Source organism: Peromyscus eremicus, chromosome 11 (genome assembly GCF_949786415.1).
Source record: "Peromyscus eremicus chromosome 11, PerEre_H2_v1, whole genome shotgun sequence".
NCBI classification, from domain to species: Eukaryota; Metazoa; Chordata; class Mammalia; order Rodentia; family Cricetidae; genus Peromyscus; species Peromyscus eremicus.
The window spans coordinates 26,797,511-26,869,599 of NC_081427.1; the positions used below are offsets into that span (position 1 = coordinate 26,797,511).

The window sequence follows — 72,089 nt, forward strand, 5'->3', positions numbered from 1 at the left end:
AAGGAACTGTTAATAAAGTGACTTCCAGCCGGGCTGGAGCAGGAAAGGGCAAATGCAGAGACCATTCACTAAACAGAAATAGAAAAACAAATGGTACCCAGAAGACAAGAAGTTGGACTTTAATTTGTTGACCAGAGCCCCAGAGGCCACAGGAAATGGTTCAGAGCTCTGCAAAAGCCCTACAGGCAGTGAATGGCAGGTCCTGGAAGGCAGCCAGGATGACTGAAGTCTGTTTCACTAGGACTTGTAATGACTCCTCTGAGACCCAGTGCTGGACAAAACCCCACAGAACAGCCTGCTGCCTGATGCAACTCCCCACAGGGTAATTTGGATGTGGTTGTGTTTGTTTGTTTGCTTGTTTGTTTGTTTTTTAATGCAATTTAAAAGCCCTGCTTGGGGCTGGGCTTCAATTCTTCTTGCTCAGGTGTGAATTATTTTAAAACCCGCAATGAAGAGTAAGAAACACACACACACACACACACACACACACACACACACACACACACAGACATACACATATGCATTCACATGCACACATGTGTACATGCCCCCCTACACACACACACACACACACACACACACACACACACCACAAATATATACACACATACAAGAAATATTCTGCTAATGTGTATTAGAATATTCCAATGTCATAGGCTCTCAGAAAATACAAATAAGCATGAAAAGTCCCTAGGTCAGTTGGGAGTTAAATTCTAAATGTGCTCCAGGGTTTGTTAGCATCAAATCCTCTATGACAAAGAGAATGACCACCCAGAATTTTCCCAGCTTATAAGTATGTAGTTACTTCTCCTTCTAGATCTCAATTCACCTACTATTGTTTGAATCCTAGATGGTTTTTTGATTTAAAAAAAAACCCAAAGCCAGATATTGAGGTGAAAGCTGAAATATCAGAGAAGCAGAGCAAGCCACAGCCAACCTCACCTCGCCAGCTCCTCAGCTGATCCTGTTTCCACAAATCTTCTGACTGAAAGCCTCTGAGTCTTCACCCAAATGGGTCTCAGCTGAACTTAAGTTCCTGTTTCCTCACACCTTATATACCTTTCTCAGTCCTGCCTTCACTTCCTGGGATTAAAGGCATGTGTGCTTCCCAGTACTGGGTTTAAAGGAGTATGCCACCACTGCCTGGCTCTGTTTCCAGTGTGGCCTTGAACTCACAGAGATCCAGATGGATCTCTGCCTTCTGAGTGATAGAGTTAAGGGTGTGTGCCACCACTGTCTGGCCTCTGTGTCTAATCTAGTGGCTGGCTCTGTCCTCTGATCCCCAGATAAGCTTTATTAGGGTACACAGTATACCACCACAACTTACGCAATGGAGATGTAGTTCTGTGTAGAACCAAGACTTGTGCAGCCAACACTTGGAAGTCTCCAGTCTTGATGAGGTGTTCTGTCCCCACAACCCCCATGGTAACTGTTTGCCTGAGAAATCTGAGCTCTGGGCCTCAGTCACACACAGCTCGGAGATGATCTGATGATACAAGGGATCCTGCTACACCACACTCCTAACTCCTATCTTCCTCCTTTGTTTCTCTCAAAAGTTTCAGTTCTGTTCTGAAAATCCCTGAACCATTCTAGCTGGCTCTGTAGCCAGAGATAGCCCATATACCATCCTCGTCAATGGACATCAGGAGAAATCCACTGGTGCCTCCAAAAAACATTTGGCAAAGACCTGGGTCCTTGACCACCTTCCCTTCTTTCTACCTTGAAAGGGCCAGGATCTCTACAGCCCTGAGGACACTGTGTGACTATGATGTGACAAGTAGATTCTCTGAGAAGCTGGCCCCAGCAAATGCCCACAGCTACTTGCAGCTAGGCTTCTGACTATGAGGAGAAAAGAAAAGCCTTTCTTTACTTCAGCTATTTCTCCTAGTGGGAATGCTGTTACTTCATTCTTGTTCTAAGTAAAAAACTCATTATGCTGCCTGCAAACTGAGGAGGAGGAAACTTCAGGGGTATGAAAATATCAGAGAGAAAACTAAACGATGGACTATGTGGCCTGGACGCCATTGCACTTTGCACTACAGTAGAACAGAAGTGGCAACATGCCTTCGGAGGCTTCCGTGTGAGTTTGCTCCTCCTCGGTATTACAGTTGCCAGTCCAGAACTGTCTATTGCCTGGAACCACTCTAGGCTTTTGAGATGTGAGTCAGGTGACTACATCCTCTTCTGATCAGTAGAGTCAAGTCAATGTGCAGACTACCTGAAAAAAACAACAAGGCACACTCAAATACATAAAGACACACACACACACACACACACACACACACACACACACCATATATATGGTGTGAACAAATGGAGGTCTCGGGTGAGGACTTGAACCTGCTAGCTCTGCAAAGTCGGGTCGGGGTGGAGGAAAACATGGGAGCTAAAGTGGCTAGTGAATAGGCCGAGAAGGCCAGTTCAGCTGGAGAAGTCTGCTGGCTGAAGCTCCAAGGAAGCAGGGGCTTGAGGCAACAGCAGTCCCAACGCAGAGAAAACACACCGCAAAGTATAGAACACAAGCTAGAAACAATAGGAGACCAAGGGGCGGGGCCCTGGAGCAAATCCACCCACGCCACTACAGGCAGAACCCGGAGAAAGCATAGGAGTAATGATGGGCATCACGTGATCGGTAAAGGAATCTTTTGTTAGCCTGACTCCCAAGACAACATTATAGGTACAGTCGCATCTTAATTACACACATGTAAGCTTCAGATCAGTGAGCCTTTGATAACGTGCTTTAAAGAGCACCGGTGTCTCGGTAGAGGTTACTTCAGTGATCTGCCAGTTAGGCTGTCCATCTCAACACGGCTAGCGTGCTCTGTGCTATACAAATGTGTTTCGCTGTGAATTTGGTTTGATCTTAGCCAAAAAAGCTAAGGAGCAGCCAAGAGCAACTGTTTAATGGAGTAAGTCTTTGGCTCATGAGGTACAGCCCGTTCTCTCAAACATTATGAAACTCAAACTAAATCATGACAGAACAGCACTTCAAAGAGGAAGAAGCATGGCATGAGCTATTTCTGCTGGTCATTGCATATCATCACTTGGAGCTTTTAATTTATCTTCAATTGAAAGCCCTACATGTGGGATACTTTCTTTGTTAAGTGTAAAATTAAATTCATTTATAAAACATTTTAGTGAATTTGAAAATCTTTACACTTAAATAGATTCTTCTTGCTCAGGCATGAATTATTTTAAAACTGACAATGAAGAGTAAGAAATTCCCTCTGACGATACACTTATCACACAGAGTAGGCCACATCAGTGATGACTGTAACTGTGTGACAGGTGTCTCAGGCACTGATAGCTCACTGGTTCATTTTCCAGCTGTATGTGACCTGCTCAAGGACCGAGGAGCTTTTCTGCTGAGGCTTGCCTATCCATCATCTCACTTCCGGCTTCCCCACTTAGAAGAAAGAAATCGGGGATTAGAAGATGGGAGAGCTGTGTTGAATTATTTATTCAATTCCCCAGTTTTCTACTGGGCCAACCAATTGGCTGATCCTTCCTTACAAGGCCACAGCTTCATTACATCACTTTCTCCCCACAGCTGTCTACCCTGTCTGGCTCACTGTAATTGTGGCCAGTCCTTCCCTTCACCGTCTTAAACGGTTAGGTAGGCTCCTAGAATCGCAGTGACACCCTTAAATTAGGGCGGTGTGAAGAGAACCAAATGAATAAACTATATAAAGAGATGGGAACAAATGAGTGGAGAACCCAGCTGGAATATGCCGGATGGTATCCTGGGGCTAAATGTAGCAAGGCCACAATGTCACCCCATTGACAGGGAGAGAGAGAGAGCACTGAGGAAAAAGACAGCAGCCTGTCATGGTTTGCATGTGAACGCCCCCCAATAACTTCATGTGTTTGAACACCTGCTTCCCAGCTGGTGACCTTATTTTTCAAAGTTATGGAACCTTTAGGAGGTGGAGCCTGGCTTGAGGAAGTGGATCACTGCAAGAGGGCCTCCAAGTTTTATATCCTGGATCTACTTCCTGTTCACTCTCCAGTTCCCACTCCACCAAGATGTAAAGGAGCAAGGAGGCCCAGCTGCATTCTCCTGCCACCGTGGATCTATCTGCCGCCACCCAGCCTTCCCTTCCACTAGGGACTCCAAGTACGAGTCGAAATAAATCCTTCCCAGCTTGTTGTCAAGCGTTTGATGACAGAAACAAGAAAGATAAGGAATACAGTGTCCCTTTCCAGGAGTCAGGTGTTCAAGTGTGCTGACATCAGCCTTCTCCATTCTTCCCATCTCTTAGTGAGACTCACACTCAGAAACCATGAGGCCAGGCGGCTGGCTGTGCATCACACAGGAAGCTGCTTGGTCACTGTGTGACAGAGAAGGTGGAAAACACATCCAAGGGAGCAAAAGGAAGGAAACCAGCCAAAGATTGCAATGGCTGCCCAGTGACTGCCCCCAACCCCAGTTACTGTCTCACATCTTCTAATCCAGGAGACCAATCTCTGTTCCGTGATGTTGGCAATCTCTACTTCCCCAACAGGCTCCCTCTTAAATTCTGCTCTAGTGGAAAATGGGAGTTCTGGGAGAGAAGGGACTTGGTCCTTCCTGTTTGCTCTTGTGCCTACCCTGTTGGCGGCTAACTTGCCAACCTCACCTCAGCCCTCCTACCTCACCCCAGCAGACAGCTGGTTCCAGCAGCGACACCTGAATCCAGTTTGCAGCCGCTGTTAAATGTAGTGTTGTAACTTGGGGGGGGCTATCCTTACTCTGCCTGCTGGAGGACCCCAACAGCCACTGACCAGCACCCAACATCAAAGGGCTGAATCCCAGACCATGCTCCGGGATGTCAGAGGAAATATTTGCCCCACCCCCAGAATCTCTGCTCCCGTAAATTTGAATGGTATCAGTCTTTGTCCTGCTTCTCAGCTGGAGAGGAAATGGGTTTTTTCCTTGGTTCTCTGTGCTATGGTTGCCTTGTGCTTTCTTATGTGGATAGATGGAAGGAGTCTGGATGTCTGAATCACAGTACAGAGAAAAGCCACCATCCAGACATATTCATCAAATGGCCATTAGAATGAAGCCTAACACACACACACACACACACACACACACACACACACACACACACAAACACACACACACACACATATATATACACATACATACATATACACACACATACACACACATACATACATATACACACACACAAACACACAAATACACACACATACACATTGTGCCTATGGGCAATTTGTAGAAAACCATGAGATGAATGCTATAACTGGGAAAAAGATGAACTGGGTCCCAGGTAACCTCCATTCTCTGCAAGCAGAGATATTTTTTATTTAAGTCTCAGCTGAGAACTATGGAGTCCAAATGATCTCATTTTTGAAAGAGAAAAGAGAAAGGCTCTTTTTGTTTTGCTTTCTTTTCTTTTCCAGATACAGATGGACTCACATAGTCCAGTCTGAAATTCGGTATGTAGCCGAGGATGACCTTGAACTTCTGGTCTTCATGCTTCCACCTCTTGAGTGCACCACCACATCTGGTTTTTATGTGGCACTGGTAGTTGAACCTAGGGCTTCGTTCTTGTCTATGAAACAGACTAGTTCCCAGAAATGAAAAATTTTAAATGGTGATAGTCTAATAGCCAAAGGGAAGGGTACAAGGGTTTCTTTTGGTGGTGGCGCATGCCTTTAGTCCCTTCACATGGGAGGCAGAGGCAGGTGGATGTCTGTGAGTTCAAGGTCAGCCTGGTCTACATATTGAGTTCCAGAACAGGCGGGCGATATAAAGAGACCCTGTCCTGCCAGAGCTCCAGAATTATGGTTATACATAGGGCAAGTGGGCCGACCAGTACAACAGACACCCGGCCCCTTTGCAGGCTCCAGGCAACTTCCTTCTTCATATGGGCTAAATCTCAACACAGAACTCCAGAGGTCAGCAGGTGTGTTCCCATTCTTGCTGCAAGTTACCCACCTAACATCTCACCCTGCTAGGTGAAAAGACTCCTTGGAGGCTTAAAGGCATGTTCCCACCATGGAAGCATGCCCAAATTAGCAGTAATTACTTCTAGGAGAGAGAGAAAAAAAGCTTGAAAGAATTATGGGTGTGACTTTTGGCACTCAGAATGGAATGGAATCAAATTGAAAAGCCCTTGGGCATTTCAAAAGCCACAACCAAAACCTATGGAAGCTTTTAGATTATTGACAGAAGCTCTTAGAACTTGGACTAAAATAGACCAAGGATATTTGAAATGTAAAGACTCTTAAGACTCCCCACATTCTTCAAGCAAGAAACATGCAGTGAGAACTGCTTGAAGTGAGCGGAAATTGTGAAGTGGGGTTTTTGAAACAGTAAAGTCAAGGGCCATAGAGAAAGGAGGAGAAGGGAACTATTCCCAGAGAGCAAGGGCCTAGAAGAGAAGCATCCCTGTTGATGCAAAACAACAGTGCTCTCCCTTCAAAGTTAATAACAAATAATTTAGTGTACACCCAAGGTGAGTGACCATGGCCCAGGAACAGGTTGTCCCCAGGAACATGGTTTTTATTTTTCAACATGGTACTAGTTATGTGAACTTTTATATTCACAGAACAAATGAGAGTCATAACTCAATGCATTTATCACATACATTGGTAGGAATATTAGGTATGAGATTATGGTAAAGCTGGGGAAATGATGCCTGTTTTAGATATTGTCTGATAAGAGTCTTAGCTTAGGGGTTGGTGAAAAGCTGGTGACCTGATAAGAATATTTCAAAGTTTTAACCTGGTAACTGATAGGATATGGGGTCAGATATAGAAGATGGATGTCAAATGGCTATGAAGGGGACCAAAGATAACCTAAGATAGGAGCGAATTTGAAGAAACACAAAGTAAACTACACTTCCAGTCTCATCCCCGAAGCAAAGCATTCCACTGTTATTACTGGAGAACCTTGAAGCCTTCAAAGTCGGGCAGAGGATGACAGGAAGGTACCATGTGGAGACAGACGGTATAATACACACCTGTCAGGAATCCATACACGCTTATGAGCAACTGAAAAACAGAATCCAGTGATGGTTTCTAGAGCAAAGAAAACACACTATTACCCGATTAGTATCTCTAAGCTGCAATTTCACTTTCTGTCAAACAGATATCAGACATCTCCCTCACAGATTACATGTCTTACTGGAAAAGTTCAATCCAGTGACCTTACATACTGTATGGGTCTCTTGGGATGGGTGGACGAACACAAAATAGATCTGAAAATCCTGTTCTCATTGACTCCATGGTCCAGGAGATTAATAGAAGTTCTGTGGGAAATAATATAGACCATTGTATTATTATAGCTGCTACAACTAAAAAATGACTTGCTTATTTTTTTTTTTTTTTGTATTTTCTGGCCATCTTCCAATTTTATAATACAGATACACCAACTTCTCCATTCTTAGGGCAGTTTAAGCCATAACTAAGTTTTTCTTCACTTTTTTTGTGTATTCCCACCAATATCTCCTCCCCCTTGAGCCTGGCTGAAAATTCACTTAGCAAATAGAATATTGCAAATGATGTTTTGTGACTCCTGAGTCAAGACACATTGATCAGCTCTTTTTCATTCACAAATTATCCCAAATCTTACTGGATGACAACAACCAGGGTTTATTGTTCCTGGTTTCTATGGGTGCATAATTTGGGATGAGCATAGCTAGTTAGTCTCAGGGTCCCTCTTAAAGTTTTGGTCAAGATGTCGGCTAGGGCTGGCCTCACTGAGAGGCTCGATGGGCTGGAGGACTCACTTCCAAGCAGTTACCTCTGCTCCCATGCTGCTGGCAGAAGTCTTCAGTTCCTTTCTCACTCATGACCAGAGGACTCAGCTTCATGCCATGTGAGTCTTAATCGTGCTACCGAGGGTCACAGCAGCTGGTTTTCCCCCACAGTAAGTGACTTAAGAGAAACAGAAAGAGGAAACCACAATGTCTTCATATCCTAATCTTAGGAGTCAGACACCAGTATCATGTGTTATGTGATTATTTAGAAATGAGTCACTAAGTGCCATCCACATTTGAAAGATAATTAATTTGAAGATAACTAAGCTCTACTTAAGGAAGGAAAGATTATCAGGGTATTTGTGGGCATGTTTAATACTACCACACCAGGCATGAAAAATGATCCAGCTTCACAGCAGCTTGTCTGTTGGGCAGCCAACCTCCAATACTGACCATAAAAAAAATACAAGTGCTAGCAAATGAATGTTCATGTCCCTCCCAAATTCACTTGTTAAAACTTAATCACTCTCAGGAGACGGTTAAGTAAAGTAAGCAGAGCCCTCCAGAATGGCAGTCCAAAGTGCTATCTCTTGCCCGTTCTATATGTGAAGTTTCAGTAAAAGGATGGTTGAAGTAGACCATCACCAGAAACTCCAAGCACTTTGGTCTTAGACTCGACAGCCCCCAGAACTAGGAACTGTATCATTTCTAAGCCACCTAGTCTATGGTATTTCATTCTATCCACACAAATGTCTCAAGATATCAAATAAATTATTTCAGATAACTTCAGCCCTTGTTCCTGAAGTACCACCATGACCACCGCAGCCACGACCATCATCACCACCACCACCACAACCTCCACTACCACCACCACCTTCACCACCACCACCACCCAGCATCTCTCTCAGCAACTGAGTTTTTCCAGTTCCTGAACATAAGTTACATCTACTTGTGAGGTCAGATTCTTCCTCTTCATCAGATGGGACACAATGTGTCACAGAGGATAGAGGAAGGGATTCCTGGGGCCAAGGGCAACTGTTCTGCTGCTTGACCATGGACAATGTGCTTTGCGCCTGGAAACCCTAGGTTCATTAGTCCTCAATTTAGGAAACAGGTGTTAATGTTGCCTACAGATGAGTGGCAGAATACATAGTTCTCAGTGCATGTTCTAGGCCAGATACTGTTTTTATTTTCATTCTCTTCCAGATCTTCTGACATCAGCTCATGCCATGAAAACCCTGTCTCCCTCCAGCTCAAGATTAAAACACAAGTACATCGTTAACTCCTTCCAGTTCATTAAGACTTTGTCATCCATTTTCAACTTCTATTGATTTGATCGCCTTACTTTCTATTATCCTTCCACCTTCAAACCCAACTAAAGGATGGGCCGGGGAAGTTCCCATGGGACACAGACTGAACTGGAAAGTAAGTAGCACCAAGAACAGCAGCACATGGAAGGAACTGGTGTTCACCAGAAGCAGAATGTGAACATTGTTGGAAGGGATGCTTAGGTCCTTCAATAGAGGTGTGGTAACATGGTAAGTTCTCACCAAAAAGTGTGAGTGGAAATCTAATGTGTACCTTCTGCCTCTCCCTGAAGAGAATGACTTGTCTGAACTCATTTCTTTTGCCCTACTGTGACCTGGAACATGAATGTGCCCAAGCCTGAATGTGACCATGGAGGAAGGGGATGCTGGAACAATGAAAGGATCCTGGTTCACTGTGTGACCTCAGGAATTGGGTAGCCCACTAGTCAGACAGGCTAGATTTCACAGAAGAGGCATACGATGCTCTCTGGTTTTAGATTTTAAATCTCTGATTTACTCTCCCTGCTGTAGCAGTTCAGTTACTCTTCAAAGTTGCATAGAGATCTCCATGTCCTGTTCCTCCCATTGGCTGAGGCAAAATGGGCAGTAGTGGGATCAGGAGAGGGGCAAACACCCTTCTCATGTAGAGTGCTGGTGGGTATTTTGACTTTAATATAAAGTGCTCCCCTCTACCCCAACCAAGAAAGCCCATGTGTTGAAGGCTTGGTCTCCATCTAGTAGAGCTATCAAGAGTGATTGAACTCTCTACCTTCACACAGGCCTAAAGCAATGGAGCAGCAGACCATAGGCTGAGACCTCAAACCATGAGCCAAATCAAACAAATCCTCCTTTGGTTTCTTTCTCTAGAACATTTTGTCATAAAGATAGAAAGCTAACTAAACTAGTAGCTTCAAGATTGCAGAGCAAGAACATGTACACAGCTAGAAAGGCAGCCCTCAAATGGCCTCCCATGACACTGTCACCCTGACAAGGGACGAGGGTCCTATAATCATCCCATGTCCCCCAAAGAAGCAAAGGAGTTGTCAAGAGAACATAAAGGAGCAGACTCTTAGAATCTGTGTGACTGGTCATCATAGATGGAACTGAGACAAGGAGATTCATGCTATATTCATCTCCATGGCTGGCTTCTTTGGATCACTCAAGATGCTCAGGGATGCTGGTTAAGTTGTATTTGAATTTGAGATTGCTGCATGGCAAATAATAATGATCATTTAGACCCAGTAACCACTCTTTGAAAATGACAGAGTGGTTTATAATTCAGATTCTTAAGAAAAATAAGCCTTAGCTGAGAGTGCAACGCCACATCAATCTTATGTATTTTAGGTCAAATTCAAGAGGAACACAGTGTCAAGGTCAGAAACACTTTGCTGCCGTCGTGATGTGAGAGCTGGCTGGAAGGGAGTGCAGTCACAAAGCCTGCTTCTCCTTCTTCTTCCTTCTGCATCCATTATCTTGTTCCAGAAGCCACGATCACACTTTCAAGCACTGTTACTCTAGCAGCCAGACTCTTGCTCCATTTCAAGCTTTTGTGACAGAATACCTGAGACCGAGTAAGTTATAAAACATACAGATTTGGCTAATGGTTCTAGAAGACTGGAAGTCCAAGAGTGTGATGTGAGCATTTGGCATGGGTTTCATGCTGTGTCTTCCCACAGTGGAATACAAAGAACAAGAAAGGCCCTGTTCTCTCTGTTCCTAGAACTGTGCAAACTTGTGAAAATGGCCTTCATCCATTTGGGAGGGCAGTGCTCATGTACCCTAACAAAGGCTATTGAAATTCTGTGTGAGCTTTGGAGTGACCATTCATGTCACAGCATTTTCCGTTATATGAAATAGAAGGAGAGACAGAAGTAGCTGGCTGGGGGGAAAAAAAAGAAAAGCAAAAGCAGGAACTCATCTTATCTATAAAGCCGGTGTGATAAAAGAAGGAAGAAGAATGGGACGTGGTAAGAGAAACAAAGGAAAGTATTTTATATTAGAGAAAGCATATGAATATCTTTGGACTTATTTTAGAAAGATTTAAGATGAGATACAACAAAATAAAAAGAGAGAAAAGAATTTGAATTCAGGTCAGCAATAGCAGAGACCGGTGCTGTTTTCTAGGGGTTGGCTGTAGCTAATTGTCAAATCCCTCAGCAGTGTATGCCACTAGGTGGCAGTCACGTGTCTAGAATAGCTGATGCTCCGGCAGCAGATTAGTTGGCTCTCCTCCTGTGCTCCGTTCACCCACCATGAAAGATTCCAGTCTCTACATTCCACTTGAATGCATTTTAATATTAAATGCAATTTGTCAGTGCCCATTATAATTGTTCAAAATTATAGCCCAAAGCAATAACTGTTATAGACCTCTCTGACGTGTGGTTTTCCTCCCATTGTTTTGAGACTTTACACTTCGAGTTGGTACCTTTTATTTTTATTTTTATTTTTATTTTTATTTTTATTTTTATTTTTATTTTTTTGCTCCTTAGGAACTTGACACGACTTCTCTCCTGGGAATTTCATTCCAGACAAATATTTCTTATCCCCTCAAAATGAGGAGAGAAATTCTTGTGTCTGAAACAATGCCAGTTGGGGTTTGGAGTTTGTGTGGTGGGAGGGTTGGGGGGACAGTGATAGAGGTGGAAATGAGAGTGGGGTTGGGGATAGGAGTAGGGTAGGAGTGAGAGTAGGCATGGGGATGGGGTGGGAGTGAGGGTAGGCATAGGGATGAGTAGGAGTGAGAGTAGGCATGGGGATGGGGTGGGAGTGAGGGTAGACATGGGGATGGGGTGGGAGTGAGGGTAGACATGGGGATGGGTAGGAGTGAGGGTAGACATAGGGATAGGGTGGGAGTGAGGGTAGACATGGAGATGGGTAGGAGTGAGGGTAGACATGGGGATGGGGTGGGAGTGAGGGTAGACATGGGGATGGGGTGGGAGTGAGGGTAGACATGGGGATGGGGTGGGAGTGAGGGTAGACATGGGGATGGGGTGGGAGTGAGGGTAGACATGGGGATGGGGTGGGAGTGAGGGTAGACATGGGGATGGGATGGGATGAGGATAGACATAGGGATGGGGTGGGAGTGAGGGTAGACATGGGGATGGGGTAGGAGTGAGGGTAGACATGGGGATGGGGTGGGAGTGAGGGTAGACATGGGGATGGGGTGGGAGTGAGGGTAGACATGGGGATGGGGTGGGAGTGAGGGTAGACATGGGGATGGGGTAGGAGTGAGGGTAGACATGGGGATGGGGTGGGAGTGAGGGTAGACATGGGGATGGGGTGGGAGTGAGGGTAGACATGGGGATGGGGTGGGAGTGAGGGTAGACATAGGGATGGGGTGGGAGTGAGGGTAGACATGGGGATGGGGTGGGATGAGGATAGACATAGGGATGGGTAGGAGTGAGGGTAGACATGGGGATGGGGTAGGAGTAGAGGCAGGGATAGGAATGGGTAGGAGTAGAAGCAGGGATAGGGATGGGTAGGAGTAGCAGTGGGGATAGGGATGGGGTGGGAGTAGTAGTGGGGATAGGGTAGGAGTAGTAGTGGGGATAGGGATGGGTAGGAGTAGGAGTGGGGATAGGGTAGGAGTAGTAGTGGGGATAGGGATGGGGTGGGAGTAGGAGTGGGGATAGGGATGGGTAGGAGTAGAAGTAGACATAGGGATGGGTAGGAGTAGAAGCAGGGATAGGGATGGGTAGGAGTAGGAGTGGGGATAGGGATGGGGTGAGAGTAGGAGTGGGGATAGGGTAGGAGTAGTAGTGGGGATAGGGATGGGGTGAGAGTAGGAGTGGGTATAGGGATGGGTAGGAGTAGAAGTGGGGATAGAGGAAGATCTTGTTTGGTACCATTTTCCTTTCTGTTCGAGAACATTGAACAAACCAAGACAGATCACAGTGATCTACAGGACCCTGTGTTCTCATAGCTGTTCTTGAGCAGGCCCTCTTCATTTTGTTTAATATGTCGGTAAGGTTGACTTGTTCTGTTTATCAGGAAATATAAGAAATACCCATTTGACCGCATTATAAAAGGAATTCTTAAGGTAACAGTATGCATATATGCACACGATGAAAACTAATCAAATAGTCTTGGACTTTCGTAGTCACATGCTTCCTGTGTGGTTTGTGTCCATGTTTCTTACTAAGAAAGAACATGTAGCGGAGACCCAGAGAGTCATCTAGTCATCCAGCTCTCTGAATGAGCTCATCTTGGGTCCCCAGGGTCTCTCATGTAACTTTCCACAGGACTTGCTGCCATGCTAGAGAGGGGATTACAAAGCTATGAGTTGTTTACTTAGGGAACTGAGTGTCTTGAGGAACATTTTGGGACAGTAGAGAAGCTTTTCTGGTCCATAGTAGTAGATCTTGTGTGTGTGCACCTGTATGGAGGCCAGTGAACAGAATAATGGTCCAGGTCACCCATAGCCTGAAGACTCCTAGGATGATGTCTCTCCACAGATATCTATGATACTGGCCACAATCCATTTTCAGAATGTGCCGTCCCAAGTTGCCGTGCTTAGCAACTGGCTGCAGAGACGAACCGTTTTAGGTGCCACATGATGCTGAAGGACTTCCCATTTTATAATACAGCATCCTGAAATGAGTAACAACCCCAACACCTTCAAACAAGAAGTTGTCCCAAGGTTACATATGAGCATTGATAATTTACAAATGTATTGATTAGAGACATGCTCTAGCTGACTCCTGAGCACCTGTGACATCAGCAGCAATTCTAACAGAAATGTGTTGGTGGAAGTTTCTGTCCCACCAGGTCCCAAAGCAGTTCTGTCCCAAATTAAACCCACAGAGGCTTATATTAATTATAAATTGTCTGGCCTATTGCTCAGGCTTATAACTAACTAGCTCTTATGCTTAAATTAACCCATAATTCTTGTCTATGTTTAGCCACGTGCCTTGGTACCTTTTCTCAGTCCAACATCCTCATCTTACTTCCTTTGCATCTGACTGGCGACCCTGACTCCGCCTTTCCTCTTCCCAGCATTCTCCTGGTCTGGGGGCCCCACCTATACTTCCTATCTGGCTACTGGCCAATCAGCGTTATATTAAGTCAATAGGAGTGACAAATCTGTATAGTGTACACGAGCATTATCCCACAACAGAGATAGATGCCTTTGCCTAAAGGGGAAGACAATTGTGGAGTGGCTTGCACCTGTTTGTCAGTATTTCCACGGGAAAGCATTAAGATTTGATCTTTTTTAGGTGGGCCCTCTTCATCCACCAAACATTCACTGGACTAGGAACCATTCAGGACAGAGGGCATGTACCCATCATAGTTAGCACCTTATCCGGTGTCCTTCACTCTAATGTCCTCTCTTCTTTATCAGGAACTTGCTTGATATTTTATTGTCTTCCTGTGCTTAGTCTTAAATCCCAGTTAATACAAGCAAACAAATCATCTAATTCCAAGCCAATGTGAATTTATATTATGTTGCTTATCACAGACATTAAAATCTGTAGATATACAAGTCCTTACATAAAATCATGTCATATTTTTGTGTAACTTATGTACATCTTCCTGTACACTTTAATCATCACAGATTATCACATGAATATTACCTAAACTTGGGTAATATTCAAATCATCTATTTTTGCATATAAGAAGATTTAGCTTTTTAAAAATTAAAAGCTAATAATATATATTTATATATATTTTGAAAGACACAAAGTGGAAGACCATGCATCCATATGTTGAAGGAATCTCCCAATACTTAGAATTGCTTCTCTTATGGTCTTTCTTCCTTTCTTTTTGTCTGCTTCCCAATTTTTCAGCAATAATCAAGTACTCATTTTACAGCCATAGAGAACCATCACGCATGATTTTTTTGGATGATAATAGTAAAGCATTTTATTCTAAGAAAAGGGGAGGTGCTGTTGGTCTTAGAACTGGTAGCTGGAATAACCCTTGCTTGGCTTTTCACCTAACGGACTCTAGCATGATCAATGTCATCAAAGTGTTAGTTTCTCGTCTGAAATAGAGCAGGGCATCCTTGACAAATCCTATCAGACACGGAGGAATCAAATGAGATTATCTGCAAACACTAATCAACTGCACCTCCTCTTTCCAGGAATTCCTAGGCACAGGCATGGTGAGCCTCCCTGGGCAGCCACTCAGAGGCTCTGGCGGAGCACTTGGGAAGGGCCGCTAATGTCAGCACTGGAAAAAGTCCCAGATTTGCTTCCAACAGTCAAGAGTCAAGGCATTGGATAGCCTGACCGTGAAATGCCATAGGAGAGATAAAATACAACACGTACCGTTAAACTTGTGTTGCAGATAAAGATACCTAACAAATGATTCTTAGTGTATGACCCAAACATTGCCCGGGATTCACTTAGACTAAACAACTATTCGTTATTTTTGTGAAGTTCAAATTTAAATGAGCTTTCCAACTGTACTTTTAATTGTTGAATATGGGAAAACTGAGAACCTTTGCTGTTCCCCTCTGATTGGATGGCAGGTTGGCTTTACTTATTAAACACAGCTCCCTGGTGACCATTTAAGTTTTATAAATACATGCACGGGACCCGTTCTGATCAGTTGGCTGCTCCAAGCAAGCCTGGCATGTAATGAACAAGAGGAGCCTAATCCAGTAACTTGGGTGGGGCTGGCTGTGGGAGAGACATCCTCCAGCATTCTCACAGGACACTGTGAGCAGTTAAGAGCTCTAGGGATGATTGACGGGGCTACTCCCTGACCATTAGCTGGCCCGGTTGTCGTACAAAGGAAGCAGTGGTGGTAGCAGTCCGTGAGCTCACTACCCTGCTAAACCGGAGCTGTTGTTCATCTGCGTGTGAAACTGTCTTGGGGACGAAAGAATTGGGCAACGAGAATACAGCACCATGTGAGGTCAAGCCTGGGCCATGGCCTTGCTTCCCACAAGGCATCTCTTGTCTCTCGAGATGCTGGAAGAATTGATGTAAGGCAGTCTGGGACTGAGAACCATCTGTCGCTGCAGGTGAAGTAAATAGCTAGCCAGCTGGCAGAGTTCCAAGATGAGAGTTTGGAGAATCTGACCCAGCACCTCCCCACAACCGGCAAACTCTCCAGATCCCCATGCTGGCCCTCACACCAGGGGGGTGAACTAGCTTCTTTTGAACTAGCTTCTTCCAAACAACTACATACAAAAGAATTCTTTACCTGACACTTTCTTTATAGCAGTCAACCAAGAGAAGACAGGGTCCTTCCTTTCTAGGAAGGGCCATAGTAGTGAATCAGGAGTCCTGGTGGTAGGACTCTTTACTGACTGGTCTTCTGTGTCAACTTGACACAAGTTAGCGTCATCAGAGAGGAAGGAGCCCCAGTTAAGGAAACGCCTCCTTGAGATCCAGCTGTAAGGTATTTTCTCAACTAGTGATCAGTGGGGGAGGGCCTAGCCTATAGTGGGTGATGCCATCCCTGGGCTAGTGGTCCTGGGCTCTATAAGAAAGCAGGCCAAGTAAGCCAGGAGAAGCAAACAAGTAAGCAGCACCCCTCCAAGGCTTCTGTATCAGCTCCTGCCCCCCAGGATCCTGCCCAGTTTGAGTTCCTGTCCTGATTTCTGTCAATGATAAACAGCAATGTGGAAGTGTAAGTCAAGTAAACCCTTTCCTCCCCAACTTGCTTTTTGGTCATGGTGTTTCCTCACAGCAACTGAAACCCTAACTAACACAAGCTCCATTACAGATTCCCTAATTACTAAGGCAGGAGGTGGGATGATCGCTGAGCTTGTACCCATCTCAAGATGCTCATGAGTGTGATGCAGGATTAGAACTTGGGAAAGAGGGATTTCATGATGGCTTAGAAATATAAGGCTCATTCCAGGACTCCAGTGTTTGCTTTAGGATGGGGACCTAAGGTCCCAGGGTATATGCTGAGATCACCCAGGAGTAGGAAGGAGCATTAGGACAGGCAAAGGTCCAGCATCTCTGAGTTCTGTCACTGATGTTCTTCACCCCATTCGTGACAAGGCCCAGTTCTTAAATATATGGCTATATGCATATGTGTGAAAAAAATGTACATTCAACAGCTATTTATTGTGTCCTTTCTCCAGGCCTGACAAAGTTTTGAGAGCCAGAGTACACATTATAAACACTTGAAATGTAGCATCTTAATCCATCCTGTGCTGCTGTAACAAAATACCTGATGCTGACACTTGATTTTCAAAGCCTTCCAAAGCTTATTTAGTTCACAGGTCTGAGACACAGGGGTAAGGTGTCCGACTCTGCTTAGCTCTGGTGACATCCTCGTGGAAGCATGTGCACAGGCAATCACCTGGAGAGACAGAGAGCAAGAGACCTGGAAGAGACTGGGCTCTTACAGTAGCCTGTTCCTGAGAGAGCTCCCTTACTCCCATCACACCCGATTTCTCCCAAGACACAGCATACTCCATTCATGAGAGTGGTACCCCATAACCTAAGCACCTTTTTTTACCAGGCTTCACCTCTCCCACCTCCACCATCTTGACAGAGCCACACTGGAGACCAAGCTTCCAGTACATGCACGTTTGGGGTACAAGCCAGATCTGGACCATAACATTCACCCTATTTTCTTAATTGGTAACTAATTCAGCAAGTGTCGTGGAAGTTGTCATTTCTGACGACAGACAAAAAACAACAACAATAAAAACCTGACAGCTTTTTATCTTCTCCAGCAGACTGGGGGGGGGATAGTTTTCCTCCTAAGCCTGGAGAGATGGTTCAGCAGTTAAGAGCTCTGGCTGCTCCTCCAGAGGACCTGGGTTTGCTTCCCAGCATCCACATGGCAGGCAGCTAATAACCATCTCTAACTCCAGTCCTGGGGAAACTCTGATGCCCTCTTCTGTCCACCACTGGTACTGCATGCATGTGTTGCTCAAGCATACTGGCAAAACACAGAAAAAATAAATAAAGTCAGCATAGCAGTATCTCTAGTCACTGTGCAGAAGCAGACACTGTGTGCTGTTCTGGTGTGTGTTCCCCCTCATTCTGCTTCCCCACTTAACCACCTTGGCTTGAATCACCTTCAGAGAAGCAAGGAGAGCATTATGGGTTGAATTACATCATTCTCAAATTCCCTCATACCTCAGAAGGTGACCTCAGTTGGATATAGGCTGCTGTAGCTTATTGAGTTAAGATGAAGTCATTAGTGTGGATCTTAATCAAATACATCTGCATGGCTGAATCTTTATAAAAGTTAGAGAGTTAGACACGGAGACCAACCTGCAGAAGAAGACCACCATGCGGCAATGAAGGCAAGAATCGGAGTAATACATTCTTCAGGAGAAGGAACACCAGTGAATCCCAGAAGAACACTAGAAGCTAGAAGAGTCCTGTTGGCAACCCTTGCACGTCAGGCCTCCAGAGTTTAACACAATGCATTTCTTTTCTTTTAGCCTCCTAGTGCGTGGTACTTTGTTCTAGTAGCCCAGGAATCGAATACACACAGCCTTGATCAAATTGCTCTTCTCTTTGCTTGCAGTTCATAGGGGCATAAAGAACAAATCTGTGGAGGGTGGAGAGGCAAAACAGAGGAGGGAAAGTGGGTGTGGGTGTCTCACAGCAACCTCAGAACTCCAGGCTTCTAACGCTGTTGGGACAGAGCCCAGAACTTAAGAAAAATTTCCAAAAGTGAAGAAGGGTGTGGGGTTGCCAAGGACTAGCGCTTTGGAACCAACCCATCCATCAGCACTGGCTGGCTCTGACTTCCCACATAGCCCAGGGACTTTCTTTGCCATGTTCCCCTTGTTTCTCTTAAATGGGGGGCATGCTTTTGGCCTCTCTAGCACCTCTGACATGCAACCCAATCCTATCCCATCTCTGGTTTAGAGGCTTCTGGCTTCTGTTTCATGTTGTTGCCCATCTCTAAATTCTGACTCAGCCCTGGTTTTGCTGTTAGCACTCCAGTGTTGACACCAAGACCTCATGGAGACCTTGCCCTAATTTCTTTCTCTTTGCACATGTATGTGTTCAGAGTATAAGTGCATGTGTATGTATTCACAAACATATACAGGTAGAAAGGCCTGACCTAACCTTCAAATGTCCTCATGGGACTTTACTGAGGCAGGATCTCTTGCTGAAGCTGGAGCTCTCTACTTCTAACTAGTCTAGCTAGCTTGCTCCAAAGACCCTCACTCTCTGCCTCCCGAGCACTAGGATATCAGGCAGCTACCAGACCAACTTGGATTTTATGTGGATTCTGGGGACCTGAATCCCATGCTTCATCCACTGAGCCACCTCCACCAGCCCCAGCCTTACCCTAATGTAACCAGTGATAACAGTACAAGGATGTTAGGGACTGTTTGGGAATCACAGAAGAGAGCAGAAGAAATCACTTATAGAACTATTACTTGGCTCAAATCAAAATAAGGGGCACAACTATCCATACCTCAGGTTTCTTATGTTATACACTCTTGTATATAACCCCTTTAAATACTGCATCCTCCTGGGAGATGACTGTTAAGGCAGATACTACTGGGTCAGGGGCTTTGTTCTACTGTTTGTTTTTTAACATCTTCATGTTACAGCTAAAGAAACTGAGGCTCCCAGAGTTTACAAAACATGATCTAAATCACACAGTAACATGAAAGACACTTTCTGGTTTTCATTTATGTGTTTCAATATTTGGTTTAGTAGTGCTGAACATCCAATCTAGAGCCTTGCATCTACTAGGCAAGCATTCTACTCCTGACCTGCTCCACCAGCCTTAACATCTGTTTTCAAATACAAGTTGTTTGCACCCTTCAAGGCTCTCCTCCTATAGCTCAGCACTCAGAAAGGAATGCGCAGAGTCTGGATCAAAATGATGTAGGCAGAGACAGACCAAAACAGTCACTGACTTGGCTCTTCTTTCTTGTCAAGTACAAACTGGCCCAGTACCACACACTAATAACAAAAACACCTTGCATTTATATAACATTTCACAATTGCTGGCTTTCTTGTAAGCATTTTCAAGTGATTCTCACAATTAATCTACGTGGAATACAGACTGAATATGCTAATCTTTGTTTTTATAAATGAAACAACTAGACAACGCTTTGTTAAATGTCTGGCATGAGGGCACAGGTCTGGGGTGTTGAAAAGTGGAACCCTAATCCAGTGTTTCCTTTCAAGTCCATATTTCCTACTTCTGGGAAGTAGGACTGGACCAGGAATGGCAAATATTTGGCACACATACAGTCCTATATTTTCCCCCCACATCCAGGGCAGACATTGCTAGTTGACCATGGCATTGTTACTAAATTTGACCTAGGCTCCTCAGCATAGTTCCCCAGGCAGCAATTATTAGCTGGTAACCAAGACGACTATGTCCAGCAGCTCCAAGCAGATGCAATACTCAAAGCAGACCCAGAAACAGACTAAGGGCAAAAATCCCTCCAATTAGAAACCTGGTTCAAGACCTCAGAAAATCTTCGCAGCTATTCCGAGACAGCGAGTCTTCCCAGTTAATTGGTAGGCACAGCAATAACAACGGCTGACTTGTGGACACAAATCCCAGGGGTAAGCAAGACCAGAGAGCGGTGGAAAGAAACAGGTCCAGGGGCCCGCACTCCCTACTTGCTTCTACTTGCACATTCTGGCACAGACCTACGAGGAGTCTGAGGATCTGAATTAGACGCAAACACCCGCGCTGTTGTGGAGCCATATTGTCAAGGGTAGAACATCCATTACTGAGCAGTTACAGCTTGAGCTGTGGCTTTCCGTTCTTGAACTGCACGAGAAGCGGCCTCCGTTTTCAGTTGTGTGCAGTGCTCTGCTCTTGAGAGGCGCAGAGCTGGTGAAATCCAGGCTTCCCTGCCTCGGCTGTTGGTTGAGCACCAGAGCACGTGCTGATGGAGAAGGTTCCAAAGCGCTCAGGCACAGCAGCAGTAGAGCGGCCCTCCAGACCGTGGCCTTGGCAGGGGCCTCCTGGGTCAGCACCCTAGTTTAGAGGGCAGCTAGCTGCCTTAATGGAGAAGGAAGCCGTGGCTCCCTCGGTGGCCAAGTCCTTTAGTGTTGCTTAGGGAATTGTCCCTGAAAGCTTAAGCTTGAATCTGCTTCTGTAGCCCTCTCAACACTTCTAAAAGCCAAATAAACCCCTTCTCCAGAAAACAACTGGGGTGGACGCCATTCTGTTACTGACTGGATCATTCTTCCCTCAGCCCGGAGATTCTGATCGCACAGGAAAAGCAACCTAGGCTGAATCCTAGGGCCTTCCCGCTTTATCGAACGTGTTCACTTTTCCTAAGTTTTTCTCAGCTTCGGCCCTGTCCCGGGTCTCACCCTCTTTGCTAGGGGCTGAATTGTGTCCCCGTTGAAATCCAAAACATAGATGTAACTTACAATGTGGTAATGTTTAGAGGAGAAACGTTTGAAAGGTTATTACGGTAAGCTAATGAGGTCATGTGACTGGGAACCTCAAGATGAGACCAGTGGTCTTACAAGAAGATACAGGAGAGTCCCCCTCCCTCGTGTGAAGACATAAAGATTTCTGTTTACAAGACAGGAAGAGACAGGCAGAGACCTTCCCTGACTCAGACTGTGAGAAAGGTACCTCGGCTGTCTAAGGCATCTCATCTGTGCGCCTTGTTATAGCTGCACAACCATGCCAAGGCCCGCTCTGACCTTTCCTTCAGTGCCTCAGCTCTGCTTCTCTCTGTCTGCTTGACTTGGATGCACAGGGTCGCCGAACATTGTCACTCGTGTCCTCCTTGGTGTCTTCAAAGCCCAAGAGCTGATCCCATCACCAGCACAGCCCAGCCTGAACGTATGGAAACCCGAGTCTGCTCATCAGCTCCTCAGAATCTACTACAGGAATGAAGAGCAGACGAGCGTGGGTTAAGACTGTGATGTATGACTTGGAATGTGCCTTTGGGTGACAGTGCATCGAGGCTGTGGCAAGGACAAGAAGGACAACAGAGGTGGGCTGGCTTTGTTAGCCGTGGTAAGCACTGACATTGGCATCAACTGGAATCCAGAAATGATTGAATGCATTTCTTTAGATTTCCAATAATTCTACAGTCTCTGAGAGTCCTCCAAATGCTTGGATAAAACCTAACAATTTCGCTTAGCTACAAGTTCCTGCAAGAAAGTTCTCACATTCCAGGAGCCTGGATTTGCCTGCTTTCTCCTCCTCAGGTTGGAATGATGCTGCGTGGATTTACTGCAATACACCTGAAGCCATTTTTGTCTCCTCCAGTTTCATTTCCCAGCTCGTGAGCTCATAGGTTTCGCATGATTTCAGTATGAAGTCATCAGCAGAACTCCAGCTTTGTGGACAGACTTTAAGCCCTCTGGATCTTTGAGGAGACTAGAAGTAAGCCCCCACAGCTTACACTGAAACCCAAAACATAGAGTTCGTCCCAGGTGCTCTTGTACGTGGATGTTAATATACTGCACTTCAGATCTCTCTCTTTGAAAACACTAAGACTTTCATGCAGCTGCTCCCTGCTCTTGCCTTTCCACCTCCCCTCCCAGAGGACAGAAAGGTCTAGAAGGAGCTCAGGCCTGCAGGAGCCAGGGCTCAAAGCTTGGGAAGTACTAGTGAACTCTATTGACAGTCATGTGATCACACGTAGGAACTGAGGCAGTGAAGACCATCCAGCGCAGCAAGAAACAAAGACCCCATGAATTGCATGAAGATCAGAAAGTGGTGTATGTTTGAAGTATCTATTAATAGAGTTAGCTTTCTGAACCCCAGCCAAAATGTGTAGGCCTGGAATTCTGGAATGTGGCTTCACTGAACACTTCTGATTTCCAAAGTCACAGGCAACAAAAATCACATTGTGATGTTAGATACTCCATTCTTTTGTGTGAGTGTGTGTGTGTGTGTGTGTGTGTGTGTGTTGTCTCTAAGCAAAGACAAGGAAGGAATTCATAAAACAAGATATTCAGCGTGAAGACTACTTCAATTTATGTTTCCCATTAAAATTTTTTTGATCATATATTAAAATCCTTGTAACTCCAACTAATTTCATTCAAACATGTATTATTGAGTATCCACTCTGTTCCCAGTGCTGGGCTAACTTCTAAGGAATGTAATAGAATTATACTAAATGCCTTCTTTCAGGATTAAAATATGGGATCTGTGAGGTAATTGGCAACTGTAGAAAAGTCATTGGCACCATGGATTGCCATCACATACCTCAGGGGGTCAGGAGAAAGGACACAGGAGAAAGGACACAGGAGAAAGGCGGATAGCAGAGTGAGCCAAAGTCCTTGAAGCCAACATTATTTGAATAGGGTTTGCAGCTTTGTGATCTAGTACCAAGGGAGCACTTGGGAAATGGCCACATGCACAGGCATAAGACACTCATTCGGACCTTCAGGGTAGAGTGTTGTTGTTCCAGGACCCGGAAAGCCCCAAGAGGAGCCTGCAAAGCCTTGCGGATAGCTAGAGAAGAGGTCACCTAGCTAACGAGAGGAGAAAACGACAGACTCCTGTTCTTATCCTTCTTTCTTTTCCTTTGTTTCCTTCTCTAGACCTGCCCCATGACCCCCAAGACACAGTCTCACTATGTAACCCATGTTGGCTATGAACTCACAGGCCTGCTTCAGCCTCCCGAAGGCTGGAATTATCGGCATGAGCCTTCCAGCCCAGTTTGTATTCCTACTTTTTTTTTTTTTTTTTTTTTTTTTTTGGTTTTTCGAGACAGGGTTTCTCTGTGTAGCTTTGTGCCTTTCCTGGATCTCACTCTGTAGACCAGGCTGGCCTCGAACTCACAGAGATCTGCCTGTCTCTGCCTCCCAAGTGCTGGGATTAAAGGCGTGCGCCACCACCGCCCAGTGTATTCCTACTTTCTTATTGTTTGGAGGAGACATGGTCAGAAAGAATCTGAAAGGAGGACTGAGGAAAGACTAACAGTGAGAGATGAACAATGTGAGGGACTGGACTGATAGGAACCCAACATAAAGTAGCTCTTTGAGAAGACACTTATAGACTTTAGGAAGTATATTAAACCAAGTTTCACCACCATTTTCTTTTCTTTCTTTTTTCTCCGAGACAGGTTTTGTACTGGTGGTTTTATGTGTCAACTTGACATAAGCTTGAGTCATCAGAGGAAGGAGCCTCAGCTGAGGAAATGCCTCCTTAAGATCCAGCTGTAAGGCATTTTCTCATTTCATGATCAATGGGGGAGGGCCCAGTCTATGGTAGGTGGTCCCATCCCTGGGCTGCTGGTCCTGAGTTCTATAAGAAGGTGGTCTAAGCAAGCCACGGGAAGCAAGTCAGTAAGCAGCTCCCCTCCCATGGCGTCTGCATCAGCTCCTGCCTCCAGGATCCTGTCCTGTTTCAGTTCCTGTCCTGACTTCCTTTACTGATGAACAGCAATGCTAAAGTGTAAGCCTAATAAACCCTTTCCTCCCTATCTTACTCTTTGGTCACGGTGTTTTGTTGCAGCAATAGAAACCCTACCTAAGACAGGGTTTCTCTGTGTAACAGCTCTGGCTGTCCTAAAACTCACTTTGTAGATCAGACTGGCTTGAACTCACAGAGCTCCTCCTACCTCTGTGCTGGGATTAAAGGCATGCACCACCACACCTGGCTCACCACAATTTTCTTACAAGCCTGCTCATTTTTCTGTGTTGTTCATTTTGTTCATGCCGAAGTTTTTAATACTAGACGCTCAGGAGGAAATTTTCCCCCTTTTTATTGTAAAGGAATAGGCAAACATTTTTCATCTGCTGTCTTTTATATTCAGTGTCTGGAAACTACAAATGAAGTGGACAAAAGACAGGTTAACAGGAGAAAGGGTTAATTCACGCATGCAATGAACACATGCACAGGCGTGCTCCAGTATGTGGAACACAAAAGGTGGTTAGAATGTGGGTCCTACATGTCTGATGTAGAAGGGAAAAGAAGTGACCACATCTCCTGTAGGAAGAACACGCAGGTTCTGTTAAGAGTGGGTGGTCCAGCTGGGATCTCCCGCTCCCCTAAGCTCTCATTCCCTTGAATCTTGCCCTTCATTACCCCCACTCACGTCCAGGTTGCTCATGTAGATCTCATCCATTTCTCTGTCATTGGGCGATCCCTGTGTCTTTCTTGGGGTCCTGTTTTCTAGGTAGCCTCCCTGGAGTTGTGAGTAGCAGTCTAGTCATCTTTGTTTTACATCTAGTATCCTCCTATGAGTGAGTACATACCGTGTTTGTCTTTCTGAGTCTGGGTTACCTCACTCAGGATGATTTTTTCTAGATCCATCCATTTGCCTGCAAACCTCATGATGTCATTGTTTTTCTCTGCTGAGTAGTACTCCATTGTGTATATGTACCACATTTTATTTATCCATTCTTCAGTTGAAGGGCATCTAGGTTGTTTCCAGGTTCTGGCTATTACAAACAATGCTGATATGAACATAGCTGAGCAAGTGCCCTTGTGGATGAGAAAGATTGGAAAAAGCACAGGGACAAATAGCCAAGCGAATGGAAACACATCAACTATGAACCAATAGCTGAGGAGCCCCCAACTGGATCAGGCCCTCTGGATAAGTTAGACAGTTGATTAGCTTGAACTGTTTGGGAGGCATCCAGGCAGTGGGACTGGGACCTGTCCTCAGTGCATGAGCTAGCTGTTTGGAACCTGGGGCTTATACAGGGACACTTAGCTCAGCCTAGGAGGAGGGGACTGGACCTGCCTGGACTGAATCTACCAGTTTGAACTCAATCCCCAGGAGAGTCTTTGCCCTGGAGGATATGGGAATGGGGGGTGGGCTGGGTGAAAGGCGGTGGGGGGGGGGAGGACAAGGGAATCCGTGGCTGATATGTAAAATTAAATTAAATTATAAAATAAAATTAAAAAAGAAGAGTGGGTGGATCTTCAGGAAACAAGATAGTTTGCAATAGTGTGTTTTCTATATAGCTGTACACAGGCATTCCATCTTCTCCAATATCGTCATAATGCAGCCAGAGAAGCTTTCTATTGTCCCCCAAAGATATATGTGATAAAGTCTTGGTATCCAGTTTGGCATTACTGGAAAACAGTAGATCTTTTAAAGAGGTAAAGCCATGAGAAGAAGGCTTTAGGTCACTGGGAGCATGCCTTAAGAAGAGATGGTAGGACATCAGTCTCCTGTCTGTCTGCTTCTCTCTGTTTCTCTTTGTGTACGTTTCTCTTCCCTACCTCCCTACCCCCAGCCACTCTCAGATATTAGATAAGCATTTTTTTCTGCCATGTGCTTTCCATCCTGAGGTACTGTCTTGTCTTGTAGGCAAACTTTTCTTTCCCGCCCACCAGTTCCCACCAACATGGAGACTCAATAGTAATTATAAATGCTCGACTGATAGCTCAGGCTTATTACTAACTAGTTCTTACAACTTAACTTAGCCATTTCTATTAGTCTATGTATTTCCATGTGGCTCATGGCCTTACCAGCCTCTCTTGCTCCCCCTGCATCTCCTGGTGACCTCCCCAGACTCTCCTGCCCTTCTTCTTCCCAGCATTCATTGTGTCTGGCTGTCCCACCTATACCTCTTGCCTAGTTACTGGCCAGTTAGCTCTTTTATTAAACCAGAAGGTGCCTTGGCAAAGATACATCTTCCCAGTGTACATCGTCTCAGATCCAAAGCAACGGTTCCCACCAGCCGTTGTCTGGAACCTCCTTGTGAGCCAAAATAAACTTTTCCTTTTAAAAATAGATGGTCTCAGATATTTTATTACAGTAGTCCAAGTACAGTATACAAAAACATTTGAGTTGGTAATTTTAAAAAATGATAACTATGGTATAAATACAAAATAAATTCATATTAAAGATTGAATTTAACCAATTATTAGTAAAGAATGAAACTAGAGCTCAAGAAAACCATTTAGAAATAAGAAAAAATGAAAAATATATGCAAATGTATTTATTGAATTCAAATTTCCAATTTTTATCCATAGAGTTAAAAATTGTTTCTTTACTGTCCCTTGTTTATATTATTGACAGGTAAAAAATATTCAAATGACAGCATCAAAATCCAAGTCTCTCAGGAAAGTGCATTCTAAACCAGGGCAAATGCAGCCTGTTTCTGTAAATAAAGTTTTATTGTCACACAGCCACCCCTATTTGTTTTGACATCACCAATAGCTACTTCCCAATCACAAAGCCTTGTGGAGTAGTAGCAACCAAGACTATGTATCTAGCAAAGATAAAAATATTTACTGTCTAGTTCACTTCAGGAAAAAAAGATGCCAATATGTGCTGGAGATGACAGTGCCTCGTTTTCCAGTGAAGGATGTATTTTGGTCTACACATTCTTCATCCCAATAGGTAACTTCCCTCACATACTCTCCACCTGCCCCTGCAGCCAACCTATGTTCTGAGTTTCAACATGGAGAGGACAAACCACCAGAATTATCTGTCAAATGCATCTCAGGCTGATTCCAAAGTCAAGTAGCTCTCCTGTTTACTTCAGCAATGGGACCTTTATAATCCAAATATTGAACAGTAGTGTATTGGGTCAAAAATTATATGTTCACATGCCAGCCTCCAGTACCTCAAAATGTAGCTATATTTGGAAACAGAGCCATTGAAGAGGTAATAATGATAGATGATGTTATGAGGGAAGGCCATGATCTGATAGCTCTGTTTGACAATGGGACATCTAAAGGAGTCACTGAATTGAAATGAGGACTTTAGAGTAATATTCATGTAAGATGATAAAAGGACCACAGAGATGTGCCCACTAAGACAAAAGTCCATGTGAGGACACACTGAAGGTGGCCAGAGGCAAGCAGAGAGAGACCATGGAAGAAACCAAACCTGCTGACAGTTTGATCTTGAACATCTGGGCTCCAGGACCATGGGCAGATACACAGCGGCTTCAGTGCTGTGCTTCCAAGGTTTGTGTCTCTTCTAAGTTCATGTTGGAACTCCCAATGCAACAATAATGAGAGACGGGCATCTAGGAGGTGATTGGACTGTAAGAGCTCCACTCTCATGGGCAGGATTAGTGCATTACAAAAGGGCTCAAATAGGGTCAAGTCTGCTCAGACATCTCCTGCGCCAAGTGAAGACTCAATGTTAAGGGTCATCCTAGAAGCAGAGACATAACCTTCGTCCAACACAGAACTTGCCAGCACTTGACCTTAGATTCACAGCCCCAGAATCACGAAAAATATACTTCTATTATTTATAAAATACCAAGTCTCACGATTTTTCCATAGCAGCACAAGAGACCAAGACATTAAACTTCCTCGTTTTGGTCCTTCACATGGCAGCCTTAGAAGTCTAACACATTCACATTAGCTGATCAAAAAAAACCTGCAATAGGCATTATAGAAAACAGCATGAAGGTTCCTTTAAAGATTAGGTATATATTTGCCATATGTCTGGGTAAATCTCACTTCCCAATATTCCCCTGATGACTTCCTTCAAAGCAGAATGTCAATGAGTTCCATATCCAGATTTATGGCAGCTTTGTTTACAATAGCCACAAGACGGAAGCAACTCAGATGTTTGCCGACATTTGATGACTAGATAAAAAGTGCAGCAGTTACATGCTCGGGGATGTTTTTGAGCCTTAAAAAGAAAGATATTGTGACACACACACACAGTGTGGATGAACTTCAAAACTATTAAGCTAAGCAAAATACAGAGTCACAGAAAGGGCAAATACTGTATGATTCCACTCATAGAAAGTAGCTAAAGTTGTCAGGAACAGAAAGTAGAAAGATGGCTACTGAGGATGCAGGTAGGGATACTGGGTACAAGGATTCAGTGTCATAATATGAAAACATCTCTACAGGTCTGCTGCCCAATGATGACTATGTTCAATGCTACTGAACTGAACACTTAAAAATGGCTATAATGACAAACATAATGTTGCCTATTTATGATAAACTATAAGGACACCTGCATGCAGCAGGACTTCAACATTTGCCTGCAGATGTCTGATAGAATCTACTTATTAGCAGCAGGATGACAATGATCAACTGTTAAACAATGACCCGAGAAAGTTAGCGTATTCTGGGTAGTTAGAGGATTTTTCCCATTCACTTCAGTCACTTACTCATTCATTAAACCTTTAAAGAAGTTTCCTATGTGCCTGGGGTGGTAGAGTGAGATATCAACAGATCATTCTGCTCTCGAGAGTTGCTGTCTAATAATAGAGACAGATACAAATATAACCCTGGGTCCCTTACAGACTGGACTGTATGTGTATACACTAGCAAGAAATTTCAATTAATGGGACGGGTCCTCTGAGAGTGGATTCCAGAAAGTGCTATGGGAGGGAGGGATTATCTTTGCTGGTAGATGAGGAAAAGAAGGACCTACAGAAGCATCCTTGAGGACACATGAGAGGAGGTTTTAAGCATGTCCAAGAGGTATAGTGTGTTAAAAAGGAAAGCCTCACATGTTGTTTCTTAGTTAAGTCACGAAGTCTAATATCATGGACAGCACCCATTATTAGAGCTGATGCTCAAGATAAAAAGAGAAAGAGAAATTTGAAAAAAAAATTACAAACTCCTACTTTTGCTCCTAAAATGAAACTGGTTTTTTTCTATTAAAAAATGTCCTTAACCACCTCTTAGCAGCTAGCGATAACCTAGTAGGTTTATAATCACTTTTCTAGATCAAAATGAAAGTTGGATATGTAATTTGATGTATCCAGTGGGTCCTACATCATCGGTGCAGAGTTATCCCCAGATATAACTCATCCTACGTCAATATTGATGGACAGCTTAGCTAAAGCCCTGCTGTCCAAATTCAAGTTGTGGAAAGGGATTCTTGCTGCTTTTGCTCTTGGCAAGACAAATGCAACAGCAGCTTTAACTGTACTGCTTCTGTTTATCTTTCCATTTTTTGTTCAGAAAAGTAAGAGTTGTTTTATTTTTTAATTTTATAATTTGATTTAATTTTACATATCAGCCATGGATTCCCCTGTCCTTCCTCCTCCCGCCCACCTCTACCCCCCACCCTCTCCACAGCCCACCCCCCTTTTTTAAATTTTATAATTTGATGTAAGAGCTGTTTTTATGTTTTTCTGTGATGAGAATAACTTCTTTAAAAAGTCATATAGACGACTCATATTTTAAAAAAGTAAACATGAAGATGCAAGTTGGGGCTGTTTGGAAGAATGTTTGTCATGCTATCTACAAGGTGCTAAGACTGGTCCCCAACAACACACACACACACACACACACACACACACACACACACACACACACACACACACACGGAGAGATGGGAAGAAGAAAGGCAGAGGGAAGAGACATGCCAGAATCACCAGGAGAAGCAAGATGTGAAAGTACCAGTAAGCCACGGCCATGTGGCAACTTATAGATTAATAGAAATGGGTCAGGTTATAAGAGCTAGCTAGCAAGAAGCCTGAGCCATTAGACCATACAGTTTGTAAATAATATAAGCCTTTGTGTGTTTACTTGTCTGAGCAGCTGTGGGATGGGCGGGGCACAGAAAAACTTCTGACTACACACACCCCCACCCACCCACCCCCACATACACACACTTCAAGTGACACCATTTCATTGTCCTTTTATTGGCTGCACAATCAGAAATAGTTGGGGCCAGATATTTATCTTCCCTTACTCAGTTTTCTTCCTTTCTTTTGCTAATTTTATTTTGACAGTCTCATGCATATGTATAATGTAGTGCAATCATAATCACACCCCAACACCATCTCTTGTCCTTCTCCCTCCCACTCCTTCTTCCCAACCAACCCTCCTCCTACTCTCATGTTGTTATTGTTGCTGCTGCTGTTGTTGTTTTTAATGTGTCTCACTGAGTTTAATTAGGACTGCTTGTATGAGCATGGGTAACAGGTTATTTACCACAGCATGGGGCAATCTATCCATGGCTAAAGCACCGAAGAAAAATGACTTTTGCTCCTCTATCAGCCATTGATTTCCAATAGTTCCCCACTTAGGGATCATCATTCCCAGCCATGATGGAATATTGCTGGGCCCAGTCTTGTTCAAGTCTTATACAGAAAGCCACAGTTGTGTGTCCTCATGACACACAGGCCATGTCATATCCAAAACAGCTCTTGCGATCTTTATGCCCACTACTCCATAATGCCTGTGGGCTTTGGAAGGTAGGGGAATGTGGATGCCCCATTTAGAGCTGAGCACTCAATCAACATTCACTTACTCTTGGCACTTTTATGAGTTATGAATCTCTACATTAACCATTGCCTACCCTAAAAGAAGTTTCTCTGTCCAGCATTGAGAGCAAGACTGATGAATGAATAGAAATAGAAATATTTAGATGGCAGCGTGGGGCAGGACCTTGCCACATACCCCTGGTTGCCCTCATACCCACAAGGTAGCCCAGTTTGGCCCAAGACTTGTGGCATCCTTCAGTCTGTGACTTCTCAATTCTGGGAATTACAGATGTGTTCCACTGTGCCTGGCTTCATCAAGCATTTTCTATGAACAACAATCTACTATCTATGACCCTCATCTTTTTAAGGAATCAATTATAAAAAGCAGCAGTTACAAGAAGGAACTATGAGATCTAATTACAGGTATTGTGCAAAACCCAAAGTAAAGCTTTGGGGGTTTAGCATGGGAATTGTCCAGTAATTGTTAATGGACTTCAGACAAGCCACTGGTCAATTGGCTCCAGCAAAACAAAACAAAGAAAAGAAAACTCTTAATGGCATATGTGTGTCTTGGCTTCCCTAAAGAAAAAAAAAAAAAGAACAAGGTTCAATAATTGTAGTGTTTTGTTTTATTTCTTTGTTTATTTGGAGGTTTCTTGTTTGTTTTTACAAATTGGTGAAGTTTTTGCCATTGTTTCAAAAGAAATTTGATTTTAGCTCTCAGTGCCAGAATACACACACACACACACACACACACACACACACACACACACACACAATCACCACCACCACCAACAAAACATCGTACCCTCATTTTGAACCTGAATCCATGTGGTTCCAATTAAATGCCTCAGAAGGACTTAAAGTCATCTGAGAGCCAGGGAACACAGCACAACATGTCCAGCGACACAGAAGAATGTAGCAGTGTGGCCGCTGATGTTTTCAAAGCAGTATCCCTGGCTGAAAGAAAGGAAATATTGCATGAGCATCACATAGAAAGCATTTGGGAAGTAGAGTCTTTCCTTTTCATCATCGATCTGGGTCCAGGCACTTATGAACTACAAAAGCCTGAACCTGAGCTTGTAACCAGAATTCGATATCCTCCCTAAAGCATCCTGGGAGCCTGTTGGGGACTGCTGTTGCCAGACACGGTGCCATGAAGAGATGGGGAAGGAGGTGGGAGCAGGAAGTTCATTTCATTGCACAGAGGCAGGAGAACTTGAAGTAGTGGTTGGAGGTGATGGCAGGTCTAGAGAATCAGATTGGTTTTGAGTGTCAAGGAAGGGAGGAAGCTATGCAAGACATGACTGTCCAACTGGAAAGGCAGGTTGGATTCCCAGGTGCTACCCTGGAACAGGAAAAAAAAAATCACTGGGTTTTAAGCACTAGGGGAAGTCATCCAATCAGATAGCGTAGGTGACAATCAACCCAGATGATTGTTGTAAGCGAGAAAATGGGTTCTTAGGTTGAGGGGTGGAGGCGTTGAGCCCTGTATGGCAGGAATCAAAGATCTAGAAAGGCAGATGGCACAGCCCATATCTTCTGGAGTCTTTCATAATACATACTGAATCTCTGACCCCATCTTAGCTTCTTTTCCTGTCGATATGATAAAATCAACTGAAAAAAAAAGGCAACTTAAGAGGAGAACTGTCTATTTCAGTTCCAGGTTATAGTCCGTCATTGGGGAGACTTGGAGCGGCAGGAGGTCACGGCACCAGGTCACATTACATCCACAGTGAGGAAGCAGAGAATGAATCTCATCTCCCACTCTCCTTCTCATGCAGTCCAGGACTCAGCTCATCAAATGGTGCTGCCACAGTGGGCAGGCCTTCCTACCTTAATTAAGAAGCAAGCTAACTCCCCACAGGCATGTCCAGAGGTTAACCTCTTAAGATGAGACTAGATTCTGCAAATTGGCAATTAACACTAATCATCGTGGAAGCTAAGCAAAAATTTGGCTACGTTAATTAAAAAAGGGGGTTGAGACAACATAAAATTCATGTACATTGACCTCACTGGATGATGCAGCAGACTCCCGAATAGGAATAAGCACGTTTCCTACATTCAGCAACTGTTCGGACTCAGCAGAGTTACTGAGTTGCTGCCACCATCCCCACTTCTTTAACGACACCCTCTCCTGTTTTATGACCTGCTACATGGCCGTGCATGGGGATGAAACCGGCAACAGTCCTCACAATACAGGTAGAGCGGAAATGTCACATCACTCCCAGGTTGCCGGGGAAACAGTGCCACTGGCAGGGTGAATTTTCTCCTTCGCACTGGGGGTTGAATCGAGGACCTTGCTCTGCCACTGAGCTATCCCTGCCTCTTTCACATTTTATTTTCAGACAGGTTTAGACTAAGTTGTCTGGTCAGGCCTTGAACTTGTGATCCTCCCGTTCAGTGTCTGGAACGGCAGGCTGGTGACACCACATCCAGCTGGCATGCTGAATTTAACTTGAAGTCTGCTGGCTTCTCTCCTGTCCTTCTGTCCTCTCAAAGAAACAATGTGATGCATATTAGCTTGGTTATGGATGACTAGTTATAGACAAATTCTTGCCTTTTGTATTTTATTACGTGACTTTCTAGTTCCGTTGACACTGCTTCATAGAGAAAAGGTTTATGGTTCAAACAGTGACTTTCCAAAGGATCGTATAAATGTTCCCATATACTTAACAGTGATGGTCAGCACAGGCTTCCTGGGTTCAGATCCTAGCTTTGTCCTTTTGTCACTTAAGGCCATTATTAACCTCTCTGCCTAATCCCTCAATGATAAACGGGGGTGATGGTTGTTGTTACCATCTGCCTAAGGGTAGGAAGGGATCTAGCCAGACAGGTTAATAAGATTGAGCATCCCTAACCCCCAAATAAGAAATCTGAAATGCTTCAGAATCTAAAACTTTTTGAACATGACAGCACAAGTGGAAAATTTCACATGTGACCTTGTGCAATTAGTCCAAGGCAAAACATGGGTACATTGGAAATGTGTAAGATTACTTTCAAGGCTCAAGTTTGAAGAATATATCAAGTATGAACAAAGTTTGTCTTTAGACTTGGGCTCCAACCCCAAGATACATTTTTATGTAAACACAAATATTCCAAATATCTGCAAAGTTCTAGGGTCCAAAAGATTTCTTATCCCAAGCATGTTGCACCATGGCCATCCACCTGTAGATGGAAAGCATTTGACAGTGTCTGGAACAGTATCAGTGCTTAGTGGGCACTAGTGAGTGTTAGCACGTCCATTTATTTATCTTTCCTAGAATAAAAAGAGGAAATCTTAGCAGGGTGTTAAGATGGCAAATCTCAAATTGCAGGCTGTTGGTCTCGTGGAGCTAGAAGACAAAGCCAGTCTCCAGCATCTGCTCTGCAAGCCACATGCCTTCTGTTTTCACCACTCCCACTGAAAACTGGAACTGTTCATCTTAAACAATATACACTGTAATGTTTCCAAAGTAATCCAACTAAGTTTCCAGAAGATAGACAATGGAAATTATAAGAACATTAAAACACTATTGAAGAAACAGAACACAGCCCTCCACAGTATAGACCACTTGATATGCCACTGGATGAAGCCAGGGTGGAGTTAGGTGAGTATAGCTTCTGATCAAACCAAATTAACCCTCCACACAACAACCAATAGGCACTCCCAAGCTTCCTGGAACATGTTTTGGAAACCCAATGTAAGAGTGAGAGTATTTTCCTTGAGGGGAGCTATAAGGACTCCTTCAATAACATCTCCCTGGGAGATATAAATTAGCCCTCAAGGTTTCTCACTCTTATATTATTGCCAATGCACCCAGTCAGATTCCTTGTTGGTAACCCTCACCTCACAGAGTGGTAGATTTAGGGAACTAGTAGCCTTAATCTCTTATCCTTTAAAACCAGATGCATGAAGCATATAAAACTTATTATGATAATCTTGGGTAGTATTTACCATAGATAGCCATACTTGAAAGGTTATATTTAGACACTGAATTCCGTTTCCCATACAAATAGGAATTTCTTGTACTCCAACAGTATGATTTCTAGTCGTTTTAGCCTCCTCCATTGACTGAGCAGGACCTCAGTTGTCATAAGGACAGGTAGTCAAGAAGATTCATTAACCACCACAGGAATGTCTTTATCTCCCCAACTTAACTGCTAAGTTAACTGGAGGATTAGGAATAAAGGCCCAGTATATATGATCAGTCCCCATTACCTGTACAGTTACCACAGATAGCATAGCAAGGAACAAAGTTATAGCATTTAGAGGTTTCTGAGTCATTCGAATTATCACCTCCCCTCTGTCACACAAATTCTTACACTGTCTCCAGGTGGGAGGATTAGCTGTCTGCTCCAAAGGTCTTCTGTATCTTTCCTTTCCCAGAGGCATCTCAGCAGCTGAAGCATCCAAGAGACCCTCTTGTTCATGCCAGATTTTTGTTGTTGTTTTCAAGACAGGGTTTCTCAGTGTAGCTTTGGAGACTATCCTGGAACTCGCTTTGTAGACCAGGCTGGCCTCGAACTCACAGAGATCCACCTACCTCTGCCTCCCTCGTGCTGGGATTAAAGGCATGAGCCACCACCACCCAGCTCAGCTCATGCCAGATTTTTATCAGTCTTGATGGTATCCATAATTTTTCGTCTTCTGTAGAAACATAAGCGTACCCTCAGCCCCATCTTAACTTTTTTCCTGGACTCCATAAAGATGTTAAATTATTTATAATACATGGGCTGACTCAGCAGTCCTTTTCACAAGCCAATGTGTTTTGGTGGCTGTTGTCTCTGTTTCATTACTGTTTTTAAGAAATTAAAGTTAGTAAAGCTCTATGCAGTCTATCCCTGGGGGTCCTCACTGGACTGTGGATATAGCTCAGTGTTAGAACACTTGCCTACCATGTGCACAAGATTCTGGGTTCAATCCCTATTAGTGAACAATATAAAAGAAAGTGGGCTTGTCTAGCATGAAAACTATCAATGTGTATTTATCTTTCAGACACAGAAAGCTCAAATTATTTGTCAGATACGACCAAGGTAAAGAAACCCAACAAATGAAGTCCGGATCCAGAGAGCCATTGGCTTTTCCTCCCAAAGCTGCCAGCTATGAGATGACTCCTTGCCCCTTTGTCTTCCTACTTGGTTCCTGGTGTAGTGTGTTGAACTGTGCATCATCTAAACCATGCACATATACATTGACTTCCTAGTTCGGAGTGTCTCAGAATGTCGCCTCAACTGGAAACAAGGTCACTATGGTGTAAGTAATTAGGATGATTAGGATGGGCTCTCATTCAGCATGATGAGTGTTCTGGTGCACACAGGGAAAGATGTCAAGACAAGAGTGGGGGCGGAAAGATGTACCTACAAGCAAGAAATACCAATGATTACCTAAAACACAAGAGGCTGAGGGAGATATGGAGCACAGGATCTCCTTCAGAGCCTGCAGCAAAGAGCCAAACCTGGCCTGGCACACCTTGACCTCAGACATACTTGTCCCCAGACTGACAGACACTAAGATTCTGATGTTTAAGAAGATATATTGTGCAACTTAACTGTTGTAACCTAATAGGGCTTAAATATTGACTCTTGGCCCTGATTTTAACCCCCAATGTGGGTTTTATCCCCAAAGTCATAAGTTAATGGTCTATAGTGAAAACATAATCTGATTATGTGAGAGGTGGGACTTTTGAAAACTGATTGCTTTTGAAATCATTAGGATAGAGCCCCCATGGAAAATAATAGTGGCTTTGTAAGAACTGAGACCAGCAGAGATATACATGTGTCCATGCTAAGACTAAGAGACTACCACTAGGGCTTACATCACACTATTTGGACATCCATTCACCTAAAATATGAACTAAACAAACTTTTTTTAATGTAATCTCTCACATGCATTTGCTTATAGTAACAAAAAACTGACCCGTACACAGTTTAAGCATACAAATAAGACTGGTGGTTGGCAAATCAGTGGGACAACACCAGAGTGACTATAAAATGCCCCTACAAAGCTGTTCTCAGAGTGACTGGGTGAATGATGGAAAGAACCAGAGAATCCACAGCCACAGAAAAATGCCAGAGATTAAATAATTAAGTTCTCTTAGATGGTTTCCAGACAGCTGTAAGTGGCAAATTCAACCCCAAGGAACTCAGAGAAAAAAAAAAAGCAACATACTGTTTCACATGCCAACAAAGACAAGAAGTGACTAAGAAAAGCTGGGGCCTGAGCCCCAACCTCACTCCTACTCTCTCTGTTGCTCTTTTTCTCCTGCCAGCAACGTTTTTTTTCTACTCAGAGGACAAAGAACACAGCTCCAGGCCATTGCTAACAGCTCTGGGTACCAAGAGACAAAAATGAGTCTCTATGTATCCATACTAGACAGCAAACATCTCCAGAGAGAGCTCTGCTTGGCCCAGGCAAATCACGTCCTGTCAGTATCAAGGAGAGTTGAGACTGGGAAAGACAGTCACCACCACCACTGTGCTTCCCAGAGAACCTATAGCATCCCGACTCTGGGGCACTCTGGTCATCTCAGGCTCTGGTCTGTAGCTGAGAGGAAGTCTTTTTTTTATCATCATTGGTTCTCTGGCTGGGGTCCTCTAAATTCAACCCGCAAAAGACAAGTCGCAGGGAACAGCAAAGAGCAGGGCAGTGAATATCAACAGGGGAGCCCCAGCGATGAGCAAACTGGAGAGCGGGTAGAACTCGGTGGATCTGCACCATCTTAAGCCAAGCAAACCGGAGAGCAGGTAGAACTCGGTGGATCTGCCCCATCTTAAGCCAAGCCAGCGAGAATGGGTGTGGGAGAGAACTAAGGGGCGGGGCTCAGTGAAGCCCTGAAGAGTCATTTTGCTTGGCGTGCGAGGTCCATTGTATAGAAGCTGGTGCCATCTCCATGCAAAAAAAAAATAATAATAATACGAAGAAGAATCCTGCTCTTCCTGCTGGGAGAGGGGAGCGGATGTCATATTTACATAAACATTTCCTTCAAAGGGTAAATTCCCTTTACTCCAAGGAAACTTGCAGCCTGTCTTTAGGACATTTCTTGGGTCAACTGATTCCCAAAGGCTTTTAGATCAAAATGATCCACAAGCAATGTCACACATTTCAGCTCTGTCACCGAGTAGGACATATATTTAGGATGGTACCCTCTGTACCCTAGGACTTCCAGACAGGGACCACTGGTCTTTGCCTGGGGAAGGACCTCCATTTTTTTTTTTTTTTATTTTTTATTTTTTGGTTTTTACGAGACAGGGTTTCTCTGTGTAGCTTTGCGCCTTTCCTGGATCTCGCTCAGTAGACCAGGCTGGCCTCGAACTCACAGAGATCCACCTGGCTCTGCCTCCCGAGTGCTGGGATTAAAGGCGTGCGCCACCACCGCCCAGCGGACCTCCATTTTGAAATAAACCACACTGTTTTCTTAGTTTCTTAGACCATAGAAGAAGTGACGCCAGCCTAATATTAACACCACCCATGAATGCTGTCTGCACACCATGTAGGGAGAGAAGTTCACCGCACAGTTGCTGATGGTGTGGCCCTAAACCACGGAGCACAGAATCTTCTAGAAACTTCTGACGGGATGGTGAACTCTCCTCCCTGGTCATGGGTTGGGAGACGTTCTTTTACCATCCTCTGTCACTAGGTCCAGGGACATGGATTTGTCCCACACATGGGAACATGTGGAGCATATGGGAACAGCACAGTCTGCAGCAGGGATTCGAATCTCTGCCACTGATAAGCTGTGAGACACTGAGAAAGTTCCTTAAGTTATCTGAGTTTCCGTTCCCTCACTTGCAAAAGGTGGACGTTCCCGCTATATGTCTGTACTGTAAAAACTAGAGGCATTCGTTTTACCCAGAATCCTTAGCCTAACCTAAGGTGGCTCCATGCGTTTGTATTTTACTTCTGCTGTCATTGTTATTCTGAAGAACACGAGTTTCCCAGCAACACCCACTATTAATTTCACAACCCTGCCTCTTGTTAGACATGTTGTCTAATCTAGCTCATGCCTCAGTTTCCCCACCCCCTGAAGTAGGAGCGCTAATAGAAGCTTTCCTACAGCACTGTCGTGAGGACTGCCCGAGATCATGCGTTTAAGGCACTAATTACAATGGAGCCTATCACATTCTGGGATTCAGCAAAAGCTTGCCATTGTTTTCCTGGGTTTAAATATATTCAGCCCTGTCAACACATGCAGTTAGTAATACTTATGTGCTTTCTATGGCTGGGGTGATGTACTCCAACCTCTGGGGAAGACAAGAAAATTGGGATTGGAAGAGCCCTAGAAGACCTTATCCGACTTTGTTACTTGTTAGGTTTTTAACTCTGGGCCTTGAGCATCTACATCTTCATGAGGCAAAAGGAATATGACCCATCTGTCAGCTCCCAGGAGTAGTGACATCGGCAGTGAGTCGAAAAGTACAGCACTGGATGAGGGCACTGGTGCTGTGCCCCAGGAGTGTCCGGGATCCCCGAAAGCAGGCAAATGGGTGATTGAGAAACGTGGAGAAGGAATATCAGCTAACACTTCCACGGAATAGAGAGAGAGCAGGGCTCTGTAAGAACAGGCTCCATATGGGACTGGAGCTGTGTCAGTATGATGCAAGCTGTTCTCAATCCTAAACAGTGCTGCTGAGTGAGACTTCGTGGGCGGAATGGGGAGCCAAGAGAGCCTATGTTTTTCACTTCCTGCTTTTTTTACTCCCAAGACTGCTGTGAGTTAGCATATGGCACTTAAATGTGTGAATGAACTGTAATTTGTGTTCATGATGTCGATAGCCAGAAAGCATCTATTTAGGAAAGAGAAAATGAATATAGAATAGGGTAGAGACATGGCACCTTAAAAAGAATGGCCCATGGGGTCCTGGAACATGAGCTCTGATATTCAGCCATCATCCCAAGCCACTTCTCTCCACACATACTCTTAAAGGCTTGGTAATGAGATGGGTTGTGGAAGAAGGCAGTCCTGACTTTCCTTGTCCTTCTGTGATGTCAACAAATGACATCATCTGTGTGTGCAATCCCCATGGTGAACAATGGAAATCAGCCTTGGGAAATCAAAACTGGTCATATGGCTTTGTAGCCAAACCTTTCTCTCCACCTATAAACCTACACAATAAATTCTGCAACTTTAAAAACTGGCTTTTGAAAGAGCACAGAATACGAGGTAGTAGGAAGGAAAAAGGAATAATAAACCCTGAATGTGTTTGCTTTCATATACTAACTAACAACCTTTGTCAAAAGCTTCACTTGTCCAGTCAGGCACCCTAGATTTTCAGTCCTATTGGTCATTATTTTCTAATATGTAAGTTACTGCTTTCTTCCCTTATGAGGGAACGTGCCTAAAAACACTACTGTCTGGAATGGTGAAGATAATCCATGTGGTCTGAAGCATTTCCCTAAAAATGTGGATGGGAAAGAAGGCAAAGACCCCAGGTTAATAGGTGTCCTCAGCCTGACAGTCTTCTTTCCATTCCCTCTGATGCCATCCATGTGATGGAAGAGAAGACAGTGTCAGTACTTGTCATGATGGACACAGTACTTTCTATCAGCAGACCCGAACACTCAGTGCTCATCCATCCACTCATTAAAAATATATATGTATATGAGCCGGGTGGTGGTGGCACACATCTTTAATCCCAGCATGAGGGAGGCAGAGCCAGGTGGATCTCTGTGAGTTCAAGGCCAGCCTGGGCTACAGAGTGAGTTCCAGGAAAGGCGCAAAGCTACACAGAGAAACCCTTTCTCGAAAAACCGATGTTAAGCATACATCATTCATCCTTGGCAGATCAGCACCCAAAAACCTTCTTCAACATCATATACTTTCCCTTTGGTACATTTTGTAGGCAGTAAGAACCCCTTTCACAGCTGGAGCTTCTCTTCCCTGGCTTCCCCTGCAGCTTGAATGAGGACAATGGCAGAGCACCTGGTTGGGCCACAGTGACTCACGAGCCAGAGGTCAGCTGGCATCCTTCCTAGAACACCTGGAGACAGCAGTAACAGCAAATGCCAGAAGCAGTAACATAAGCAGCAGGGTCTTTGAGGAATAGTTCTGCTGTGGTCTTGGAGGCTTGGCCTAGTCACATGGCTTCCAGTCCAGCTCTTTGGAGCACTTGGAAACTCAGTAAGTGATCAAACCTTTTACTATGTTTATTTCTGTGTCAATTAGCCAGGCTTGATTTCTGTGGCTTGTGGTACACATATCCTGTTAGATCCAAGTTTACACAACTACCTCTTAGTAGCCAAGGGCTAGCCATTAAGTGGATAGACTAGTAAGAGGGATATGGGAGAGGTGGAGTTAGAAAGATACAATCTTTTTATTTTTTTTCCAAATGTGTCAGAATAGCTTTTATACAATGGAAATCTATCTCTATCTGGCCTCTAATTTTCCATTCTGTCACTTTTTGTTGGTTATAATGTGAACACATCAGTCTTCAAGTTACATAAATTTGAATGATTCAACTGTATTTATTAATTCCTGTTGATCCAGTCATCCCATTTCTAAGAATCTACTTTGAATAAATCTTCTATTGTTTCACTTTGAGAAAGCTTATTTTAGTCAAGCTTTTCCAGAGAAACAGAACCAATGGGATATAAATAGGTGCTCAGGAAGAGATTTGGGACCAGTAATTTGTTCGTGCAACCATGGAGACTTGTAAGTCCCACCATGTGTCATCCACAAAGCCAGAGACCCGGGAAAGCTGGTGGTGAAGCAATGGTGTTATATTCAGTCTGAGTCTAAAGACCAAAAAATCCAGAGAGGTGATGTTCCAGGACAGAACACAGGTGTTCTAGCTCCAGAAGAAGGAAAACTCATACTTCCCCTGCCTTCTATACTGTCTGTTCCTCCTTGACATACTGAAACACATGCTTTACATGGTGAGAATACATCTTCTTTATTCATTAGGCAAAGGCCAGTCTTCTTCAAATTCACCCCAACAAACAAGTCCAGAAGGAAAGTTTAACCCACTATAAGGACAACCCTCAGCCCAGTCAAGTTAATATATAATACCAACTATCACAATGTTCATTACAGCATTATTGCTAAAATCAATAAATTGTAAACAGCCAAAATATGCACCGTTGAAACATAGCAGAGTTACTAAAGCTATTGTTTTCAAATTCCAATTAAACTGTGAGGGAGATCGTAGTTGGTGCATTTTTTAACTCTTTAACTCTTTTGCTCTTTTAGGGGGGCCACCACCCTGCTCCCAAATAAATACACATGAAGGCTTGTTCTTTCTATGAATACCCGGCCTTAGCTTGGCTTGTTTCTAGCCAGATTTTCTTAAATTATCCCATCTACTTTTGGCCTCTGGGCTTTTGTCCTTCTCTACTTCTATATAACTTTGTTTTTTTTTTTTTTTTTTTTTTTTGGTTTTTCGAGACAGGGTTTCTCTGTGTAGCTTTGCGCCTTTTCCTGGAACTTACTTGGTAGCCCAGGCTGGCCTCGAACTCACAGAGATCCACCTGGCTCTGCCTCCCGAGTGCTGGGATTAAAGGCGTGCGCCACCACCGCCCGGCCTATATAACTTTCTTTACCTCTTACTCTATAGCTTGCTGTGTGACTGGGTGACTGGTTCCTTCTTTTCTTGCTCCTTGATCTTCTTCTCCCAGATTTCTCCTCCTATTTATTATCTCTGCCTTCCAGCCCCACCTGTCCTTTCTCCTGCCTTGCTACTGACCATTCAGCTCTTTATTAGACCAATCAGGTGTTTTGGACAGGGAAAGTAACACAGCTTCACAGAGTTAAACAAATGCAACATAAAAGAATGCAACACATCTTTGCATCATTAAACAAACGTTCCACAGCATAAACAAATGTAACACATCTGAAAATAATATTCTACAACTGGAGATAGAAAGTTTTGTATAGGCAGTCCTCAATTTGTGACGGCTCAAACTGTGATCTTTTGACTTTATGGAGATGTGTGAATAATGCACATTCAGTAGAAAATGTTTTCTAATCATGATTGTTTCCTAGCCTTGTGATATGGCCAACTCCTCATGTTCCTGGGGAGTGGTGGTTAGTCACAGCTTCTACATGCCCCATGCAATTATGAAGGAAATCAAAGAGTACTCTACAGTATGCTACACTACTAAGCTTTGATGCTGAGTAAAGTAGATGAGTTAAATAATGTTTGTCTTATGATATTTTCAACTTGGATAGGTGTGCTAGAACATAATTCTATTGCAAGTCAAAGAGAATCTACAAAGTAAGTTCTAACTATTATTTAAAATTCTTGCTTCATCTGAATGATATATGGCCAAATATGCAATCCATCACACTACCAACAGTGTTAGCTCTACATTATGAGATTGTAAGTCCTTCAGTTTTTAAATGCTTTAAAACTAGATACTATTTTACTGCAAATATTGTAATTTTGTAATTTACATATTTCCCTATAGCAATTGGATGCTACTTTTGTCTTAAGAAAAATAAAAAGTAAATATATTGATAAACAATATATAATTGTTAATTAAAATATGTACAAATACATTTATAATCTGATTTTCAGTAAGTTGGACTTCTACCCCATTGTATTGGTAATTGACACATTGGCCATGGAACATCCAAACAATGGAACTATTAAACTAGGAAGCTCCATGTTATTCTAGGCAGAGGTGTGTATTGCAGGCCAACATCACATCTCCATCGCAAAGTAATAAGACAGCCTCCTGATCCAAACGGCCTCTACCAAAACTGCTTTAAACAATTTTTCTTCTTTTCTTCTATTTGGGGTGGTGGTGGTGTTTTTGAGCCTCATTGTATAGCTCTGTACCTTAATCCTCTTGCCTCAGCCTTCTGAGCACTGAGATTATAGGTATGAGCCACCATACCTAGCTTCGTTGAGAATTATGCAAGCCTCAAAAGTCCATTTTTATGTGGAAGGTAAATAAATGTAGATAGATAGATGATAGATGGTGGGTAACTAATTTTAAGAAGTACAAATTTTAGGAATATTTGTTAATTAAATAATTAAAAAGAAATAAAATAAGCCCAATTACATACACATACAACACATTTAAAAAAAAACACTATTTTTAAAAACAGAATGATAAAGACTTCCTTGAAGGCCACAGTTTTCAGCCCTACTTGCTAGAATCCTGGAATGCGTATGCTCCTAAAACAGCCACTGACATCAAATGCTCTGATCATAAATCTTCTGTGTTTATTCTGGATTCCTGAGGGCAAAGGTTGGGTCTATTTATATGCCAGTGGATTGTAGTCACATAATAAATCTTTAACCATAAAGGTAGTGACTTCTAGGAGCCCAGTTCTACCTAGACTCCTTTTGGCACAGGAAGAGGACTTTTCAACTCCAAAAGAAACAGAGATGCTCCTACTTTCCAAATGTGACCGTGTTCTTCAGTGATCACACAGCTCCCCATGCACAACCATTACCACATATTTGTAAGATACCCAAAGCTTGTCTTCACCTTCCCACCTCTTGGAAGGGCTGGATCTTATTCTGGAAAGGAGAAAGGCTGGAAGGAACAGGCTGGCTTGAATTCAAATTCCAGTTCTTCTACTGATGAACTATACCACTGTAAGGAATGAATGTAACCTCAGCCTCCAGTTTCCTATTTAAAAAAAACATGGTGGTAACAGTGTCTGGGGAGACACCGAGGGTAAGTAAAGGAGCTGTTGAAGTCACAGCCCCCAGTGTTCCTTCTTGTGATTCCACTAGCCACACTGCCCTTGTGCTCACACTGTCTATATACCTCCTACCCTGGGTTAGTCCTCAGCTTGCCATTGCTTTAGAAGTTATAGAATAAGCAAATGAAAGCAGAAGGTGTGACATCTTATAGATAAAGCCTTGTGCTTAACCTCAGCAGGAATTCTGAAAAGGCTTCCAAATTGCTAAAAGCTGTGATGGATCCCTAGTTAATGTAATTTCGAGAAACGCTGCTGAAGAATTCCTCCTTGGGTAGCACAGTTCAGCTGGAGAGATCTCCAAGAGAAAGAAACCAGTTTAATAAACCTTCCAGACAAACTTGGGTTCTCCAGGATTCTGCTTCATGAAAAAATGTTCCCCTTGGACTATTTTGAGAAGCATTATCTCATTCCCAAAGGTCTTACTCTCAAATGAAGACCTCTTTGTCCCAGTCTCCACACAGTTTAATACACAATGGGCAGTCTCAGAGATTCTGTGGACTCTAAGGCTGGTACAGGCTGAAAATTATACTGACTTACAGAGAAACTGAATCCAGCACTACCATATTTTGAATGTATTTTTTTAAGTTCTATATATTAGAAATGTGATGCCCAAATTCATATGCTACTGGTACTTGGCAGCATTGGTAAGTAGAGTTACATAAAGTGATAAGGACTAGGACCTATGGTGGCATTATAAGAAAGACTCCTACCCTGCCACACTGCTGTAGTAACTCTGACAACACGGCTCTTCTCTCTTTCATTCTCTTCCTTCCACCAGCTGAGGAGAGTTACAGTTGCCTCCCCTAGACTATTCCCTTTAAACTCTACTAAAACTGTCCTTGAGCTTCAAAACAAAACAAACAACATGCTTAGGTAGCCACCAAGCCACAGACTCCTTTTATAGATTATGAGCATTGGACTCAGAGAAATGACTATCTTCTTTGGGTTCTGTGGTGATATGTTGTGTACCCCAATAAAAATCTGCCTGAAGATCAGAGAACAGAACAAGCCACTAGATTAAACATAGAGGCCAGGCAGTGGTGGCACACACCTTTAATCCTAGCACTCCAGAGGCAGGGATCTGCCACCCTGGACTACATGAGATTGACTCAGTCTAGGAGAGAAACAGAGCCAGGCAGTCATGGCACCCACCTTTAATCCCAGTACTTGGGAGTCACATGCCTTTAATCCCAGCACTTGAGATCTCACACCTTTAATCGCAGTATTTGGGAAGCACATGCACCATTAATCCCAGCACTAGGAAGGAAGTGGTGACTGGGTAGAGAAAGATATATAAGTCATGAGGAGACAGGAACTAGAGCCTTTTCAGGCTGAGGAGTCCTAGAAGTAAGAGGTGACTGTAGCTTGTTCCTTTGTCTCTCTGATCCTTCAGCATTTACCCCAATATCTGGCTCCGGGTTTTTTTTAATTAAAAGACCATCTAGCAATTCGTGTTATAGGGTCCTTCAGTCAGGATGTCCAGAGCTGAGACTCAGTGAAGACTGGAGAATGTTGAACTTGAGAGCCCTAAGCAAGAAACAGAGTCAGGGTGGGAAGAAGGACAGTCAGCAAGGGAGATAGGAAAAGGAAAGGCTGGCCATTCTGTGGTGGGCTGGCCATTTTGCTATGGCATTTCCTGTCCACACATTTGTCTGCTGCAGGGACTGTGTCTTATAGAGGACACCGCTTTCCTCCAAAGAGACCAACAGCACCAGAAAGCAAAAGTTAGGACTTTAGAACTCAGAGGCCACTAAGTTCCTGCCACATGTGAGGTCCAGAGGTAGTTTCTGGGGTCCTTGAGAGCAGGGGTCCTATCTGCACAGCTATTAACATTTGATAGAGAAATGGCTTCTAATCCATAACTAACACCAAACAATCCAAACCCCCTCTCTCCCTCCCCTTACAGCCATTACCCCTGGCTCCTTTCAGCCTGTACCAGCGGACACCAAAGGTACATGCACTATCAGCCAAGACACTGTGAACCCAATGTTCAAGATCTAGTGTCAAAATTAAATGTTCTCAGGCTGGGCCATGGCTCGGTTTGTAAAACACTTGCCATGCACTTATGGGGATCTGTATTCAAATCCCCAGAGCTCACATGAAAGTCCAGCATGATAGCATGCTCATCTAAAATCCCAGCACTCCAACAGAAAGACGGGAGGTAGAGACTGGAGAATCCCTGGGAACATGAAGGCCAGCCATTAAGCAGCAGTTTAAAAGAAAAAAAAAGAGGAAACCCTGCTTCAAATTAGGTGAAAAGTATGAACCCAAACTGGAGGCTGTCCTCTGACCTTCATACATGTATCATGGCACCTGTGCATTCATGATCATGCATGAAAACATGCACACATACATACACACATACACACACATCACACATACACACAGGTCCTACCTCTTCCTAAAAGCCGAGAGAAGAGGAGGAAAAAGAAAGAGACAGTAGTCAACAAGAAATGCTGGTTTTGCAGGGTGGTGGTGGTGGTGGTGGTGGTGGCGGCAGCGGTGGCGGCGGCGGCGGCGGCGGCGGCGGCGGCGGCGGCGGCTCACGCCTTTAATCCCAGAACTCCGGAGGCAGAGCCAGGTGGGTCTCTGAGTTCAAGGCCAGCCTGGGCTACAGAGTTGAGTTCCGGGACAGCCAGGGCTACACAGAGAAACCCTGTCTCAAAAAACCAAAATGAAAGAAGAGAAGCAGCACTGGTTTCTTGTGAGCTGGAATTATTTTTCCCTTTCAGGATCAAGGACATTTTCAGGATTCATTTAAACTCCTCATACTCACAGCTCAGTGATGTCATCTTTTTCAAGAGCTTTGAGTAACTGGGGCTCTGACAGGCAAGAGTCATAAATCTGAAGTTGCCTTTCCTGCCTCGCATCTCTGGAGAACTCTCACCTGCTAGAATAAGCGACAAGGAACGTGACGAAGAAAAAACTGCATTACCTACATGGAAATTGTGACGAATGTTGTGTCTCTGAAAATAAAATAGTGTTATTTGCATAGCTGTTCTTGGGGGCTTGCCTAGAAACTTTCCATCTTGGAGAGAAGAGATTTCCCAATAAATGTCTTCTTTCTCTTGATGGGAATGCTGAATACTTTTATTTTCTCACTTCTTTTAAAACAAGAAACTGAATTTCTTTCCAAGAAATTGGGATTGTTTAGGGCAGTTGGAAAAGTTCGTAGGTTGTTATTAGCTCGGCTGCGGATTATATATTTAGGACATGAGGAACAATTCTTTCTTTGTCTGACTTAACAAGGCAGTTTCCTACCTGATAATTAATAAAGTGGTATTTCTCACAAGAGAGGTAAATGGATGTCTATATTAGTCAAAATATATCCAAAGTTAACAATGAGGAAAAATTATTAGGTGTGAGTTCCTCCTTTCCCACTAGAACTGGAGAAATCTACTACGTGGAATTTCTGTCGCCTTCCCACATTCTAACTGTATTAGTTCCTTTTCCCATGGCTGTGACAAACCATTTGTCAAACGCAAGTTCAGGATGGAGGGGATCACCGTACCCTATAAATTGGCGGTGTATTACATCGTGGAGAGGGAGGCACAGTGGCAGGGTATGAAGCAGCTGTTCAAGGTTGTGTCAGAGTCTGGAAGCAGAAAGAGATCAAGGTTAGTGTTCAGCTTGCTTCTCCCTCTCATTCAGTTCCAGGATCCAGCCCGTGCAGGACTGTTGAAAACACTCAAGGTGGGTTTTCCTTTCTAGAAACACCCTCATGAGCATCCCCTCAATGGATACACCAGACTATTCCCTTCTGTGGGAATTTAAATCCAGTCAAACTGTCAGTGAAGATTCATCATCACAATTCTACTCCATGTTGGCTTGCCACCCAAACACACCACTTCAAATCAAGCATTCTATTCATGCCCCTCCAAGTCTCATTTTTATTACATAGTGCAAACTGAAGTTTGTCCAACTTTAAAGTCCCGATAATCTGTAAGAGTCTCAACACTGTCCTGAGGCAGGGACCTCTGGGAGAGTCTAGACTGGACGTGATCCTGAGCTGTGCCATGTGAGGAGAAGGGGAGGAAAGAGAGAGGAACCAGGTGCAGCAGCCAGGAGTCTAATGGTACAAAGAGGGTGGGTAACCAAATGGTTCGATTATATAGGGAAGAGCAGCCCAGGCCCCTGGGCTGGAGAGTTCAGGCTATGTCAGGCAGGAGAGAGGGCCCTGTAACAGGTAGGGACTGAGGGAGGCAGGGAGCCCTGGTGGCCAGGTCTGCTTCCATATGTTAAATAGGTACCTCAGCCATTTGCCCCAGATTTGAAATCTAGCAGATATGACATGAAAGAGAAGTACCATTTAAAATGTATTAGCTCAATAATGACTGGGCCAATCCACGAGACACAGAGAACTGAGGTCTGGTTTGGTTTGGTTTTCCTTTTATTCTCTAATCAGTTTTGGTAAGTGACTAGATTAATTTGCAAGGCCCACCATAACAAACCAACACAGAGTAGTTGTCTTGAATTACAGAGCTTCTTCCTTACAGTTCCGGAAGCTAGAAAGCCCAGGGTAAAGCGTTGGCAGGACGGATTTCCACAGAGGCTTCTGTCCTGTGTTTGTTGATAGACGATGTCTTCTCCTGGAGACCTCACGTGGACTTCCCTCTGTGCACATCTGTGCTCTAAGCTCATCTTCTCATCTTCTTGATATACGGCTCATATTGGATTACAGCCCACTACGACAACTTAACTTTTACTTAATGACCATTGTGATCCAGTCTCCAAATACAGCCATCTTCTTCGGTATTGAGGTAAGAACTTCAACATACAAAAGGAGGGGCACAATTTACCCCATACTAAATGCTTGTTGAAGGCCTTGTGAACGGCACTGTAAGTTAATTAATGAATGGCTGAACAACAGGTTAAAAACAAAAACAAAAACAACAAAAACGGGAACCGGCTTCTGGCCCAGTGTATTATTTACTGGTAATATGACCTTGATCAGCTCTCTTATCCTGTCTAGGTGTCTGATCTCTCAAAATCAAATGAAGACAGAGAAAAGGAACCAAATGATTTCTGTTCTAAGGTAAATATGCCCATTTGTCAAGGTTGGATAGTAATACAAGGAAAGGCAGAAGCAATCATGCACCCATGATTTCTAGGTGTTAGGGGACACAGTTCCTTCTCTAAGGAATTGGGGACCACTCCAGGTTTCTTCAAATGCTTGTCCACTGTACTACTGTGCAAACACCCAACAAGAGCCAACCAAGTCAAGACTGACAACATGGAATACTTTAAGGATTTGTGTATTTATGAGGGTGTGTGTGTGTGTGTGTGTGTGTGTGTGTGTGTGTGTGTGTATGTGTGTGTGTGTCTATGGAAACCAGAGGCCAAAGTCCATGACATCCTCTATTACTGTTCATTCTATATTTTGAGATGGAGTTTCTCAGTGAGTTTGGAGATCATCACTTCAGTTTGATTGACTAGCCTGCACGCCCCTGAGGCTTGCTGACTCTGCTCTGCCACACTCTGCTTTTTACGCGGTGTTGGAGATTTGAACTTGGCTCCTCACACTTGCTTAGCAGACCTGGAAACCAAACCCAGCCCTGTGTCTCCATTATAATCTCATTGCCTTGTGGGACACAATCCCACTATGGGATCATCGTACATGAATTAAAACTTTGGTTGGGGATTTAGCTCAGTGGTAGAGCACTTGCCTAGCAAGCGTAAGGCCCTGGGTTCGATCCTCAGCTTTAAAAAAAGAAAAGAAAAGAAAAGAAAACTTTGACATGAAGTGAAAAATCAAATTGGATTTTAGTACATCTATGGGGCTGCTTCCAATTACACACAGCTTAGTGTCCTTAATGGCCATTTTTCTGGCCAGCCTCTATGCTCCAGATCTCCCTCTTCTCTGCCTCCTTTACCAGTGTTTCTTGGAAACTTGGGATGTGTCAGGCAGTGTGTTGACCACTGCAGAGCATGCAGCGGTCATACAGAGAGACCAGATATAATCATCTCAAGGAGTGCATGGAGCTAGAGAATTAGCTAACCAGTCAAATCCCTGTTCAGTTCTGAGTAGTCTACTGGGATTAAGGGTGGCACAAGAAATGGTGATGGGCGTGGACAGAGAGGTGAGAGTACAGTCTGGGATGCAAGCATCCCACAGGAGGTCGTACTTGAGTGGAGACTTGAAGGTCAGTGAAGTCTCTTAACAAGGGGTCCAAGGTCAGTTAAGAAACCTCGGGTCATTTGGGGGTGGTCAAAGATTGGTCTATATGTGGACACATGAGAGAAGAAAAGGGGTACAGTAAGGGAAGAGTCCCGAGCTCTACACCGAAGATTTAACCGAGAGATCGGGCAGGCTCGCTGTGTTTGTCCTGGGTTGAGTAACTCCCTCTACATCTCTTCCTAAGTGGGAATAGTGCAGAATATTCTTGCAGAATAATCACACACAGTAGATGAGGTTACTGATGCAAATTGAGGGGCTGAATATGGAAGCCAAATAATCCCTTTCTTCCCCAAAATGCTTTTAGTTATGGTGTTAATCACTGCAACAAATTAGGCCATATACCTATTTTCTTTCTTTGTTAATCCTGCTCTGTCTTGAGCTGCCTTCCTCTTGAAGATTCTATCTCTTAAGCTTCCTTGCTTAGTGGCATTGGGTTGATTGAGCTAGTAAGGGGCCCAGCAAGAGTTTGCAGAGTAATAGAGAGGTATAGGACACACACACACACACACACACACACACACACACACACACATCCCACAGCTTTTCCTGTGATAAGGTTTTATTCTGCCTCTGCCTGTGATTATCCACATCTTAGATGGGCTCCCTAGTGAGCAGAACCTGAGACAAACACAGATTCTAATAATTTTTATTTGGAAGGTCATCCCAAAGTGAGGAGAATCAGGATGGTCAGACAGGAGATATGGAAATGTATTTGAGGGGCTGGAAAAGTGGCTCAGAGGTTAAGTCCACTTGCTGCTCTTCCAGAGGTCATGAGTTCAGTTCCCAGCATCCACACTAGTCAACTCACAGTGGTCTGTAACTCCAGCTCCAGGGGATCTAGTGTCTCTGGCCTCTTCAGGCATCTGCACTCAGTGCATATACCCACATGCCGATGCATACACATACACATAATTTAAAATAATTAAAATTAACTTTAATTAAAAAATAACGTAATTGAGCTATCATAGTGATTCACACCTGAATCCTAGGACTTGGGAGGCTAAGGCAAGAAAATTGTCCCAAGGTCAAGCCAGTCTGCACTACATATCAAAATTCTATCTCAATTGAAGCAAACAAAAATGTCATTGAGATCTCAGCTGAGAGCAACTAGCATTTGCCTATGGGGGAATCTCTAAGGAATTACAGAATGTCTCTGGGAGTTTCCACATGAAAGGTGGAAGACAGCATTTTTTCCACCCACCCTGACACCTAGCCCTGGCTGCCTGGCTGCCTTGGGGGCACTGACTCTCCCAGCATCCCTGGCTGCCTTTCTAAGCCGAGCAGAGCAGGTGCGGCTTCTGAGAGGCTGAAGAAATAAATCAGAAAGACACTTGTCTCCCTGTAGGTGGAGAGCTGTCAGGGTGAGGCTGCAGATGGAACTTGTGAGAGCACGAAGGATGTGACAGAGACGCAGAGCATTCACAGAGCATGACGAGCCATGCTCTCACTAGGCTCCTCTCCCTCTCACAGCCTCTGGGTCTTCCTTCACACTTTGCCCAGTAAGCTTAGGCATTTCCCTCTCTACTGGTCTCTGCCTACAGTCCCTGTGGGAGCCCTTGGCTCTGGCCGAGGAGAGAGCCCTTGACCTCTACCAAGAATTCCTTCACCAAAGCTTCTCCAATCCAACCAAGTAGATGGGATTCTGTTTCCAAACTGTGACCTTGACGGATATTGATGGTTCTGGCTGCAAAATAAGCTTGCCGGGTTGTGTGGCTGTCTCAATGATGGCTGGTGAAGATGATGAAGACACTACACTCGCCTGAGGCAGACATGAGTGGGCACTTAAGTGTACTCACTCACAGTCCCTGTTAGAGACACCACGCCATACTTACCAACCTTTATCACAAGGTCTCCATTGGATATACATCCAACATGAGCTTCCAAAAACCTCACGCCACACCCCTAAATCTCATCTACTCTGATGGTGCATTCTCAGCGGCCACAGGAGAAGAAGGACTGTGGGGATGGACCAGTGCCATGTTCATCCTTGGGTCATTTTTTTTCTCACATCCCAATAGCCAGTCTCTTGTCCTCTGCAAATGTAAACAGATATCACATGTTTGCTGAATAAATCTCCATTGCTAGTATTGCTGTGATGCTACAATTGGTCAGCAATACCGTATAAGTTACAGGAGCAGCAACCAAAACACGACTTTGTAGTAAGTACAAAGTTTTCCATTTTCTTTTTCTTTTCTCAGATTCATTTAATTTGAAATTCATGTGTATTTGTATCTGTGCGCAGCCAGGAGAGGATATTGGATCTGCCAGGGTTACAGGCTGTAGTGAGCTGCCTGAAGTGGACACTGGGAACTGAACTCAGATCCCCTGAAAAAGCAGAAAGTGCTCTTAACTGCTGAGCTACCCCTTCAGCCTATCTTTGGCTTTTATATAAAGCCAGCTTGGAGGAATGGGAACCATCCTGCCCTCATTCCCTTCCTAGACATAATTGAACATTAGGCCTTCTCTTATATCCTGAAATAAGTAAAGTGGTAGAACAATAAACTAGTGGGTGCCAGATCTACTTGTGGTACACTCTGGGCAGGACAGGAGAAAGTGTGAGGCCACACCCACCAACAGCATGGCATCCAACCACTGTGGTGATATTTTGTTTGTGCTCTAACAAGCAAAGCTTGCCTGAAGATCAGGGTGCAGAGCTAACCACTAGAGACCAGGCAGTGGTGGCACACACCTTTAATCCCAGCACCTGGGATCTCATGCCTTTGATTCCAGTGCTTGGGAGGCACATGCCTTTAATCCTAGTGCTTGGGAGGCACATGCCTTTAATCCCAGCACTTGGTAGGAGGAAACAGGAAGTGATGGGCAATGAGAGGAATTGATAAGGCAGGGTGGAGACAGGAGCTTACACCTTTCAGTCTGGGGATTCCAAGAGGTAAGAAGTCTTTCTAGTGACTGGCTGCTCTGCTTCTCTGATCTTTCAGTTTTCACCCTGATATCTGACTCTGGGTTTTTATTATTGAGACCAGTTAGAATTTGTGCTACAAACTACCATTTCCAGGTCATCAGCTGGAAACTAAAGACTTCCCTTGCAAACTAAAGAGCCAGTAGAGGGATTCTTTTGACAAAAAATGTTAATATGGTTTACATTTTCCTGCCCCACAGAGAAAAATAGGGGGCAGGGGGTTCTTCTTATATATCCTTATAACCAGAGGGGAAGAAGGTGGGAGGGAAAGAGAGAGAGAGAGAGAGAGAGAGAGAGAGAGAGAGAGAGAGAGAGGGAAAGAGGGGTTACTTAGGGGGAGGAAATGAAAAAGAGAGACAGATACTTTATAGAGCCTTGAAATCTGTCTCCAGGTGGTTAAAGCATCCTGGTCTCTTGCAAGTCAAGGAACATCAGTACTAAAATGTGATTCTACCTGGAGAATCCATGAGTTACAGCTATTGTTTCTCCTTCTGGTAAGATCAACACCACTTAAAAAAACATGTAGGCCAAAGATGAACACATGCTTCCTAGAGGTCGAGGCATATCACAGAAGGCCATGATCTGTGAAAATACCCTCTTGTGAGAAGTGAGCCTCAAGCAACTCTATATGCAGAAGCATCAAGAAAGGGGGGACACCAGCAGCCAGCAACCTCCATCTACTTGCTCCCTTTCTCTCCAACCTGCCCTTGGGCCAGTCCCTACAGGGGTCAAGACCAGGGACAGGCAAAGTAGCAGAATGCCCAAGGAAGAAACACTTCATACAGACAAACAGACATACAGACAAACAGACAGTCAGAAAGGCACACACACACACACACACACACACACACACACACACACACACACATTCCTACTGTGGTCAGGCTGTCCAAGTTAATACCAGGCCTCAGCTGGGTGTAATGGAATGCATGTAATCCCTAAAAGACACTTTAATGCCATGACCCTCACAAGCCGTGAATGTGACCTTATTTGAAGAAAATGGTATTTGCAGAGACAGTGAAGTTAATTAAGCATGGTAAATTATCGGGGTGGCCATAACTCTATGATCATGCTTATAAGAGACACACAGAGCAGACACAGGAAGAAGGGAAGCCATGTGCAGACGGAAACACAGACAGACTAAAGTAGATGCAGCCATGAGCTAAGCCTGGAGCCAAGGGAAGCTGGAAAAGGCAGAGGAGGATTCTCCCCTAATGCCTTTTAAGGGATGAAAGCCCTGGTGGTGTCTTGACTTCCGAGTTCTCACTTGGTGAAACATTCCCTTCTAGAGGAAAGGGGGAGGCTGATAAGACGCCAAAAGAAGATGACTTCGTGGTCAAAAGCACTGGCTGCTCTTTCAGAGAACCTGGATTCCATTCCCAGTACCCACATGATGGTTCACAACCATCTGTCACACCAGGGGCTCTGGTACCTTCTTCTGGCCTCCGTGGGTGCTGCATGTATGGGGTGCATAGACATGCATGCAGGCAAACAGCTAAAATAAAAAAAAATTAACTAAATCTAAAACAAACAAACAAAACAAAGACTCTGAACACAGTCAGAGCCTGGGATAGAACCCCAAATACTGGGTCTACTTGGGAGCCAACCAAGTCGACAGTGGGACAGTTCCAAGTCTTGATTACAGCAACAACCCAGGAAGAGAAGGCGATCAGAAAGTGCCTCAGACATCTGGACTCAGGAGAGCTTGTGGAAGCCACACTCTGGTTGAATGTCTGCTTTCCTGACACTGCCACGGCGGGAAGGGAAATCTGCCATGGACCCAAATGCGAGCCCTTTGGGCAGGCTTTGGCATCCCTCCCCTGCCAGATTTGAAAGCTCTTTTCTGATTGGTCCCATTCTACATCTCATTTGCTTGCACATATACCCAGCCAATCATGGTCCACCAAGAACTATATTTCAGGCTACAAATGCTTTGTTTGTCAGTCTGGCTCTCTGTCAAAGGGAGTCCAGCCTACAACAGGGTCCTGGGTCTGAACAGGGCCTAGACCCCATGTGCACACACTTTCTTGAGAGGAAGAAACGTATAGATTTCAGGATCCGTACCCTGGTCAGATTCTGGTTCTCAGTGGGCTTCGGGCTCTGGCCGGGGGCTTGGCTCCCAGATGCATGTTGGAGAACAAAGATTGCTCCTGGAACTAACCAGAGATAGAGCCAACACTGGTGAAAGACTGGTTCCCACTGCCCTGCATCAAGACCTGCCATTCCTGCCTTGGCTTTCGAAACCTGTTAGAGACAGGAGACCCACCACCCCAGCTTCTCTCATCAATGACCTGGTCTTTATAGGATTATTCACTCCATTCTTAGGGGATGGCAAGATAAGAACCTACTTGAAAGCTGGAGACTGACGATCTCGACACATCTTCGGAATGGTACGAGAATTAATTCTGAGCCAGCAAATCTGTGGTAAGCCGTCATGGCAGCCGCAAGGTACTAATATCGTGGGTAAGGTGACACTATTCTACACTTGGTGAAATTTAAAGCTTGGATCCCATTGCTGGGTTTTACTTTTTATCATCTAAACTTTCCTGGAGCAGTTATGAGCACAGTCCGAGATCCCCTCCTGGAGTGGGGAATGCACCAACCATATTTTGGGCGGCGGAGGGTAGGAAAGAATTGCATTGTGTTTGTTTGGTTTTGTTTTTCTCTCCTACCCTGTCGAGTTGGGCTCAGTTAATAAACTGCTTTCACTTACTCCAATGAACAGGTTCCAGCGGTGTCCACACCACCGTTTGTCACCACCTCGCTCTCCCTCTGTTATTTAGGCCATCGATACCCATCACTCCATCCGGCACTGTCAAGTAGACCTGCCCCACAGTAAGTGTAGCGGCTGTGAGCATCGGTTCTGGGCTGGATGGTCGTGTGCACATCCAGACCCCCCTTTCACCAGGGATGTCTTTAAGGTCTCTGTGCTTTACTTTCTGCATCCTTGCAGCTTGTGCTGGATAGTTTTGTTGTTGTTGTTTGTTTGTTTGTTTTTGTCAACTTGACACACATTATAGTCACGTGGGAGGAGGGAACCTCAATTAAGAAAATGCCTTGGTAAGATTGGCTTGTAGGCAAATCAGTATAGCATCTTCTTAACTGATGATTGATGGACTATAAGCTATAAAATAAAATAGGCCCTTTCCTCTCCAAGTTGGCTTTGATTGTAGTGTTTATCACAGCAATAGAAAGCAAACCCGAACAGCACCCTACCTCACAGAGTTGTGTGTGTGATATATCATCCACACCATGGAATTGGGCTTAATTGGGCTCTGCTCAAACCCACAAGACCTGGGGAGAAGAAACCCTGGCCAACCTCCTCCACAGAGAGACTGTACCATCCATGAGAGCTTCTGAGACTCTATCTACTCCAATCAAGTTCAAACCTGGATAGCAGTAGCCCTCTCTTTTTAGTCCACTCTAGTAGCTCATCCTTGGAAAAACATGGAGGAAACACTGTGCTTTTTCTTCCATCGCTCTGCTGAAATAAAATAAAACCTGTCTGCTTGTCCCTCCCATGAAGGAGGGAAAGGATGTGCAAATAGACAGCTCCCTAAGAGAAACCGACCTTCTAAGCAATGGGAGATTTTCATACAGATGCCACCACTCCAGGGGCATGGAATTCACAGTTGAGAAGGGGAGAGAATTCCAACAATATGGAGAAGGAACAATACAGGACTATATAACAACTGCATTCAGCCAAAAGGAGATGGCTGGGGGAATGGCTGCATGAGGGCTGACCGTAGGCAACCAAGCCAGCCTGGAGGCCACATCCTGGCCACAAAGCATCCCATCTAGCCAAAACAAAACTTGATTCAAATTTCTTCTTTCCAAGAGGATGTTGATCCTGGGTGTGTCATGCTGCTATATCTGACGCACTTATTTTGGCTAAGAATCACCAAATTTCCAAAACCTTGCATGACTCTTACCTAGACAAGCTTGGATACTGTGTGGGTGTTTCCTTCTAACAATGTCCTCTGTCCCACAGTCACGGCCTACTCTTCAGGTGCTCCTGTGGAGCCTAGGGTAGATGACCTTTTTACACAGTCTATGTATCTCCTTGTCCTGCAGAGACAGGCTTCAGAACCTGCAGGGCTGGGTGGAGTGCACAAGCAATATTCATCCTACCAGCTGCTCTCTGCAGGCTCTTCTTCCTTCCCTAGACAGAGTCTGTACTTTAGAGTGTTTCGCCTCAAGGACCTCATCAGAAGCCAGAAGGGTTCCCCCAGAGGAAATGGAAGTGTTTCTCATGGATGCCTGCCACAGTGTACAGCAGGAAAAGGGAGTGGTTCCCTTTGGCAACACCATGGTGGCCGCCCAACTGGCCCCTTCAGGACCCATGCTCTCATTTCCTAGCTGCGGGGGGTGTTGGCTGCTGACTGCTTATAGATGAGTCCCTCTTCAGGAACTGCCTTCTGCCAAAGGCTACACCCTTTCCTCTGATGTCTATAAAGAGCAACCCATGTAGGGCACAAAGCTTCATCATCTTTAGCTCAACTGGGTCAACTCTGCAGAGCCTCTTCAGCTCTAGAGCTCCTGTGAGACCGGCTGAGACCCTGCGGCCGCTACTTCTTTTCTTACCTTCTCCTATTGCCCAAGCAGTCTCCCAAGATTTGTTTGCAAAGCCCTTCGCAGTGACCTCGTGTGCAGAGTTTACCCTCCGTGTCTACTTCTTCATCTGTAGCCTGTGCCAGTGGAGCCAGGCCAGACATAAGTAGAATGAGATCTGTCCTACTTGCTATGCCAGAAGGATTTTTCACTTTCCAATGAGGTCTTCACTCCCTCAGATGGATAGCATCTTGGCGGCAGCTGAAGAAAAAGGCTAGACTCGGAGTTTGGTGGAGTTCGCATGCGTCTGGTTACAGTGACAATTGCCATGTCCAACTACCAGTGACGTAAGAAACAAAGCTGTTGGGACCGAGGTGATGTTTCAGTGGGCAATGTGCTTGTTGTACACACAAGAAAACGTGAGTTCGGGTTTCCAGCACCCACATGAAAGCTGGTTGTGTTGACACATGCTTATGGTCCCAACACTTAGAGAAAAGACAAGGGAATCCCAGGGGTTTGGTGGTCAGCCCCGTAAGCCAGTCAGTGAGCTGCAGGTTAATGAGAGACCCTGTCTCCAAAAAATAAGACACTGATGTCAACCTCTGACTTCCACATACGTTCAGGGAGAGAGGGGGGGGGATCTGGAGAGAGAGCACCACTGTTGAATGTACATGCTGTTCTTCCAGACTTGAGTTTGGTTCCCAGAACTCACTTTGGGAAGTTCATTATTATGAGAAACACTTCCATTTCCTCTTGGGGGAACCCTTCTGGCTTCTGATGAGGTCCTTGAGGCGAAACACTCTAAAGTACAAACTCTGTCTAGGGAAGAAGAGGAGACTGCAGAGAGCAGCTGGTAGGATGAATACTGCTTGTGCACTCCGCCCAGCCCTGCAGGTTCTGAAGCGTGTCTCTGCAGGACAAGGAGATACATAGACTGTGTAAAAAGGTCATCTACCCTAGGCTCCACAGGAGCACCTGAAGAGTGGGCTGTGGCTGTGAGACAGAGGAGATTGTTAGAAAGAAACACCCACACAGTCTAGGTAAGAGTCACGCAAGGTTTTGGAAATTTGGTGATTCTTAGCCAAAACAAGTGCGTCAGATATAGCAGCATGACACACCCATTATCAGAAAATCTCATGCCCTCTTCCAGGCTCTGTGGGCACCTGCATTCATGTGGATGCACACACACACACACACACACACACACACACACACAGACACACACACACAAATTAAATTTTTTTTCAAAAAAGAACACATCTAATCAGGTATTGGTAGTGATAATCTAGCACATCTAATCAGGTATTGGTAATGAGGTGTTCTAACACATGTAATCAGATATTGGTAATGAGATGATCTAACACATCTAATCAGATATTGATAAGGATAATCTAACACATCTAATCAGGCATTGGTAATGGGGTGATCTAACACATCTAATCAGGCATTGATACTCAGGTTTGACGAGGGCCCCAGTGTTGATCACAGATGCCGACTGTGGACCACACAGTGGTGGGATGAAGTAGCCTTAGTTTTATTTCTTTTAAAAGCAACTAAGAAACAGGATTCCCTTTCTGCCTTTCTTTTGCCTGAAAGCAAAATCACCCCAAATTATTTCAAACTGACTTGTCTACTTCTAATTGGCCATAGCTAGCCACATGGTTAACATGAAACCAATCATTGGTAAAGGGAATTAGAATGACATACTAGACTAAGGCCACTCTCCCCCAGCCCTTCCCATCATCTGAGCAGGAACCTGGACTTCCATTTTGTTTGTGCCCCTAAGAAGAGGCTATGACCATCAATGGATACTTTTAAAGTCAGTTTTATGCAAACTCCACACCCTTCCAATATCAAAGCTCCATGTTTAACATAAACAGTTTCCAATGAACTATTAGAAAATTTATTCTTTTTTAAAAGTTACTTTTATGCATATGAGTGTTTTGCCTGCCTGTATATCTGTGTATGGTATGAGTGCAATGCCCATGGAGGATGTGGATCTCCTGAAACTGAAATATGACCAGTTGTTAACTGCCACTTGGGTGCTAGAATTTGAGCCTGGGTTCTCTGAAAGAGCAGCCAGTGCTCATAACCACTGAACCATATCTCTGGCCCAGAAAAATTAATTCTTTAAATTATTCTTTATACTTTCATTCCAAGGTAATGCTTGAGTCATACAGAATAAGTGGATTTTCTTTACTAAAACATCGCCATTCTAATCATTGAAAGAATTTTCCAAGTTAAAACATGTGTACCAAGGTTCATCATCTGGCTTTGGAAATTTGTGAAGAATTAGTTATTCTCTTACTATTGTTTCCAGTTTTTATGTCTCTGGCCTATTAAGTATAAGATTCTGCTATGACAAGATCCATAACATAGAATCCAACTCTAGTTTCCCTTGTTTCAATTAGACAAAGTTGCCCTTCTCATTATATAAGTGTATATACACACTATAAAAAAAACATGTTAATCATTCAAGTGAGCTTGTTAAGAAAATATAAGATATTAACTTTCATCAAATATATTCGTTCCCAGTCCACCTTGAGTCTATGCATATCTTCTATGTCCTCAAAGCCAAACTACTTTAAAAAAATCAATGTAAGATAGCAACATACACATTTACATCATTCACTCCAGTTTTAGGCAGTCTTACCCCAAAGTGGTGAATTGCAAAACTAGCATAGCCCAGCTAGCTCAGTTGGTAGAGCATGAGACTATTAATCTCAGGGTCGCCGGTTCGTGCCCCACGTTGGGCACCAGATATTGGCGGAAGTATTAAGGCAACTCCACATAGTTAAAAGGGGGGGTTTATTTGGGGGTTTACTTACAACAAGTAAAGGTATAGGTTACAGTGTCCAGGAGAGGTGAAGTGCAGTCCAGCGGTATTCTCTGGAGAACTCTGCTCAGTCTACCATCCAACAACCAGGATTACCAGGAACCAAGAGAGCCGGCACATCCAGATCTCAGGTTTTAAGGGCTCCGGTCTTGGCCCCACCTCAGGGGCAGGCCATAGGTAGGCGTGACAGTTACCAGAAGCCTCACTGGGATAGTACTTCCAGGTCAAAGCTGCAATAGCTACCCACTACAGAATGCTCTAGAATATGCTAAATTTTGTTGTTGTTGCACTGTGTGTGTGTGTGTGTGTGTGTGTGTGTGTGTGTGTGTGTGTGTGTATGCATGCTTGTATATGATGTGGGGGAGGATTATGTGGAGACTCTAGGTTTGTGTTGGTATCTCCTTGATTGCTCTCTATCTTATTCACTGAGGCAGGATTTCTCACTTGAATCCAGAGCTCACCAATTTGGCTAGTCTAGCTTGCTTGCTTGTTCCTCTAATCCCTGGTTCTAGTATTAGAGATGGGCTACCATGCCCAGCAGGCATAGTTGTGGGGGTTCTGAACTCTGGTACTTATATTTGTATAGGAAGAATTGTCCTCTGAGCACCTGTTATAATGCTTTTATCTATGTTGCAATCTGTCAGGGTTTTTCCTATGCCCCCAATTTCTGGGTAGCTTTACTCTTGCTTTTACCTTAGTCTACTCCATATCTCTTTTATTAGCATGCCCCCACACTCCTAAAGTCTGCCAGCCTACTGTTCATAACTTCACTGCTTTCACTGAGAATTGCCAGGCAAATCCTTCTAGTAGCTGCTCCTCTGCCTGCCAGATGGGATCTCTGGCTACTTCTGGAAAGATAACCAACCAGCCATGGTATAATTCCAAAGAGGACTGTTCACATTATATCCTATGTAAAGAGTACTCTCAGTGATTTGTTTAGAAGATAATGCATGCATGTGTCTGCTTATACACACAGCTTCTCTCTGCTAGTTGGGGCATTATCTTAAGTATTTCATATTGTGTTCTTGATTGCTCTGACCACCAGGGCTCCTTTTCTTTCTTCCATGAAGCTCCTTGTTTGTCCCTTGGTTAAGATAGTCTTATCTGGTAATCTTGCTTTTGTTTTTAAGTTCTTTGAGGGAGAGTTTTATTCATTTTAGTCAGCTATAACAAGTTGCCATAGACTGGGAGCTTAACCAACAAATTGTCATTTCTCATGTGTGGAATATTCCTCTAAACTGTGAATATATGTTGCTATGATTGGTTTAATAAACAAGCTGACTGGACAATAGCTGAACAGGATAAGGTTAGGCAGGAGAGCCAAATTGAGGATTCTGGGAAGAAGAGTGGAGTCTGTAGTCACCAGCAGACACAGAGAGAAGCAAGATGGGCATGCCATACTGAGAAAAGGTACCAAGCCATGTGGCAAAACATAGATAAGGAATATGGATTAATTTAAATGTAAGAGTTAGCTAGTAACAAGCCTGAGCTATTGGCCAATCATTTACAATTAATATTAAGACTCTGAGTGGTTATTTGAGAGTGGCTGCTGGCAAAGGAAAACTCTGACTATACTCATGTTTCTGAAAGATAATGCATCCACGCCAAGGAAGGTGTCATCAACTCCATATTTGGTAGAAGCTTATTTCTTGATAGCAGACATGTGTCGTCTCAAATGGCAGAGATGGATATATTCTGCACGGTTAGATTTGATTGTAAACTGATGCAATCTAAAATTACCTGAGTGACTCTCTTAATCAGGTTGGTCTGTGGGCATGTCTGTGGAGAATTATGGTGATTGTGTTGACTGAGGTGGCTGCCACCATTCCCTAGGTGGGAGCTCTTGAGCTACAGAGAAATGGAGAAAATGAGTTGATTACAAGCTTGCATGAATGAATCCATCTCTGCTCTTGACTGTGGCTGTGACTAGCTGCTTCATGACCCTGATGCCCTGATTCCCTTGATTTCCCAGACTGTAACTTGAAATTATGACTGAAAAATCAATCATTGTTCTCTTAAATTGCTTTTGTCGGAGTGTTTTGTCATTGCAACTAGTAAGGAAACTAGGACATCTTGTTACTGGGAAAAACAAGGTCACGTTAGGTTCTTAGTCTCATTATATTTTAAAAGAGACTCAAAATGAAGCTTGGGAACAATTTTATTAGAGTTTGAGGGGAAACATCGGGGCGAGTGGTGGTTGAAAAGGCTTTGGTGCCTCTAAAGTTCTGTTGTCTCTCCAGGGTTGCTTTCCTGTGAATCGCTTCCTTAACATTTCCCACTGTGCCTCTGAAGACTTTCTCCTTTTCAATAAGTGAACTATTGAGGGAGGATTGTATCTTCAGTGAACTTTTGGTGAAATTTTGATTCACCCTAATCTTTCACAACAAAACTTAAAGTTGAATGCCAGCCATGCCTCTTCGTAGAAGACCCATTGGTGAGCCCTCCAGAAGCCATCTCCAAGACAGCCTTTGGATAACATCTCTCATTGCACTGTTCTCTCTTTCTCTGTCTCTCTCTTTCTCTCTCTCTCTCTCTGCCCCTTGACCATCTCTAAGATACATTTTGTTTGTTTCTTTTTGTCCCGCTCCTTGTACTAAGGACTGAACCCAGGGCCTGCCACATGCTAGGCAATGGCCCTGCTAAGGCACGTATTCCCAACCTTTTCTCCTTCCTGTTTTGGTTTTTGTTTTTGTTTTCTTTTGTTTGGAGACAATCTCATTGACTTGCTAGGCAGGCCTTGAACTTAACATTCTTGTACATGCTCCAAAGTAGCTGAGGTTACAGTCCTATATCTCCAAAACAGACTTCTGGGCTCTTTTTTTTTTTTTTTTAATTTTCAGTAAGGCTAAGAAATTCAGAAACCCATAGGCTCTTCTGCAACCTAACCACTGTGAGTAAAATGCTTTCCTGAATGGCCATTTGATCCAAGTCTCTACCCTTAAGCCCTTAAGCATGAAACAATTTGAAATTATACTCATTTGTTGTTCGAAGATTAAGTCAGATTCTTGAGGTAGGGCTGCTCAACTGATTAAAGAGAGGCCAGAGGAAGTGCATATCTCTCTCTCTCTCTCTTTCTCTCTCTCTCTCTCTCTCTCTCTCTCACACACACACACACACACACACACACACACACACACACACACACAGCCTGACTACAAGACGGGTGGAGATGAGATGTTCAATTGGCAATCCTCTGGGACTAGTTTTACTTACCATGAGATAATGAGCCCTAAGATGCTCGGTTCTCTTAATCTGAGTGGGCCGGCTTTTTATGCGGTCTAATCAGGAAAACGGGAAATGAGCTAATGCAACACTAAGTCACCCAAAGCCTCAGAGTCTTAGGTTTCTGAGTCATCTGTACAATACTTTCCTCCACCTCACCGGAAGGCAGCAAACAGAGAAAGAAAAGGAGCCTTGGGTTCCTGGGACTGCCATAGCTAAGTACCACAGATCTGGTGGCTTAAAAAAAACAAAGTGACTCTCTTATACTTCTAGGGCCAAAGTTAAGATGTCAGCAGGGCTGGTTCCCTCTGGGGGTCTGAGGAAGAATCAGCTCTCTTTGCTTGTGGTTTGCCGCAACCCTCAGCATTCCCGAACATCACTCCCAATCCCTGCCCCCACCTCCACGTGGCCTCCCCTGTATGTCCATATTTCCATCTCATAATGACACACATCTTATTAGGGCTTGTCCTAGTACCGTAGGACCTGGTATGTCTCCATCTCAACTAATTACATCAGCCAGGACCATTTCCCAATAGACCATCTATTCTTTCTGACGTTTTAGGTGGGTATGAATCAAAGAGCGCATAGTCCAGTCCAGTCCAGTCCCGAAGAGGCAAAGGGGTGCAGGCAAGGTTTGAGGAACCACAGAAGGCCTCCTCCTTCTTCCTCATCTTCTGTGCTTGTCTTGAATGTACAAGACAGCGTGATGGTTTAGGCTGTGGACTCCCAGACTCAGTATCTACCTCTGTGTGCATGTCATAGCCCTGCTTCTGACCTCTGTGGGGTTCTATTCCTGACTGGCTTCCATTTTTCTACTTATAAAATGAAGATAATGCTAGCTCTTACTTCAAAGACTTAGGACTATCATGGGCATTAACCAATGTGGAGTGCTTGGAACCATTCCCGGCACTTTTTTTTGTTGTTGTTGTTTTTTTTTGTTTTTTGAGACAGGGTTTCTCTGTGTAGCTTTGCACCTTTCTTGGAACTCACTCTATAGCCCAGGCTGGCCTCAGAGATCCATGTGGCTCTGACTCCCGAGCGCTGGGTTTAAAGGTGTGTGCCACCACCGCCCGGCTCTGGCACATGATTTTGTGTCCAATAAATGTTACCAGCTGCTTGTATTTTCTAAATACTTTTTGCTTACAGAAGTCATCGGAGGGACTTGGGTCAAAAAATGACATTTGCAAAGTTCTGATTGGGGATCTAACTAGGGAGACTTTAACAAGGTAAGTGGCAATACAAATCTGTGGATGTTAATGCTGCGGGGTGGTGGCTCTTCTGGTAATTGCATGGTGGTAATTAAAAAGGATGACAGTTGATGTATTAACAATCCACCTTCTAGGGATAGATGCCAGTGAGGTGTTTCCACAGGGAGCAATCATTTTGGCATTTGTATGAAAGTCGCAATTTAGTGACTTCCCACCCCCACCCTACACACACACACACACACACACACACACACACTTACACTTTCTTTAAATTGTCTCAGTTTTTCAGGTGCTCTCAGGGAACAAATAGCACCAGTCTCATTCTTAAAACTGTGGGGAAATGAGACCCAAAGATCATAAAAAGAGATTACTCCTGGGTCATCTAGCAGATCCCAGACTCAAATCTAGCTCTCCTTATTTTGTGCCAAAACACTGGGAAGAACCGTCATAGGGTTCCAAGAGAGTTGTACCTCTTGACGGTGGCAGCAAATGGATGAATATGATTCTGTGCCTCTGGTCACATCTCCTCTTGGCTTTTAAAAGCACTTTGGAGGACTGGGGGGGATGGCTCAGGAGGTAAGAGCGCTTGCTACGCATGCACAAAGACCTGACTTGGAAGCTCCTAAGCCCAAGTGAGAAGACAGGCAGAATCTGGGGGCTTGTTGGCCAGCCAGCCTAGCTGAAATGGCAAGCTTCCGGTTCAAGAGAGACCTTGTCTCAAAGAAATAAGGCATCAAGCCATAGAGGAAGACATTCAACATCTCCTGGTCTCTGAATGTGTGCATGTACCATACACATAACACATACACACACACCACACCATACCACACACACACACACACACACACAGAGCAGTTTTGAAACTGCTGAATCTATGAAAAATCTATGAAAAATAACTTTCAGGAGGTTATATCTAGAACACAGGAAGCATATATGGTATCTTAGACATATGCTTAGACAGTACAGCTTCCAGAGCTTTCATTTGAAATTACCTCTTTAAAATTGTTTTCAAAATTATATAATAACATGAAGAATTTAAGATGAAGGTATGTTGTAAAAAATTGTACAAAGTGAATATGATTGTAATTAGGTTGAGTATAATGTAAACGTTATTAAATTTTTAAGGTCAAAATAAAATACCCTGAGATAGAATTAGTGCTTGATTCTCTACAATATGTTCTTAAGCATTGATCTATTCTTAGTAATATTTACCGAAAGAAGTAACTTAAAATAAAACTTTGTTTTATCCTTTTACTAAATGGGCATTTGACAGTTATAATTGGATTTTAGTTTTGTGTGTTTTCCCACTGGACAAAGCCTTTACTGTTTGAATAGTCAGTCATTGTTTTAACCATAGGAAAAATTCAGTTTTGAGAGTCAATCCTATTTAGAATGTTCTTACTGTTACATAGTGATTGTGAAAACTTGTTTTAATGGAAAAATATTTAAACATGTTTATAAAATCTAGTCTATAACCAAATACTATAGTAATACATAATATTTAAAGGATGTTTAACTATGATAAATAAAATTCTAAATTAGCTACAGAGTCTTCCTCAAGGGATAATGAAAACCAGATGATTCAATCAACTAGACAGGAACGACATTACATCAAAGAATCCATTTTGATTAAAAGTTCAGGACCATATCCAGACACTTCTCATTCACTCCTGGCCTATAAAACTCAGGGCAGTGAGCTTGCTCATATCATTGGAGAGCACATTCCTGTGGACTTTGAAAATTCTGGCTGGTACTCATCTCCAGCTCCCCTGGCATTCAAGTACCCTGAGCAACTAAACTTTTCTCTCATATTTAATGTTTACTCGATACTTTTATAATTAGACTTTTAAAAATTGTCTATGATATTTAATTCCATCTGGTATATTTCTAAGTGATAAAATAATACTAACCTTGGTTTTAATGGAAAGAAAGAAAAAAAAGAAGGAAGGAAAGAAAGAAAGAATGAAGGGAAGGAAGGAAGCTTTCAACCTAAATTTGGCTGCTCTTGTTACTGAGTAAAAGGTAGCTGTCATTTAAAAATAAAATGCTAAGTGCATGCTGGCAGAGAGAAGAGGTATTGCCAATCACTTTACCCGCCTTTATATCATGGAGGCTCCCTTGAAAAATAAATATAGATCCAGCTGGGATCTCCCGATCCCCCAAGCTCTCTTTCCCTCGACCCTCGCCCTTCACTACCCCCACTCATGTCCAGGCTTTCATGTAGATCTCATTCCATTTCTCTGTCATTGGGCGATCCCCGTGTCTTTCTTAGGGTCCTGTTTTCCAGGTAGCCTCCCTGGTGATGTGAGTAGCAGTCCAGTCATCCTTGTTCCACATCTAGTATCCTGCTATGAGTGAGTACATACCATGTTTGTCTTTCTGAGTCTGGGTTACCTCACTCAGGATGATTTTTTCTAGATCCATCCATTTGTCTGCAAACCTCATGATGTCATTGTTTTTCTCTGCTGAGTAGTATTCCATTGTGTATATGTACCACATTTTGTTTATCCATTCTTCAGTTGAAGGGCATCTAGGTTGTTTCCATGTTCTGGCTATTACAAACAATGCTGATATGAACATAACTGAATAAGTGCTATTGTGGTGTGGTTGAGCATTCCTTGGGTATATGCCCAAGAGTGGTATAGCTGGATCTTGGGGGAGATGGATTCCCAATTTTCTAAGAAAGCGCCATATTGATTTCCAAAGTGGTTGTAACAAGCTTGCATTCCCACCAGCAGTGGAGGAGAGTTCCCCTAGCTCCCCATCCTCTCCAGCATAAGGTGTCTTCAGTGTTTTTGATCTTAGCCATTCTGACAGGCGTAATGTGGTATCTCAGAGTTGTTTTGATTTGCATTTCCCTGATGATTAGGGATGTTGAGCAATTCCTTAAATGTCTTTCAGCCATTTGAGTTTCCTCTGTTGAGAATTCTCTGTTTAGTTCTATAGCCCATTTCTTAATTGGACTGTTGGGCATTTTGATGTCTAATTTCTTGAGTTCCTTATATATTCTGGATATCAGTCCTCTGTCAGATGTGGGGTTGGTGAAGATCTTTTCCCATTCTGTAGGCTGTCGCTTTGCCTTGTTGACCATATCCTTTGCTCTACAAAAGCTTCTCAGTTTCAAGAGGTCCCATTGATTGATTGTTTCTCTCAGTGTCTGTGCTACTGGTGTTCTATTTAGGAAGTGGTCTCCTATGCCAATGAGTTCAAGACTACTTCCTACCTTCTCTTCTAGCAGGTTCAGAGTAGCTGGATTTATGTTGAGGTCCTTGATCCACTTGGACTTAAGTTTTGTGCACGGTGATAGATATGGATCTATTTGCAGCCTTCTACATGTTGATATCCAGTTTTGCCAGCACCATTTGTTGAAGATGCTTTCTTTGCACTTTTGGCTTCTTTGTCAAAAATTATATGTTCATAGGTGTGCGGATTAATGTCAGGGTCTTCAATTCGATTCCATTGGTCCACATGTCGGTTTTTATGCCAGTACCAAGCTGTTTTTATTACTGTAGCTCTATAGTACAGCTTGAAGTCAGGGATCGTGATGCCTCCAGAGGTTGTGTTATTGTACAGGATTCTTTTGGCTATCCTGGGTTTTTTGTTTTTCCATATGAAGTTGAGTACTATTCTTTCCAGGTCTGTGAAGAATTGTGTTGGTATTTTGATGGGGATTGCATTGAATCTGTGGATTGCTTTTGGTAAGATTGCCATTTTTACTATGTTAGTTCTGCCTATCCATGAGCATGGGAGATCTTTCGACCTCATCACTCTCTCAAGAAACTCTTTCTGTAGGCTTAAAACATTTTTTAAATAATATTTGGGCTTCACCAAAATGCCAGGAGTTCTGAAACAAATTAAAAACATTGCTCCCTTCCCCACTAAGCAAGTGAGCAAATTCTTGATCCTCTTTGCCCATCAATCATATGTCTTTCTCCAACTTTCATTGTACTCCTTTTTTCCTAATCTTTATGGTCTTTAAGCCAGCTTTAAAGGTAAAAAGCTTCCACTGTTTATTTAAAAGAGGGTTGCTATACAAAGATAAGATATACACACTAACCCTGATTACATCAATTCAAGTTCCTGCTGCTTCAGTTAATTGATATATGTACAACATTTTTCTTTATGTATAATAAATAATTATATATACTTATTAAATAAAGAATTCAATCATAATAAATATCTTTTAAGACAGGCATAGTAGAACATGCCTGTAATCCCAGCAGGACACATGAGGAAAAAGATGATGCCTTCCACTCTTCCAGATGGTTGGCCCCACCCCTCCTCTTCAGCCATGGAAGATGCACAGCCTGATGAGCCTTTTTGGCAAAAGGTTGACCTGTCTACATCCATTGTGGTTGGACATGACTCCAGTAAGAACCCCTTCAGTGGTTCTTCTACACATTGCATAGATTCTTCAGTCCTCTTTGAGAGCTTCTGTAGTTTAGTGAATTCATGAGCCATGGGAACATATTAATAAACCTTAAGTAATGATTTTTACTAAACTTGTACAAGAAACTCTGTGGAACCTTTCTGCCTAAGCTTAGTGTCTACAGAAACTTGCAAAAATTTTCCCTAGATTGCTTATGTCACTTAAAAGGTTCTAGGAAAGTGTTCTCTTTTTCACTGAGTTGGTCCACTTAAATTTGAGGTTTGGAGAAGGGGCAATTAGCAGAATTTTACTAACAACAAATGGATTTTTACCATTTCCTTGTATTCTAATTGCTGGCAAAAAATAAAAGGGGGGGGAATCTCACAAAACCAGTACTTATAGCAGCCCATAAGACTTTATTTTTTACTGTTTTTTCAAGACAGTCTCTTTACATAGCCTGGAGCTCACCATGTAGAAGAGGCTATCCTCAAACTCACAGAGATCTGCTTGCTTCTGCCTCCTAAGTGCTGAGATTAAAGGTGTGTGCCACCTTGCCTGGATCCCACAAAACATTTTATAAAACAACAAAAAGCAGGTATTTCTTTAACAATTGGTAGTTGCAGGTAGCATTTACTAATATCACTACTTTAATGTAATTAATAGACCTGTTTTTAGAATTTCACTGTTTAATTGTACTAGTGAAGAATCACATGTACGCTTCATCATACATTCATTTGTAAGCAATTTGATAATGATCCTAGGATATAATAGTAGGCTGATTTGTAACCACATGCATTTACTTTACGAAGCCCCAAACATTATTCTGAGATAGAGTCTTTTGGAGTCAGTGGGCAGGTAGGACTTCATAGCACAAATCAAGCTAGGAAGCATAGAGCAAGGATATAAATTCGTGGTCACCCTCCCTGTAGTCCTCTGTTCTCATCTTCATCTCCACCTCCTGTTTGTCCTTCTCTCATCACCCCCACGGCCTTGTCTTGCTTCCATTTCTGATAACCCCTCTGTTACGATGTAAAGTTACTGGGCCGGGTGTTAGGCTAACAGGTAGTGGACTTCTCCTGGCTAATCCTTATCAAACCCATTGGATTCAGAGATGTGTAAGGCATAGCTTGGGTCGCATCTGGGAGGTCACTTCCGGTAACTAAGAGCCAATCCACTCTGGGTAGGTGCAGCACCATGCCGTGAGCTGGGAACTTGATCTGGATACAAAGGTTAAAAGAGGAGAAAGCAGAAGCAACCAAAAATGCCAGCAGTCCGTGCTCTCTGCTGCCTTCTCTGCCAAGATGGGAGGTGTCTTCAGGCATATACTCCTACGGCAGCGAGCTCCACTATGCCTCGGGCACTGTGATGAACTGTTCCCTCTTAAACTATAAATCAAAAACAAATCCTTCCCTCGCGTTTCTTCTGTGGGTATTTTGCCACTGCAATGAGAAAAGTGATGAGTACACGTTCCTAAAACGCCAGTAAAAAGCCTATGTACTTTGTGATGTCCTTGGGAAATAGGGCCATTCACAATGGTGTCTGAATGTTAACTTGGGGTTCCACAGTCCCCAAAACACCAGCTAAGCACAAAAGAAAGATGCTCTGAGGGAGGGGCAGGAGCAGTGGGTTCATTTGAGGGCAGCAATCAGCTCCTCCTCCCCAAACCCTGTGAGCTACTCTCTGCCGGGCTGGGAGGCCTGTGTCCACTTAAACCAGCCACAGAGTTTCTTCATCTCGTTCCTTAATTGCCACATAAATGCACCATCCTGGAGCTGAGCACGTGTGGGAGGCTTTTCAATTAACTTTCAGCATGAGTTCACTGGACCATTGGTTTTTTAAATGATACCTTATCAAACCAAAAAAGTTAATTCAGCACCAAAAAAAAAAAAGAGGCCCTTGTGTTCAAAGAGCAACTGGCTCCTCGAGAGGGCAAGTTTGGCTCACAGAGCTGTAATTTAAGCCCTTAAATCTTGCTTCCTAGTTTGTCTTTTGTTTTTCCTCTTCTCTCTTTTCTGTACACCCTTCACTGACTCTCTTTGAAATCTCTTTGAAATTTTGAGGGAGGTCTAGAACCGGACTTGGTGGACTAGAGAACAGAGACAGATTAACTCACATGCCCAAGGACATAAGACATAACTAAAATGCCCATGTGCTTCGGGTATTTTG

General features: G+C 43.8%; 1 long non-coding RNA gene and 1 other non-coding gene across 2 annotated transcripts; one reads left to right on the forward strand and one right to left on the reverse strand.

The window, feature by feature from the left end:
- Positions 1-17,027: 17,027 nt before the first annotated feature.
- On the reverse strand, positions 17,028-20,863 carry LOC131921523 (uncharacterized). The gene is made up of 3 exons (XR_009382021.1): positions 20,575-20,863; positions 18,211-18,493; positions 17,028-17,284 (listed from the first exon to the last, which is right to left on the reverse strand). It is a non-coding gene; the product is annotated as an uncharacterized LOC131921523 (long non-coding RNA).
- Positions 20,864-60,971: 40,108 nt separating this feature from the next.
- Trnan-auu (transfer RNA asparagine (anticodon AUU)) lies at positions 60,972-61,044 on the forward strand. The gene has a single exon. It is a non-coding gene; the product is annotated as a tRNA-Asn (tRNA).
- Positions 61,045-72,089: the final 11,045 nt, after the last annotated feature.